General features: G+C 36.2%; 1 protein-coding gene and 4 non-coding genes across 8 annotated transcripts; all 5 read left to right on the top strand.

Moving 5' to 3' along the window:
• The first annotated feature begins 1,938 nt into the window (after positions 1–1,938).
• Positions 1,939–10,464, top strand: LOC135583650 (ABSCISIC ACID-INSENSITIVE 5-like protein 3). Of its 4 annotated transcripts, none has more exons than XM_065179468.1 (4): positions 1,939–2,162; positions 2,634–3,630; positions 3,716–3,787; positions 10,146–10,464. In XM_065179468.1, exons 2-4 carry the CDS (start codon positions 2,866–2,868, stop codon positions 10,224–10,226), a joined length of 918 nt encoding a protein of 305 aa, XP_065035540.1. In that variant the 5' UTR covers positions 1,939–2,162; positions 2,634–2,865; the 3' UTR covers positions 10,227–10,464. The 4 variants fall into 4 exon arrangements, with proteins under 4 accessions (XP_065035540.1, XP_065035539.1, XP_065035541.1 ...); XM_065179467.1 differs by having other exon boundaries at positions 1,940–2,162; positions 2,843–3,630; XM_065179469.1 differs by having other exon boundaries at positions 1,941–2,162; positions 3,716–3,771.
• Positions 10,465–11,122: 658 nt separating this feature from the next.
• LOC135671529 (small nucleolar RNA Z101) lies at positions 11,123–11,223 on the top strand. The gene has a single exon (XR_010512765.1). It is a non-coding gene; the product is annotated as a small nucleolar RNA Z101 (small nucleolar RNA).
• A 61-nt stretch (positions 11,224–11,284) lies between these two features.
• Positions 11,285–11,386, top strand: LOC135671530 (small nucleolar RNA Z101). The gene has a single exon (XR_010512766.1). It is a non-coding gene; the product is annotated as a small nucleolar RNA Z101 (small nucleolar RNA).
• A 77-nt stretch (positions 11,387–11,463) lies between these two features.
• On the top strand, positions 11,464–11,564 carry LOC135671531 (small nucleolar RNA Z101). Its single transcript, XR_010512767.1, has one exon. It is a non-coding gene; the product is annotated as a small nucleolar RNA Z101 (small nucleolar RNA).
• Positions 11,565–11,686: 122 nt separating this feature from the next.
• On the top strand, positions 11,687–11,771 carry LOC135671532 (small nucleolar RNA Z102/R77). Its single transcript, XR_010512768.1, has one exon. It is a non-coding gene; the product is annotated as a small nucleolar RNA Z102/R77 (small nucleolar RNA).
• Positions 11,772–60,948: the final 49,177 nt, after the last annotated feature.

Genomic DNA, 60,948 nt, shown 5'->3' with positions numbered 1-60,948 from the left:
CTCCACTTTAACAGTGAGCTTGTTGTTGTGTTGAAACCTTGTTAGGGGATGTGAAAAATCATAACAAGCATACCAAAGTGGCACATATTTTAGATTATCTTCTACAGTATCATCTGACAGCTTCAAGAACAATGTCCTGCTGCAGAAACAAGGACAAGAGGACCAATGAGATGGCATAGAAACTATCACCCTGCAAATCTCTCTCTCTCTCTCTCTCTCTCTATATATATATATATATATATTCATATATAAACACCCTGTGAGGATAGAAAAGTTTAAATGAACTATGTTACACATAGTAGAGAATACTTTTGCTCCTGTGAAGAAACATATTCAATAAATTTCAGAGATGAGTGAAAGAGCAATGGAGTGACAAATTACTATACTTCTGTCATCAGTTAACATTTACTTGGAAGATGGATAAATCTTCAAATGTTATTACAGAAGAGGCTTGAAGATTTCTGCATTGATGAGGGTGACAGATCTAATAGCTAATGTTTATGAGGGTTCATTAAACAGCTATGACAGACACCAGTTTAATGATAATAATCTGATCTCAGCCTATACATTTCTTCATGGCCACAGCAACACAGCAACTTATAATCTTTCTCCATCAGTGTATTTCCTCCAAAATAAAAGAAAAAAAGGGCAATTATTTCACCAAGCAATGCTGATATCACAGAACAAATCTCAAGGACCACCTTGAAGAAAAAGTCCAGTCTGTAGTTCTGGCATTAAGTCAAATAATCCTGTTTGGAGTTTCTGCCACAGGCATAGTACAAAATGCAGAAGAGTAACATATGTGAATCAGTACACTCTTCTCACCTTCCTAGGATGACTCCTGTAGATTTCCTTATGTAAACCAATTTAGAATGATTAGAACAGGAACTCTGTGGTCCCTCTCGTTCAAAGAGTTGGGGAGTCCCCAATCATTGCCAAGTTGGATTTGATGGCACAAGTTGAAGACTTTGCATCACTCTTCTCCTGTGATATATTCCTGCACACAACATTCTTCTTTTCTTTCTTTCTTTCTTACTTGTAAGACCATTCTTGTTTGCAGTTTATCTGGTGAAGCACCACCACACTATAACACACCCTCTTGAGTTATTTCAAGCATGCATAACCAAAAGATGACCATTAACAAGCAGCTAAAGGACTTTTGTTTCTTGACATGAAAGAAGTAATGATGTCTCAAAGAAACACCTCATGATGAGGAACCTCCTTCGATGCTATGCTATATTTGTTTCTCTAAACATCTCATCTCATGATCATGATGGGGAACCACCTTCAATGCCATGATATATTTGTTTTTCCTTCCAAAGATAATGTACCAAATATGGATTGTGGCATGATTAGTACCAAAACTAATTTTTCTTTATTCTTAGAAAATATATAATATGATTTTTCTAAAAATATCTAATTTTGTTTAATTTTCTTATTTATTATCTTTTTTCTTCTAATATTTTAAATAATTCTTATCTTGTTATCTTCATCTCACTACGAGGTCTCATCGACTCTGTGCTTACCTCTATTTTATCGTTTCCATATGATCATCTATATCTCATCGCAAAGGCCTCATTTTCCCCTATAATGTTTCGTTACTTTCACCTCGCTATGAGTTACTATCGCATCTAAGTGGCCAAGTGTGAAGATGAGAAAAGAAAAAAAGAAGAAGAGTCGAAGTGTAAAGAAAAAAAAATAAAAGAGAAGAAGACGGGACGAAAGCGATTGAACGTCACGATCGGACGAAAGCGACGGATGATAAGTGAGGATAAGGTGTATTTAAGATATTAGAGAAAAAAACCAAATAGTATTTAAAAAAAATCCAGAGATAATTTTTTAGAAAAATCATACAACATTTGTTTGATTCTTATGTAATGAGAGGTTTATGCAACGCCAGAGAAAGGAGATGGAAGTTTGGCTTTTAATATTCCTGCTCCTTTAGAGTAGTATACCCATCATGGGACCTTCGTTTGGGCGACAAAGCACAAGTGCATGATATGTCACCACAGACAGATACAAGAAGGCCAAGAACCGAGGCTTTCTCACGTCATGTCCTCACTCCTAGGATTCCCTCTGGTGACTTTCCAATTGCCGAGAGTTTGTTGTTTCCTTATGGAGATGGATGCTGCAGCTGATAGATTCTGATCTGGTCCCAACAGGTAAGGAAACAGGAAGTATCATAGGATCGCTTTGTTCTTGGTCAGATGTTTGTGTTGATTCCTTTGCAGATCTTTTGGGTCGAGCGAGTTCAAACCCAAATAGCCTCTTTGGCTGGGGAATCTCTGCGATATCCATGTTAGATTTTTTCTTCTTTGTTCTAGTTGGACATGCTTGTAACGTAATCTTTGATGGCATCACCATTTGGGGACTTGATTTCTGCGTCTTTCTTTTTTTGTGTTTGACCGGGTAGGGTTCATCTTCTTTTCCCTGGACAATTTCTAAGATCTTCTGATGTAATTTCCTACATTGATTGCGCTGGTTTTTAGCGGTGGCCACTGCAAGGGCTCGACTGTGTTGATTGAAGTTGTTTCTCTCTGTTGGAAAGATGAAACCATTCATCCTTTCTAAGTTTCCTGTTTCCTTCAAGCCTTGCATTACAGTCTTCAGTGGTTTGTGCTTCTTTTATGCAGGGAAGGTAGTCCTTCTCCTCGAGGATCGTAAAGCTTGACCTTTTCCTTCTTTCCCCCCTTTCTTGTGTTCGCTTGAAGTTTAGACTTGAAAGGTTGTGTGAATTCTTTTTGTCGGACTGGCTAAGAGGTAGGAAAGTAGCTGGTGTCTCTGGGCCGTAAAGAAAGCAGCAAGATGGGGCACCGAGCCTGATGATCCGATGGTATTCTAGGTTTCAGCAGGAAGAACTGGTAAATGAGCATGACAATGGCGACTCAGGGCGTTGGTGGAGGGCAGCAGTCACCGATCCAGAGCTTGGCCAGGCAAGGGTCCCTTTACAGCCTCACCCTCAATGAGGTCCAGAGCCACTTGGGTGAGCCCTTGCACAGCATGAACCTTGATGAGCTCCTCAGGAGTGTGATCCCGTGCGAGGATAATCAGTCTGCAGGCCCTGACGATGGCGGCGGCACTGGCGTAGGATGTCCAGGCATCCGGTGCGAGGGGAGTATCACCATGCCGCGTGCCCTGAGCAAGAAGACAGTCGACGAGGTGTGGAGGCACATCCAAACAGGGCAGAAGGAGAATAGTGATGGTGTTGCGGATTATGGAAGGCAGCCGACCCTAGGGGAAATGACTCTTGAGGACTTCTTGTCAAAAGCTGGGGTGGTCACGGAAGGATCTGATCAGAGTAGGAGCAATCGGATTGGCAATGTGGGTCTTGATCCAAGGACACAGTGGTTGCAGCAGTATCATCAGCATCAGCAGCAACAAGCTCAGCAGAGCAGAATGGGAGCTTTTGTGGGTCAACAGGTGCCACAACCTCTGGCTGTCGGCGTTGGAACCATGTTGGACTCGAGGTACCGTGATGGTGAAGGAGCCAGTTTGTCCCCACTTGATCCACAAACACCAAGGCGGAAGAGGGGGCCTTCGGAGGACACGACGAAGAAGACTGTCGAGAGGAAGCAGAAGAGAATGATCAAGAACCGTGAGTCAGCTGCCCGTTCACGAGCTAGGAAGCAGGCAAGACTATGGATGTTTTATCTTTGTTGATGCTAGTGTTGATTCATGGATCTTAGTTATACACATCTGGTTTTTCTATGAACAGGCTTACACGAATGAGCTGGAGAACAAGGTCTCCCGACTTGAAGAAGAAAATCAGAGGTTGAGACAGCAAAGGGTACCTTCTATATTTTTCCTTTAACTTCCTCTAATTGATGATAGATCAATGATTCAAGTTGGTGAGGATGGATGGATACAAAAACCCTATTCTTATCTCACTATTAATTATTTTATATTTAGTGGTCATTTGAATGAAATAAAATCTACATCTTTCTGATGCGGTTTTCATCAGAAGCATAATCTTCAATCACCTAAACTTAAATGGTACTTCAAAGTTTGGAAAATATATTATATAACTTAATCTGCTTTTTCTATTCCCAATTTTGATATTAGCAAATTTATGTTCATCATTGGAAAAATTATCTTGCAAGTAATATTACAACTTTATTTATTGCTCCATTTCTCTGCAGTAAGAAAAAGAGAGAAAAAAAAGTGGAGAAGTTGGATAATTGATGGTATAAAACAAGTTTTGACAAGTTCAGAATAGTTCCTATCTTGGATTGCTATGGACAGATTAAGGTAAGAAAGAAAGTCTGAAGAAAATTGAAAAGTAATATCTGCCTGGGCCAGAGATTTTAGTCAGACAATCTGTCTACGTCTGAGATCTCATAATATAAAGCACAAGGAGATTGTATTCAGGTCTTCTTAAACTGCCAGCCACATCTAGTAAGAGAGTAAAAAATGCTAAAGAAAGAGTAAAAGGAGGCAAGCTAGTCCCTCAAACCTTTTGACCTTCAAATATATTTCTGAATCAGTTTGAATCTGACTACCTTCTAAAAAGTGCCTTCGATGCACCTGTTTATGACTGATGTGAGAAAATTTTAGTAAGCTGTCGTAAACCATTACTGGACTGGATTAAAGATTAATGAATGGATATCTTGACGTTTTGCATCATAGATAATGCTTAATGTTTTTGGGTCCAACAGCAGAGAAAACTCTTGTTTTGGTCAATTTATAAGGTAATAAATGGTGAATATTTTTAAGTTTGACAGCAAGTTTATGCATTTTCTAGCTTGCAAAATTTACAGAAATTTCACAAGTCGCCAAACTTATAAATAACTTGGTGTGTCAAAGATCATAGCTAAAAGGGTTGTAATAGACTAGATAGTAGGATATTTTAAATTACAACTTCCAGTATTGTTACTATTTTCATGGTCGTTGTTGTTACTTCTATTGTTGTTGTTATCGTCTTTCTTCATTTTGTAAATTCAAAATCAACATTGGTTCCCATTGCAAGAAGAGATTGTGTTGGATCATATAGTTTTTATGGTAGACTATGAAAGTTGAAAGAAACTTTTAATTGTTGAAAATGTTAAAAATAGTAAGTGCTTCTGATGCAACTGGTGGAAAAACATGCTTCAGACCTTTGGTTGAAATGGTGAAAGCAAGTTCATTTTACTGAAACATTAGTGTAGAAACAATTAAAAGGACTTTTCTTACTTCACTTAATATTCTGTTAGTTATCATCTTATGTTTCAGATAGTATACTCATCTGAATCTGATAATTCTCGTTATGTATCAAATACTTTAAGTGTGTGATCTTTCACATAGTTATTAATTAATTGGATACGTACTGGGTGCTTGAAGATATCTTGCGAAGACTTCTTGTGAGAACTTCTTTTTCTAATTCTTGTGAGGACTTAGTAGTATTTTCTCCACTGTTGATACTCAATAATTGACGAGATGGGCATATGGTTTAGATATGTTGTTATTGTTGTCACTTGAATTGAATATTCATTTATGATATAAATTTACGGTTTTCTCCACTGTTGATACTCAATAAAATTACGATGATGGTTTCATCTTCTTTCATACTTGTTTTTTTTAAAATTTTCATTACCTGGTTGGAGCATTATATTAAATAACACTAAGATCTGTCCTATGCAGCAGATTTTGTGCTTGTAGCTGCTAAAATGCATATGGTAGACTTCTGCTGGAATGTTTATGTATTTTCCTTTTGGTCTGAATTGTTAAGAGGAGTGGAGCCAACATTTAGCTTCTGGACTTATATATAGATATTAGAATCTAGAAAATATAGGTTTCGAACTTGATTCTGCTTTTCAATCATCAAGGGATTCCTTCTGAACTCATCAATCTCGTTCACTTCTGGTGTATCCATGATCGAGAAATTGCCATGAAGCTACAATTATGTGTTAAAGGTTCTTCCAGTTAAGCGTTCAATTCCAGATGGCCTGGGCTTCCCACGGAAGAGTTTTTGCTGGATTGTTCTTCACATGCTGTAGTTTTTATGGCCTTTTTCTTTCCTTCCTTTCAGGACCATTATCCCTGAACTTCCAAGACTTGATGCTAATTTACTGTTAATGAAGAAAGTTCAATATTATTTATCTGATTTCGAGGCTTATCTGTTGATCCAATTTGCTGAATCTGTCATCTGAAACTTAAAAAACCATAGTTGATGGGAAAATGGTTGCCCCAAGTCTCTCTTGCCCATTGTTTAAGATCATAACTTTTGTGATATTTATGTTGAACTTCAAATATATGTGGGCCTTGGTAACTTAATAAGCCTTTAGTCGTTTGATCTTGGATTAGGTTCAATTTGACCAAAGGTTCTTAATTTCATTCCGTATCGACGTTTCAAGCTTTGCTCGATATGGTACGGTTCGAGTGTACCGATCGGTACGTCAGGGTGTCCCGCTCGGTGTGTGTATATATATATATATATATATATATATATATATATAATAATAATAATAATAATAATAATAATAATAAGAAAAAGGAGGCGTATGCTACCTCGGCGACGTCACCTCCTTTTCTTCTCCTCATTTGCGGTGTTCAGCGAAGACGGTGAAGGCCATAGACGTCTCTGAAGAACGCGGAAGAAGAAGCCGAGATGTCGCCTCTCTGTTACCTTATAGATCAGGATCGTTGAGGGAGGGCGACGTTGGATTGGGAAGTGTCGAGGTTCTCCCGATTATCCCTCTTCTTCGAACACCTTCTCCCTCTTCTCCCTCGACGCTTCTTTTTCGCTCACTACAACCAAGCTGATACCGCCCATAACGAGCGGTCCATGTACTGGTCTACTGGCGGGCCGGTATGTACCACTGGATACAGGCACTATCATTTGAAATTAATATCCTTGATTTGATCTATATGAGATTCATGTTTGATAATCCGTTGACTTGATACTATCTTTCGGATGGAAGACTTGGTTGAGGAGAGAACTATCGCAGAAAGTGTAGGAAAATCTAGGGCCGACATCACATGTGCAGCAGAAGAACATAAAAACAACAATCTTAGATTTCCCAAAAAGGTATTCATCGTCGTGCGAAGATTGGTACGCAAAAACCTGCGAAACTAAAAGTCACGTATGAGATAGATGTGTTACCTAGGGAGATTGTATATCCTTGAATTCCTGCAGATCTATAGGAGAGGATGAAGGAGATCAAGTGTTCTCCTCTCTAGCGGTGATCCATATGGTAGGGGCTGCGTAGATGCTCCTCGAGTCGCTACTCAAATCTCCACACTTGTTGTCTAAGGAGAAGGGAAGAGGAGAATAGGAGGTGGCAACCAAAAAGGCCTAGCCTATGGCCCTTTAGTTCTCTCCTATTTATAGAGGTCCCTTGTCAACTTAACCCTAATGAATTCTACTCTATTGGGTATTGGATCTCTATCCAATTACCTAAGGCTCTTATATTAGTGGGTCTCTACCTAATAATCTCTTATTAGCTCATATTGGATCTTATCTATAAGATCCAATAATTCATGGGCTTAATGAATATCCAATAAGATAGGGGCTTCGGTGGATATCTCATATCTGAACCCGTACTCGTCGTAACACCTACCATATGTGTGTGACCCTCTAGGTCCAATATCGAGCTGTCCGTGAGTCATACATATCAGAACTCCTTTTGGCTCAGTGAATTATCATCTTCATAATAATTCACTTGACTCATCAACTACGAACGTACTATGTACCTATAGTCCCTTATCCATCTAATATCCCAAAGACTATATACTAGGCATGGTGCTGTTAGGCCCATACGATTTCTCTTCGAGTCTTGTTCTAATCAGATTCTCCTATAAAACTCTTCCTTTCTTAATTCGAATGACCTTGGCTAAGGATTTGTGTGAGTAAGAACATATGAGATATTCCTCTCATGATACTGAGAGCGAATGATTCTCTATCCACACTCAATAACCCTCGTAATATTCATTGTCACTCCCGATGACCAGTTGTACTAGAACTGGAACTATCAAACCTATAAGTCTGGTATCAAAGAGTGGAGTACTCATACAGGACATCCTTGATGTCTTAAGTCTAAGAACCAGGTACACCACTGAGACGATGGAATCGCTGTTTGACAATGAGGTATCATCAACCATTCAACATTCCGTGAGCGGATCAATCAGTGAACTCATTCTCCAATGAGCACCTGCATTGTAGCCCTAGTGTCCCCATACGAACAGCTATGAGACCAACTGTTTCCATCATATGGACAGGCATACAGCACACCAGTATATTCGGTTATCTCGATGTCCCTCTCAAATAACCTATGACCAAGATTATTTAGGGTCTGTGTTTAAAGGTGAATCGGTCTTATTATCGTGATCTGATCACGATCCGATTCCCATTGCATAGATCTATGAACATCACAATATATTAAAGCATCAAATAATATAAAGTGAAAAATACTATAATAATAATAAGCAAAAAGACTGCGTGTCATGTCATACATGCCATCACGCACGTGATTGGCTTGTAGGGCACCTATGACTAGTAGAAAGACCAAGCGTAAAACCGAAAGAAAACAACTTATATTGCTTGTAAAGCTAAAAGTGCTAGCTACAAGACTTAAAACAATAGAATTAAAAGTGCATAACCAGACCAATAGGTGCATAGAGTGCAGGTTGTCTTTGGACAGCTCTTGGCTGCTCTCGACAGTTTATGGAATGTTGCCAGTTTCAACCTCCTCCTCTCTTGCTGCTGCAACCTCCTTCGGAGGTTTAGACAACGAGCATTGGGGACTTCTCACAACAATTGGATAAAGCTTTAATGCAAGGTTTTGGTTACTAGAACACGAGGAAGAAGGCTGCGATTGGAAGGATGGGCTATACCTCACAGAATTCCTCCTTTCTCTCTTCTCCTCTCTTTTCTTCTCTCTTTTGAGGTTGGAATAGCTAGGGCTAGTTGGGCTTTTGCTCGAGACTTCTTTTGATTGCCTTTAGATGGGAGCACACCCCTTGTTTTATAGGGTGAGGGATACGTAAAGTCCTTAGGGTTTAATGACTTTCCTTGTAGGACAATTTCTCGACAACGATCTTTGTTATTGTCATCGTTGCCAAAAGATCTAGAAACCAAGCTCTGATATCAGTTTGTTAGAGCTGGTCCTAGGAAATTTACCAAAGGGTAATTTGACAACCCAATAAAGATAATAAAGCAGAAAAATAAAAGAGACAAGGACACCAGATTTACGTCGTTCGGTCAATTGACCTACGTCCACGGACGGAGGAGGAGCAAAACTTTACTATAAAAGGGATAATTACAAATGTCTTAGGAAAAAGTTCCTAGGCCATAAAACACCTGAAACTACTAAACAAGAAAAACCCAAACTATAAGCCCAAACTATTTTAACTAAGTATGGACTTAACAGAAATTAAACCCAAAGCAAACAATTAGATTTTTCTTGTGGTGCTTCTGGCTTCAAAGCCTAGACTCTTATTTATAGTTGCAATAGGAGATAACAAGTTTGATTTTCCCGATGTGGGACTACGTGGGACTTGCCAAACTAACAAAGGATGTTTGGTAAGGAATTATACAAGGAAAAAAAGACCCTCTTTCGACAAGCAGCTAGTAACCTGTGGTATGAAGAGGAAGTGATTTTAGGGTACAGATTCTAAGCTTGAATGCTGTAGTAGTATTTTTGTCAATTAATCTGCAAAAAACTATTCACGCGTGAGGAGATTAAGGTCAAGGTTGAAGGTTTCCAAGCTTTAGCAAATATGACCATGTGTAAGGATGCATAATTAAGGTAGCAATTGTAATCTTTGCATGATCTTCCACTAAAGTTAAGGTGGTCCTGATTTCTGACATAAATGATAAGAATGCTCATACTGGTAGAGTTAACCATTGTGTAAACATGCATCAATGTAAAGAATTCTTTTGTTGCATCTGTGCGGAATTTATATTGCTGGGGAACTTCCATTGAGCAAAGTGCCTAAATATTGGCGCTCACCAGTTCAGATATGTGTTGCTGACTTCTTTCAAAATTTATTAGTAAACTTGGCCAGGTGATATTTTACAGAAGTTGCTGCACTCATTGTGGCACAAATAATGATTGATATGTATTCCATTATAGATTTGATACCAAGTGAAAAGAGCCTTTTTTCATCAAACTTCTTTGATTTATATCTGTGCATCGGCACGAAGTTAATGTTTATTTGCTTATCCGCAGGAGTTGGAAGCTATGATACACTATATTCCCCAGCCCGAACCAAAGCATCAACTCCGTCGAACGAGTTCAGCCGCTTTCTGATCCGACGAGAGATCTGGATGGGTTGGTCTATTAAGTTATGCATTAGGAACATATGTTTGCATGTTGATTCAGCTCCAGGATTCATTCACAATAGAGTGGGAGCTGAACGGTCTGCTGCTTGTGTTCCAAGGTTGTATCTGGCCTTCTTTGGTTTGTCTAAGTGAATGATTTTGAACATAAAGAACTCGATGAGTATTGTGATATAAGATATTCCACTTCTCATGTGCCTTTACCTGTTCGTTGCTGAGATCCAATGACAAATGAAGTGTTGTTTCTTCTTCACTTGTTTGATCTGAAGATTGACTTCATTAGAACTGCAAGCATGCAGGCAAATTGTAGTTCATCACAATTTATGTTGCACTTTCAATTGCTTTGTTCAAGAGCACTTGTGACTTAATGTTGAAATCTATATTAGCAGATTCAGTAATGTTGTATGAAACATAGAACAGATAGAACGAATACAAAAAGCCTATTCAGATTTATCAACGAGAGGATTCCAATATTACAAGACTCGTCTTCCGCCTCAAGAAAGATTATGCGATAAGATGGATTTGGATGGGAACGAGTTGGACGAACCCAGTGAGTCGGCTCGGCATCGTTGATTGGTTTACGACTTAGTTTCCAACCACAGCCAACGGTCTGATCTGACAGGAATGAACGGCACAGATCATCACGTCACCAATATAACCCTAACCCTAGTCCCCCTCCCCGTCTATAAATTGACATCTGTTACGGCATCTCGCGTTCATCCCCGCTCCTCCCAAATCTCTCTCTCTCTCTCTGTCTCTCTCTCTCATGACGTCTGTTACGGCCTCTCGCGTTCATCTCTGCTCCTCCCAAATCTCTCCCTCTCTCTCTCTCTCTCTTTCGTTTTGCTATCGGTTTTTGTTTGGTTTGACGGGCAAATGAGGAGTGCTTTGATTTAATGGGTAATTTGCGTCTGAAGCATTGATTATGAAGTTACCTATCATATCACCTTGGAGATCTGATGCCCAAGAACTGCAAGTTTTCTCCTCTCTCTCTCTCTCTCTCTTTTACTATCGGTTTTTGTTTGGTTTGACGGGCAAATGAGGAGTGCTTTGATTTTAATGGGTAATTTGCGTCTGAAGCATTGATTATGAAGTTACCTATCATATCACCTTGGAGATCTGATGCCCAAGAACTGCAAGTTTTCTCCTCTCTCTCTCTCTCTCTCGCTCGCTCTCTCTTTGTTTTACTATCGGTTTTTGTTTGGTTTGACTGGCAAATGAGGAGTGCTTTGATTTAATGGGTAATTTGCGTCTGAAGCATTGATTATGAAGTTACCTATCATATCACCTTGGAGATCTGATGCCCAAGAACTGCAAGTGTTCTCCCCTTATTTTTCCCCAATTTGTTATGATTTTGTGGATTCGTCTTTGATTTGGTCGTTAAATCCATAGTGTTTTTGGTACAGTGGATGGATGGTGATAAGGATAAGACGAAAATGATGATCGATGATTGTTTTCCCTATTGGTTTGATTGCCGATATGATGGTTCCCATTGCATGAACTCCATCTGATCTCTCTCTGCTCCTTATCATCTATTTTTTCTCTTTTGAAACTTCGAACTTGCTTAAAATTGTGGTCTTATTTTTTATTATAATATATATATATATATATATATATATATATATATATATATTAGTTTTTATAACAAAAAATTCTTTTTGTTTTGATGAATAAATTTATGCGGTGTTAAGAATTCAATGATGATGGGTTTCTCAGCACATTAGGCGGATAGGTGGATACTTATCCGTGTTTGATGGTGTATCGCTGTATTGCTTTAAACATGTTCTCTATGTGTTACAGGTATCATTTTTTTGAGTTAGTGTAAAAAATACGGTAGTATTTTTAGATTAAATGCTAAAGTGTCATAGTTATATCAATGAGATAATTTATTATTATCTGTCTGATATTATGGATAGGGTTCTCCAGTAACAGATCCATGTTGGATCAATTTCACTCCCTAAAAATTAAAATTTATTTAAAATTGTTTATATCTTTCTCTACCTCTCATCCTTAGTATTAATGATCCATATGTACTTCACTTTGCACAAAAAATAAAGATTTTATAATCTAGAAATCCTACTATTATTGAATTTTTTTATTTGGTTGAGCAATATATGGGTTGAGGTAAGTGATGAAACAAGCACTTTTACCGCAATAATTTGTCAAATTATTCTATGATAAAAAAACAAAATTATCCATTAATTATGCTAATATTATGTATCCCCTTTAAGTATGCCATTAATTATCTTGTGAAATGAAAATTTATTATTATCTTTATATATTTTTAATAAAAATAATATTATAGATTATCTTATATGACTTGACTTAGCATATTGATATATGAGTCCCCCTATAAAAGAGACTCATATGGTTTCATTTAATTTAGTATTGTCCAATTAATCAGATTAGATTGAATCTTTAACTGAATCTTGCTTGGACAATCAAAATACGTTACATTGAGATATTTTAATATATTGTCATTTCAATACTGTTGTCATTGATATATAGTCATTGATTGTTTTATTTGGCTTAACTTAGCATATTGATATATAGTGAAATTTCTAAGAGGAGTTTTTTTTGAAGATCGGGCGATACTATCGCTTAGTCTAGTGGTACCATCACTTAACACAATCTCGAATATGCTTAGGTGGTACCATTGTCAAACTTTGCTATAGGACATTAAATGGGTCAAATAATAAGTCCAATTGGCTTCTAATTGAGTTGACATTATTTCATTCTGACTCAATTAGATTTAAATTAACTTGATCTAAATAAATTATTATAAGCATGAATCCTATGTTGTTCGGTATGTTATTGATTTATTCAGTGCTTCGTTTGATCCTTCGGTGTATCTTTCTCTCCTTTAGTATATTGCACAATCGACATGTTGTCTTCTCGTAATATCTGATCTCCTTGGTGTAATGTCTAATCTTCTTGGTCCTTGGTCCGATGTTCGAACTCATGGCACAAAGCCTTCTATCGACACATCGATGGGGATCCTTCGGTCTGACATCTAATCTTCTGATATGTTCATTCGGGTCAACTGATTACTCTTATTTTAATCAATTTGTCTCTTCTTGATCGAAGCTAGTGCTGCTTCATTCAAAATACAGATTATATCACAATCTCATCAATTGATTTTATCATTAAAATTTAAGATTCAATAATCTCTCTATTTTTGATAATGATAACTAATTGATAGAGTTTAACTAAACTCCCCCTATCAATATTACATGTGTCATTCTAAATCATAAATATTTTAAATCATGATAGTATTAAAATATCAAATTACATTATATTCTACCATATATGATCATAAATTCTCATTTGTATGCATTAATATAATATTATGAGTATTTTATGTATAATTTCATATCCTCACATGAAAAATGTCAAGAAAAATTAATTGGGTGCTATGAACAAATTTTAAATTATGAATATCGAAAAATCAAGAGAAAAATTATGATTCTTTTTGGATGACTCAAATTGTAAAAAGAGGAATCATAGTAAATGAATTTGATTCATAAAAAATCTCGTGTTATAATTCCAAGGATTCATAAAAAAATCATGATTCATTTAAATAATTTTTTTTAGTAAATAGTAAAAAAAATTGTAGGAGAACAAAATATGAAAAATCTTGATTTATAATAAATCTCAATTTATAAATATCAAGTGAAAGTATCAAGATTAGTTTAGATGAATCTCTTCTTTAACAAAAAGGAATATAGGAGAATAAAAGATCTAGTTCATCTATAAAAAAAATCTCAAGTTATTAAGATTCATAAAAAAAACCCTCTTAAATAATAAGAAGAATGATACGAGAATACATAATAAGAGATCTTGATTCACAAAAGAATTCAAGTTATAATTCTTAAGAATCAAGAGAAAAATCATCATTCATTTAGATAAATCAAATAGCGAAAAGAAGAATCATAGTAAACAATATTGATTTATAAAAATCTCAAGTTATAATTATCAAGGAATCGAGATCATAATTTGGATAAAAATTTATTCAAATTTAAATCATCAAAATCATGTTTATAGTTCAAGAGATTAAAAATAAATAAATAACATAAATTGATCCATTAATCTTTTTTTGAAAAATTTGATAAGATAGAAAAATTTTCAAGAAAAATGTATTCCTTTTTTATTTCATACAAACATGATTTTATCTTTTATGCCAAATAAAAACATGCATTATCGTTTAAAACCGAAAGAGCAAGATTTATCATAAAAATTATCAAGATCAAAACTGTAACACATAATTTCAAAACATATGATTTTAAATCATCATTGCTTCAAATCCTTATACATAATATAAAATCATCAAGCATGATATCAAACCTTTTAATATTTTTATTACATCATTAAAACATCATGATTTTATTAACCATAAAGCATTTTCAATCAAAATTATTTTGTTTGTTGTAGTAATATATATTTTTTAAATGAATCTAACTTTTCATGCTTATTGCTAGGAGTTAACATGCAATTGTTATTCTCATTTTTTTCAAAATCTCTAGAAAGAGAAGCATGAATTTTTTGTATATTTTTTATTTCTTATTAACTAATTTAAAATCATCAAACAACTCAAGTAATAAGTCATTAATAAATGTATATTTACTATGTCCTATATTTGTGATATCAATAATAAGTTCATGTAAATTAGTTATAGTGGTCTAGAAGTACTTAATTGACTTTTGAATTTGAAGCTATTCTTTATATTTTTTTAATTGATATGTATCATAAAATTTATTTTTAATAAATTTTATTTTTGATATTTTTATAATTTTTTAATTTAAATTTGAGAAATTAATTGTATACTAATATGTCAGTCTCCTGGGCCAAAGCCACATATCATTATTTAAAGTTGAAAAATGAGTTATATCATGTAAGTTATTAAGATTAATAGTCTAAACATTTTCGCTTTCTAAAGCAATAAAGGATTTATTTCTATTTGATATGTCCAATAATGCAAGTTTAAGAATTTAAATTTAACTTTATATTCTTTTATCATGAGTTGAAACACCTCTTATATTGTTATTTTGAATACTCTTTTATTAACTCTTTAAATGCTATAGCTTAGCTTCCAATTTGGGTATTATTAGGTTATATTGTTGTTGGCTCTTGATATTTAGTTACTAGTTTTTTCTTTTCTTTTTGGAGTTGTTATTCTTATTCATATAATCACCTGAAAAGCAATGATGATGGAAATATTTGGGAATTCGCTCGATGTAAAACCCAACTCTCTTTATCTTCCTATTGGGTGTTTCGCTTTTCTCACAACACCTTTCTCGATCAGGAGGTTATAATTTTCCTTACAGATAGAGAGACAAAAACGAAGATGAATTCTCAATCAGCTCCATTTCGTACAACACGAGAAGCATAAAAGAATTAGAAGAACTAAATCTCAAACACCTATGTATCTTCTACTGTCGTGTCATCGGAGAGGAAGCCGACGGCTACTCCATGAGATCTTGTAATGGCTCGACTCCTGAAGGCAAGTCGGTGAACAGATCGAGTATTCGGGAGAAACTTGTCGATTTCACGGAGCGGAAGCTGAATGATCTCGTTTTCATGGTGGAAAAGATGTCGGAGGAGCCGCGAACGATGAGATAGACCAGACCTTGAACTACAATGAACAGACATGCCTTCACCAACTCCTTGCTCGAGTCTTCGAAGACCATCATCATCGTTCACTTCACTTGCCTGAACTGATCCGAGGAGTCGTTAATTGATATGAGAGAATGATCAAGAAGAGGTGCTTGCTGGCATATATATATATATACATACTTGAAATCAATCCAAAGAAGCTTCCTTCTTCCCGAGCAGCTCCTTTTGCGCATAGTTGAAATGGTCAAATAGTCTCATGAGCTAAACGAACGAGAGTCACACATAATTCTTTTAAGACAAAGTCAAAAACTCATTTGCTTTCATTGAACCCTTCCACGTTTTCTATGATTAGAAAACATCAGATGCAAACATAGATATGAGATTCCTGGTGCCTCTACAACATAATGAATAATTAAGCTCAATAAACAGCAGTCTCTGCTTAAGACTATTACGAATCTTGCTGTTGTTGGACGTGAAAGTGATGTGTAGGTGCTCCGTTCTCAACTCACAGGTTTCAGTACGAGTTGGTAGACAAAAATGGTAAACTGTTCATCTTGTTGTATTACTCGAGAACAATTTGTGTTGATTATAGAAGCCTAAGCCTAAGATAAATCACCAATGAAGATGATAGAGTTTATGGTCACATTTTACCCCCGTCAAATTCCTCGTGTTCCGTAGTCTGAATGATGTCATGATCCTTTGTGCATGGTTGAAAGGATCAGAGTCGTCTCAAAAACCGAGTGATAATGACACATGATCTTATTATTTTTATTTTTTAAGCCCAATGAAAAGTCAAAGTTCAGTTCCGATTCTTTGAACAGTCACACATTGTAGAAAATTAATAGAAGCATTAGCTCTTGTGCATGCATGCTTGCATGCATGCATGCATTTGGAAACGAAGGTTGTGGAGACAGTAAGATGTTACGTATTAATGTACATGCATACTTAAGATGTTACGTATTAATGTACATGTAGGGTACTAGTGGAACTAGGAGTAAGATATTATAATTATGCTATCAATAATAATTTTCCTAAGAACTTATCAATTTTACCATAATTTTTAATAAATTCAAGATAAAATAAAAATTATTGTTATTTGAAACTTCAGATTATAATATTTATTTTATCCAAAAATCAATATTAGATAATATTAAGAATAGACTTTTTTTGCGACGATAAGCGTCATTCTTCAATCTTATGATGTTCTTGGCTTCTTGATACCAAAGAGGAAGCCTCCAACATTCTTCAATCTTATGAACACTGCTCGTGGAATCAATGACGTGGCTAAGTCATGCATGGAGTCGCCTAAGTCTACGAAACCTTTAGCAAGTTGATCAAGATCTTGAGACGGTGGAGTTGATGGAATTTGTGGAAGACCCTTTTATGATAAGAGGATAAAAAATGACACATAAAAATGACACAAATTTATAGCATAGAAAACTTGTATTTCAAGAAACAAGAGTTGCTTTCTTGAACATCTCAAACTTACTAGCTTACATGTCTTAAAATATTAAAAAAAAAAATTTAGCTTGTATATTATAAATTTGCTATCGTACTACCATGTATATCTATGATGATAGCAAACTTGCATGATGATAAAAATAGATATTATATTTTTCATGCAATAAGTTGAACTTGTATATCACAAACACTTAATTGTAGTACTTCTCTTTTTTGTTAATGACAAAGGGGGAGAAGTATGTTGATTATATGTCATGATTTTATCATGACATGTTGCTTGGATTTTTGAATCCAAGAGTTTCTATCAATATGGTATATTGATAGAAGGAGTTTGTTTAAACTCCGGGAGTTAAGGTTAACTCCATCGTCGATTGGTTGTCATCATCAAAAAGGGAAAGATTGTTGAATCTCAGATTTTGATGATAAAATCAATCAATATGTATTTATGTTTTAATCTATGTTTTGAGTGACGCGGGATGCTTCGATCAGGATGAGACAATTAAAGTAGGAAAATCATGTTGGGCCGGAAGAACATGTCAGAAGATTGGACGTCAGGTCGGTGGATCAGTCAACATATCGACAGAAGGCTTCAGGCCGTGGATTCGGGCATCGGGCCAAGAAGAGCGGAGATTGTGCCAAGGATATTGGAGTTGCGGAGTCAATTGGCTGATTGGGCAATAGGCCACAAGAGAGGACGATGCGCCGAAGAATCGGACGAAGCGTCGAGGGACCAATGACATGCCGGACAACTTGATTAGATGCTTAGGATTAATTGTCTAGATCGAAGTATGTTTTACATGTGCAGGATTAACTACGATAGCTTGAAGACATAAAGTAAGTTTATCGGAGTCAAGTTCGATGGGTGTTCGAGAGTCTGCCGGAAGTCTGAAGAATCATCGGAAGTGTTGCCGGAACCAACCAAGAAAGAATTGGAGACTTGCTAAAGTTTTCGGAAGTCCACCGGAAAGATCGTCGGAGGTTCGTGGAGATCATCGAGAAGGTTCGGATACTTGCCAAAGACTCGTTAAACTCGCCACAAGACCAGGAGCCTGCTGGGAGTCCGCCGGAAGTTCGTCGGAAGGAAACTCGACATTGCCGCTTAAAAATTTGCTTAGGACTATGTCTTAATTTGGTAGTTTGCATATAATTAGGGTTAGGATTAAGGGTTAATCCTATAACCCAGTTAGGGGCCAATTGGGCCCGAGCTTGGACTGATTTGGGTCAAGTTTGGAGCCTAACTAGTGAGCTGAAACAGTCCAGGCGTCGCACCGTCGGACTGGGCGGTGGCACCGCCTAGAATCCGAGAAGTCTGATGGTGGCACCGCTAGTACATTGTCAGTGTTAGACACTGATAGGTGGTGGCACCGCCATTGACAGGCAGTGGCACCGCTAGCACCGGGAAACCCAAAAGCAATTCAAATTTAGAGCCCAAATTTGAATCCTCTTGAGGCTTATAAATACCCCTCAATTCTCAATAGAGATAACACCTTTTTGAGAAGTTAGAAATTGAGAAAAAGCTTTAGCAAAGTCTTGTTTTCAATAGCTTAAGTGTTCATCTCCCTCTTTCTCTTTGAAAAATCTTTAAGAGTGTGAACCACTTGTAAAAAGGTTGTAAGAGGGGTATTTGGTCCTTCCCCTTCAAAGTGATTTGCTAGTGAAAGTTGGGAGCCTCATCAAAGAAGGCTTCGCAAGTAGATGTAGGTCATTTGACCGAACCACTTTACATTGTGGTGTTCCTTGAATGTGTGAGTGTTTAATTTTCTGAACCACTTATCTTCTTAGCAGCAAACTATTCGATTTTCTTCTCCCTACTCTTGACTTCCTTTACTCGAGCTATTTTAGCTAAGCCATCCTTCATCGAATCGAAATCTCTATACATTTACGAAATCGATTTCAAACTTACGAGTTTTAATCCGCTACACTAATTTACCCCCCCCTCTTAGTGCCGCTCCGATCCTAACAAATTCAACATGAGGTAGCATGATATCTCAATGTTTTAGTCTTTTTGGAGTAAAGCATCGGAGCAAATTATCGAAGGTTCAATTAACAACCTCAATTTGTTCATCTATTTGAGGATGATAAGTACTACTATATAATATGTTGGTGCCAAATTTCTTCCATAAACTTTTCAAAAAATGACTAAAAAATTTAATATCTCTATTTAATGAAATATATTTAGGAATTCCATGAAGTTTGGACACTATTGAAATAAAGGTTAGCAATATAAGAAGCATATATGGTCTTTTGGTAAGGAATAAAATATGTTATTTTAAAAAATCGATCAGTAACAATAAAGATAGAATATGTACCTCTTTGAGTTTTCGATAGACCAATTATGAAATCCATACTAATGTCTTCCCAAAGAGCATTAAGAATTGGTAAAGGAGTATATGCACCAAGATTTTGTGTTTGTTATTTTGAAATTTGGCATATTCTACGTCTTTTCATATAACATGTAACATCTCGGTAGATTGTTAGCCAAAAATATTTTGCTTTAATGGAAAGTACTATTTTGTCTCATCTAAAATAACCTCTTAATCTATTAGAGTATAGTTCTTGGATAATTTGCTCTCTTACAGAATATTTAGGAATATAAAGTTAGTTCTATGAAAGAGAAAACCATCTTCAATAATATAATCTGACTCTTCATGCATAACTTTCATGTTTCTCCAAAATCTTCATCATTAGAGTAAGTATTTCTTATTTCATCAAATTCTTTTAGTTGGGCCCATATAGTATTAAGAAATGCTAATCGCTGACTGAGTGCATTTGTAATCTTATTACACATTCCATTGATAAGACCCTAAAGTCTTATCGTTGCTCTGATACTAATTGATAAGACCTTAATATCTTATCGTGGAAGAAATGAGAGAAAAGGGAATGATAATGATCGCTTCGAGAGGATCAGCCTCCTTGATCGCTTCGAGAGGATCGACCCTCCTTGATCGCTTCGAGGGGATCGACCTCCTAGTGTTTGTCCATAGAGTGGAATAACATTTCATTGATTGATTGATTTAAAGAAAGGGTTACATCACTATTTATAGAGTTTCACCTAGAGTCCACCAGGACTTGAACTCTTAATAATAAATAAATATTAAATAAACTTCTACTTGACTCTAACTGAACTAAACAGACTCAATAAACAGCTGAACTAAATAGACTCAATAAACATTATTCAAAAGCTCAGAAAAAGGGTCCTAACAGTTCCTCCCTCTTCAAATCAGCCTTGTCCTCAAGGTTGAGCAACATCAATCTCGGAGAGCTTCTCATTCAGCACTTTAATCATAGGCTATCTATAACGCATCACAATCCGTTGATCAAGTAAGTATGGTCTCCAATTTTTGACAGTGTAAGCAACAGGTAAGTCTTTCAGTGTAGTAATCGTTGTAAGAAACCCTTGGCCTTTGCTATCATGAGTTAAAATTCATCCATCAACGATCTTTATTTCGAATCTATCACAGCCTTTAATGTGGTAATCTAATCGGGCTGCAACTTTCCTGTCCATAAAATTATTAGTGCTGCACATATCAATCAAAATAGTGACAGGCTGATGTATCAAAGTTCATCTGATTTTCATAGTTTGTGGGTTAGCATAGCCAGCCAATGCATGCACTGTATGTGTGATGGCTTCAATATCTTCATTAGTTTTCACACCTTTATAATCGGAGTCCAACTCATCTGCTTTTGGTTCCTCTCTAATTGGCTCAATCATCAGATGTTGCTCTTGTTTATATTGGTGCTCCATACTCCACTTTTTATCATAGTGCCAACCCCTTGCTAATCTTTCCTTGCTAATTTTTTTCTCATGTAGATGTGCAAATGAGATCGTAGCTATCATAGTACAGGGTTGATGAGTCTTAACTTCACATCGGATCTCTGGATTAAGCCCTTCAATAAATGTATCCAGAAGCTATCGTTCCGACCAATCTCTAGCTTGATTTGACAATCTTTCAAACCTACTATGATATTCCAACACTGTAGAAGTTTGACGAATTTTGGCGAGCTGGCCATCAACATTCTCATATACGGATGGGCCAAATCGAATAAGAAGCCCTCTTTTGAACTTCTCCCACGAAGAAACTCCGTAAACAGTTTCATACCAATCGTACCACTAGAGTGCATCTCCATCGAGCTAGATTGAGGCTATTTTCACATTGGATTCTTCTGGAGTTCTGTGAAAATGGAAAAAATTTTCTGCTCTAGAGATCCAACTGGTCAGATCTCCATCTTTCCATCTTGGAAATTCCACCTTCATGTGTAAGTAGTTTGTGTCACAATCTTGGGGTATTTTTCCTGTATTTTTATATCTATGCAATGTAGAACTTCAGCCCCCATTTTGTTGAAATTTGCTGAGGCTCTCCAATAGGCTCTTTTTGAAATCATTAAGTGTTTCTTACAGACGGTTCTCAATTCTGATTTCCAATGCTTCCATTTGTGCTTTCACCGAGTTATCAATGACCATTATGTATGACTGCAAATCTATAATCTTAACTCCTGTTTTTGATGTCGCTCAAGGGCATCAGCACTGTCAATGCAAAGTTGCCGAGGAGATGGACATCGAGGGCAATGCTATGGTCGCTGTGTTAGAGGAAGAGTTGCTGCCCTGTTTCTGTTGCTGCGTGGGGTGAGAGCGTCGAGGCTGGAAGGCGACTGCATTGATATGGCTACTACTGCTGCGACCCAAGAGGCAATCGCTGGGCAGCGGGGTTGAGGCTGTAGTGATGGCAACCTGTGGTTGTGGTAGAAGATGCTAAGCAAGGGGGAGGCGGCGTTGAAGCGGCTGGGGTTGAGAAGAGGAATTGGTGGTGCGTGCACTGCTGGAGTTAAGGCCAGGCAGCGTACTTGCTGCGGTTGCTGCGTGCGCTGCTAGAGGGCGGTTGCTGCAGAACGAGGGGTTGGTCGTTGGTTGGGAGCAGCAGCGGCGGTGGTTACAATCGGCGGCAGCGACAGCAGAGGATGCCACTGTTTTTTGTTGTTGCGTGCGGCGGCGGTTGTTGCGTGCTCTGTTTTTGTCACAACATAGAAGGGGTTGGCTGGAAGGATCATAAGCGGTTGAGGACAAGACTGCGGTGGCTGGCAGCAGCAGTGGTCATTGGCCGGAGTGCCACAACGAAGGTGGAGAAGGAGGAAACGAGGGTTGCGGTAGGGATCGACGGGGTTGCAGCAATAGAGGAAGCTCTATTTCTGCAACCGTTGCAACAAGGGGCTGCGGCAACAGATGGCTGCGGCTGCGACCCAAGGGGGGGGGGGGCATGGCTAGGGTTGCGGGCAGCGGTGATCGAGTGGTCGGGAAGCAGCGGCGGCGGTGAAGAAAGAGGCAGCGAGGGTCATCGCTGCCCGGGAAGTTATGATGTTGGAGAGGGAAAACAGGGTACTCTATTTCTATCGCACCACAACCGGAGCCGCTGGCGATGCTGGCAACGGCGGTGTGGTGGTGAAGGAGGCAGCGGTGGTGGCGCGGCTGGGAGCAGCGTCACCAATGATCGCTGAGGAGGGGAGGTCGAGCAGCTGCGATTGCGACCCAACGGGAGCGGGCAGCGGTGGAGGAGGCAACGGCGGTGGTTGCCTCGTCGAGGGCTGGGATCGATGAGAAGATTGCGGCAACTAGTAGTGGCAGCGATGGAGAAGGCAGTGGTGGTCGGTGGCTGCCGACTTCACCCTTTCTCACACGATCTCTTTCCTTCTTTTTTTTTTTTTTTTTTCGTGCGTTCCTTTTTTTTTTTTTTTTTGAGACGATGATAACTGTAGCGAGAACAGTGAAAATGTCGAGGATTGCTACTCTGATACGAAATGATAAGACCATAAAGTTTTATCGTCGCTCTGATACCAATTGATAAGATCCTAATATCTTATCATGGAAGAAAGGAGAGAAAAGGAAATAATAATGATCGTTTCGAGGAATCGTCCCTCCTTGATTGCTTCGAGGGGACGGCCTCCTAGGATTTGTCCACAGAGTGAAATAATATTTCATTGATTAATTGATTTAAAAAAAGGGTTACATCACTATTTATAGAGTTCCACCTAGAGTCTACCAGGACTTAGACTCTTAATAATAAATAAATATTAAATAAACCTCTACTTGACTCTAACTAAACTAAAAGACTCAATAAAAAATTGAACTAAATAGACTCAGAAAAAGGGTCCTAACAACAGTAGCGATGGAGAAGCCCCGTGAGATTGATGCTGCTCAGCCTTGAGGACAAGGCTGACTTGAAGAGGGAGGAACTGTTAGGACCTTTTTTCTCGGCTTTGAAGAGGGAGGACCTATTCTTAATATTATCTAATATTGATTTTTGGATAAAATAAATATTATAATATGAAGTTTCAAATACCAATAAATTTTTTTATTTTATCTTGAATTTATTAAAAATTCTGGTATTATTTCGAAATTATTAAAAATTGGTAGGTTCTCAAGAAAATTATTATTGATAGCATAATTATAATACCTTACTCACTCCTACTTCCACTCATACATATTAATACGTAACATCTTACTGTCTCCACAACCTTCGTTTCCAAATGCATGCATGCATGCATGCATGCACAAGAGCTAATGTTTCTATTAATTTTCTACAATGTGTGACTGTTCAAAGAATCGGAACTGAACTTTGACTTTTCATTGGGCTTAAAAAATAAAAATAATAAGATCATGTGTCATTATCACTCGGTTTTTGAGACGACTCTGATCCTTTCAACCATGCACAAAGGATCATGACATCATTCAGACTACGGAACACGAGGAATTTGACGGGGGTAAAATGTGACCATAAACTCTATCATCTTCATTGGTGATTTATCTTAGGCTTAGGCTTCTATAATCAACACAAATTGTTCTCGAGTAATACAACAAGATGAACAGTTTACCATTTTTGTCTACCAACTCGTACTGAAACCTGTGAGTTGAGAACGGAGCACCTACACATCACTTTCACGTCCAACAACAGCAAGATTCGTAATAGTCTTAAGCAGAGACTGCTGTTTATTGAGCTTAATTATTCATTATGTTGTAGAGGCACCAGGAATCTCATATCTATGTTTGCATCTGAGGATTTCTAATCATAGAAAACGTGGAAGGGTTCAATGAAAGCAACTGAGTTTTTGACTTTGTCTTAAAAGAATTGTCTGACTCTCGTTCGTTTAGCTCATGAGACTGTTTGACCATTTCAATTATGCGCAAAAGGAGCTGCTCGGGAAGAAGGAAGCTTCTTTGGATTGATTTCAAGTATGTATATATATATATGTCAGCAAGCACCTCTTCTTGATCATTCTCTCATATCAATTAACGACTCCTCGGATCAGTTCAGGCAAGTGAAGTGAACGATGATGGTCTTCGAAGACTCGAGCAAGGAGTTGGTGAAGGCAAGTCTGTTCATTGTAGTTCAAGGTCTGGTCTATCTCATCGTTCGCAGCTCCTCCGACATCTTCTCCACCGTGAAAACAAGATCATTCAGCTTCCGCTCCGTGAAATCCACAAGTTTCTCCCGAATACTCGATCTGTTCACCGACTTGCCTTCAGGAGTCGAGCCACTACAAGATCTCGTGGAGTAGCCGTCGTCTTCCTCTCCGATGACACGACAGTAGTAGATACATAGGTGTTTGAGATTTAGTTCTTCTAATTCTTTTATGCTTCGCGTGTTGTACGAAATGGATCTGATTGAGAATTCATCTTCGTTTGTCTCTCTATCTGTAAGGAAAATTATAACCTCCTGATCGAGAAAGGTATTGTGAGAAAAGCGAAACACCCAATAGGAAGATAAAGAGAGTTGGGTTTTACATCGAGCGAATTCCCAAATATTTCCATCATCATTGCTTTTCAGGTGATTATATGAATAAGAATAACAACTCCAAAAAGAAAAGAAAAAACTAGTAACTAAATATCAAGAGCCAACAACAATATAACCTAATAATACCCAAATTGGAAGCTAAGCTATAGCATTTAAAGAGTTAATAAAAGAGTATTCAAAATAACAATATAAGAGGTGTTTCAACTCATGATAAAAGAATATAAAGTTAAATTTAAATTCTTAAACTTGCATTATTGGACATATCAAATAGAAATAAATCCTTTATTGCTTTAGAAAGCGAAAATGTTTAGACTATTAATCTTAATAACTTACATGATATAACTCATTTTTCAACTTTAAATAATGATATGTGGCTTTGGCCCAGGAGACTGACATATTAGTATACAATTAATTTCTCAAATTTAAATTAAAAAATTATAAAAATATCAAAAATAAAATTTATTAAAAATAAAATTTATGATACATATCAATTAAAAAAATATAAAGAATAGTTTCAAATTCAAAAGTCAATTAAGTACTTCTAGACCACTATAACTAATTTACATACTTATTATTGATATCACAAATATAGGACATAGTAAATATACATTTATTAATGACTTATTACTTGAGTTGTTTGATGATTTTAAATTAGTTAATAAGAAATAAAAAATATACAAAAAATTACATGTTAACTCCTAGCATTAAGCATGCAAAGTTAGATTCACTTTTAAAAAAAAATACATTACTATAACAAACAAAATGATTTTGATTGAAAATGCTTTATGGTTAATAAAATCATGATGTTTTAATGATGTAATGAAAATATTAAAATGTTTGATATCATGATGATTTTATATTATGTATGAGGATTTGAAGCAATGATGAATTGAAATAATATGTTTTGGAATTATGTGTTATAATTTTTGTGATAAATCTTGCTCTTTTGGTTTTAAACGATAATGCATTTTTTTATTTGACATAAAAGACAAAGGCATGCTTGTATGAAATAAAAAGGGAATACATTTTTCTTGAAAATTTCTATATCTTATCAAAATTTTCAAAAAGAGATTAATGAATCAATTTATGTTATTTATTTATTTTTAATCTCTTTAACTATATACATGATTTTGATGATTTAAATTTGAATAATTTTTTATCCAAATTATGATCTCGATTCCTTGATAATTATAACTTGATTTTTATGATTACTATGATTCTTCTTTTCGCTATTTGATTTATCTAAATGAATGATGATTTTTCTTTTGATTCTTAGAAATTATAACTTTATGAATCAAGATCTCTTATTATGTATTCTCGTATCATTCCTTCTTATTATTTAAGAAGGTTTTTTTTATGAATCATGTTCTTGATAATTTGAGATTTTTTTTATACATAAACTAGATCTTTTATTCTCCTATATTCTTTTTTTTTAAAGAAGAGATTCATCTAAACTAATCTTGATTCTTTCACTTGATATTTATAAATTGAGATATATTATGAATCAAGATTTTTCATATTTTGTTCTCCTACAATTCTTTTTGCTATTTACTAAAAAAGAGAATTATTTAAATGAATCATGATTTTTCTATGAATCCTTGGAATTATAACATGAGATTTTTTATGAATCAAGTTCATTTACTATGATTCCTCTTTTTGCAATTTGAGTCATCCAAAAAGAATCATAATTTTTCTCTTATTTTTTTGATATTTACAATTTGAAATTTGGTTCATGACTCCCTTGTATTCGTGTATATTTCATCACCCAATTAATTTTACTTGATATTTTTCATGTGATGATATGAAATTATGTATGAAATACTCATGATATTATGTTAATGCATACAAATGAGAATTTATGATCATGGTAGGATGTAATGTAATTTGATAATTTGATATTTTGATATCATCATGATTTGAAATATTTATGATTTAGAATGATGCATGCAATACTTATGATTTTTTATGAAATGATGTGAAAGTCAACAATTATCATTTTATAAAATAGTATCTTATTTCAATATGCTATATTAAAATAAGATTGATACTTTATCTTTGTCATGATTTGAAAATTGATGTAAAGGGAAAAGAATTAAAATATTGTATTCTTCCCTTTTTTTTTTATAATGACAAAAGGGGAGGAAAATTACTAGCTTGCACATTTCAAAAGGAAGCAAAGAGCTTACTAGCTTGTACATTTCAAGAATAGCAACAATTACTAACTTGCATGTTGCAAAAGAAAAACAAATATTACTAAACTTGCACATCTCTAAAATTTGCTAGCTTGCATGTTCTAAAGTGATAAAAAAAATTGCTAAATTACTAGCTTTCATATCTCAAAATTGATAGTTACGATTCTCCTTTTTGTTGATGACAAAGGGGGAGAAGATATGATGATGATGCATAAGTTATGATGATAATCATGCATGGGATGATGTACTTAGATGTTTTGATTATGCATGATTTTATGTTACATGCAATGATATGATTGGTTCCTTCAATATTCATGTTGCATGCAATGGTAAAATACTTATAATTCTATGAATTCTAAAGTTCTATCAATATGACATATTGTTAGGGGGAGTTTAGTTAAAATCTGTTAACAATTGGTTGTCATTATCAAAAATGGAAAGATTATTGAATCTCTGATTTTGATAATGAAATCAATTGATGAGATTGTGATCTAATCTATATTTTGAGTGAAGCAAGACTAGCTTCGATCAAGAAGAGACAAATTGATTAAAGTAGGAGGAATCATATGTTGGGCCCGAGTGAACATATCAGAAGATTGGATGTCAGATCGGAGGATCCGTCGATGTGTCGACAGAAGGCTTTGTGCCATGAGTTCGGACATCGAGCCAAGAAGATTAGACATTGCACTAAGGAGATCGGATATTGCGAGAAGACAACATGCCGATTGTGCAATATACCAAAGGAGAGGAGGATACACCGAAGGATCAGAAAAAGTGCCGAATGAATTAATGACATATCGAACAATATAGGATTCATGCTTGTAATAATTTGTTTAGATTGAGTTAGTTTAAGTCTAATTGAGTTGGTATTGGAGTGAAATAATGCCAACTCAATTAAGGGTCAATTGGACTTATTGTTTAGCTTATTTAATGTCCTGTAGCAAGGTCTGACAATGGTACCGCCTAGACATAATCTTCAAAATTGTGTTAGGTGGTGGTACTACCAGACTAAGCGGTGGTATTGCCCAGACACAGTCTTTAAGATTGTGTCAAGCGGTAGTACCACCAGACTGGGTGATAGTACCACCCTAGTATAGTCTCCCAAATTGTGTCAGGTGGTAGTATCGCTAGACTGAGCGGTGGTACCGCCCAGTGTCAATGCTATTGGCGGTGGTATCGCTAGGACCCAAGAAACTTGGGATGAAACATTTTTGCTCTAATTTTGAAGCAATTTGAGGTCTATAAATACCCTAGCTATTCTTATTTGAAATATAAAAATTGAATAAAAAGTAAGTTGAAAGGGGGGAAATAATCCTTATGAAAAAGAATTGTAATCTCTCTTGAAGAATAGAGTCACTCCTTCATAGTATTTAGAAGGAGTCGAGGTCTAAAAGAGAGATATAGGTCTAAAAGAGAGAGGTATAAAAGATCTTTCCTTAGCTTGTAAAAAGGAGAAGAGTTATAAGGGTAGTTGATCTTCGCCCGTTGAAAGAAAATCAGTAGTGGAAGCCTGTGGCTTCGAGTGAAGAGGAATCGAGAGTGGATATAGGTCATGACGACCGAACCACTATAAAACTTATTTTGTATTTCTTTCATATTTTTTATTTATATTGCAAACTGATTTACTTGCTTATTGTTTTCACTACGCTTACGAACACACTTTCAAGTTAAACTCATCTTTCCGATACGAGCTTTATCGAACGAAAGTTTTGAAACTGTTAGTTTTTACGTAAGCACTAATTCACCCCCCCTCTTAGTGCCAACTTAGTTCTAATATTCAAATCATCATATATAATTTTAAAATATAAAATTATATCATACCATGCATGATCATCATCATAATTTCTCCTCCTTTGTCATCAACAAAAAGAAGAAAAGTACAACTAGCAAAATTTTGAAATATGAAAGCTAGCAATTTTTTAGAGATATGAAAGTTAGCAATTTTTGCTTTTCTTAAGATGTGCAAGATAGCAAGTTTTTGCTTCTCTTGAGATGTGCAAGATGGTAATTTTTTTGCTTCTTCTTGTAATGTGCAAGCTAGCAAACTTTGCTTCTCTTTTGAGATATGCAAGCTAGAAAGTTTTTCTTCTCTTTGAAATGTATAAGCTAGCAATCTTTACTTCTCTTTTGAGATATTCAAGTTAGCAATTTTAGCAAGTTTTACATCTCTTTAGAATATGCAAACTAGTAATTTAGCAAGTTTTACATTATTTTAAACATGTAAACTAGTAAATTTTACATCATTTTAGAGCATGCAAGCTAGTAATTTTGCTTTTCTATGCAATGTGTAAGCTAGCAAGACTTTTTTCCCTTTTGCCATTGTTAAAAAGAAGGGAAGAATATAATAGTACAATTTTTTTTTTTAACATCAATGCTCTAATCATAACATAAGATATACAACCATAAATTTAAAGGAATTATATATAATGAAAATCATATCATGAAAGATATAATATCAAATATCAAGTCATGAATACCAAAAGACATGATTCATTTTGACAAATCTCTTCTTTTATAAATCTCAAAAAAGAAACATAGGAGATCAAATAGTAAAATATCTAGATTCATGCATAAGAAATCTCAAATCATCAAGATCATGATATGGATAAAACTTATTCAAATTCAAATCATCAAAATTATTTTCATAGTTCAAGAGATTTATAAAAAAAAATTGATACAAATAGATTCATCAATCTCTTTCTAAAAACTCGATAAGATAAAGATTGAGAAATTTTGATGAAAAATATATTTCCCTTTTTTTTTGTTTCAATTTATGTGATTGATTTCATACAAGCATGCCCAAGTCTTTTATGCCAAATTCATGCATCATCATGTAAAACTGAAAAATAAGTTTCATCATGATAAAGATTAATAGTGTAACATTAAAAAAATAAAAAGTCTTCAATCAAAAGATTTATTACTAATAATTCTAATTTCAATCATTTTTCTTTTATTGTTGTTGTTTCGGCTAGCGAGCTTTGTGAATTGTTTTGGATTTCCAGTCATATGCTTTGAGCATCTACTATCAAAATTTTAACTTTTGCTCCTAGTTTTCGATTGTAGATATTTCTACAAGAAAGGTGGGTTTGTATAGGTATCCATTTGACTTTGGGTCATATCTTATCTATTGTCATTAAGTTATTTATGATTCTTTTAGGAACTCAAACAAATTTATACGAGTTATAATTTTTGAATAAATATTTGTAAGTAAAATGATCATGTCTACCATAAAAATTATATTTATTTTTAAGGGAAACTTGTAATGTGAGTCCTTTAACAAATAAAGTCGATTTTTGTTGAGTATTGCTACTCACAAAATCGATTCCTACTTTTCTATGTACATGACCTTTGTTAGCAAGGATCATGTCTAATAATTTAATATCAAATTTAAAATTTTATAATGTTTATTATAATAGTAAAATTTTCATTTTCTATGAATCTAATTTTTCACATTCAGTACAAGAGGTTAACATATAATTATCATGCTCATTTTTTAAAATTTTAAATTTACTAGAAAGAAAAGCATGATCTTTTTTTAGTATTTTATATTTGATACTAACTAATTTAAAATCATCAAACAACTCATAGAATGCATCAAGCAATTCATTATAAGGTAAAGAGGTTTTGGTTAAGTCATTTACCTCATTGTGGAGAGTCATCAAAGTGTAGTTTGCCACTTCGGATGCACTTGATTCGTCCCAAGTGAACCTTGAGTACTTTTTTTTTCTTGGCAGCATTTTCTTTTTATGTTCATTTTTATTATTAGATTCTTATTTTATGAACTCTTTAAATTTTCTTGTGATGAGTTCAAAGTCATTATCCGGTACTTCATCCGATCTTTCGGTGCATCGTCCTCTCCTTTGACGTATTGCCTAGTCAGTATGTTGACCTCCGTAACATCTAATCTCCTTAGCACAATGTCTGATCCTTGGGCCCGATGCCCAAACTCATAGCACGAAGTCCTTCTGTTGGTATGTTGATTGATCCTCCGACTCGACGTCCAATCTCTTGACATGTTTCACTCCGGCCCAACATCTGATTCCTCTTGCTTTAATCGATTTACCTTTTTTATCAAAGTTAGTCCTATGTCACTCAAAACGCATATTAAATCATAAACTCATTAATTGATTTTATCATCAAAATCTGAGATTCAATAATCCTCCTCTTTCTAATGATGACAACCAATTGATGCTTGAGTTTAAACTAAACTCCCCCTATCAATAGGCCATAATTTCAATCATGAATTATATGCAATATATCATATCATTACTTACATCATAACTTTAAGTAGTGTATCCAAACCATCATACATAATAAAATTTCATTATAGAATGCATGATCATCATCACACCTTAGCTATTGAACTTTCCAGCTCATAGGTGCCACCTAACCTTGGGTCACTGAATGAGCCTTTCACTTGGCCCAAAATAGCCCCAACTCTGGCCCAATGGGCCCCTAATTGAGTTAGCCTGATTACACTTGAAACTAACTCAATTAGACCTAAACTATTTTGATCTAAACAAATTATTACAAGCATGAACCCTATATTGTCCGGCATGTCATTGGTTCATCCGGCGCTTCATCCGATCTTACAATGCATCATCCTCTTCTTTAGCGTATTAACCAATCGACATGTTTTCCGCAACATCTAATTTCCTTGGTGCAATGTCCAATCCTTCGGCCTGATGCTCGAACTCATGGCACAAAATCCTTCTATCAGTACATCGACTGATCCTCCAGCTCGACATCCAATCTCTTAACATGTTTCACTCTGGCCCAACGTTTGATTCCTCCTGCTTTAATCGATTTGCATTTTCTAATCGAAGTTAGTCTTGCATCATTCAAAACACAGATTAGATCGTATACTTATTAATTGATTTTATCATCAAAATCCAAGATTCAACAATCTCCCCCTTTTTTATGATGACAACCAATTGATGATAGAGTTTAAACTAAACTCCCTCAATCAACATGCAATAATTTCAATCATGAATTATATGCAATATATCATATCATCACTTACATCATAAGTTTAAGTAGTGCATCCAAACCATCACACATAGTAAAATTTCATTATACCATGAATGATCATCATCATACATTAGCTCTTGACTTTTCCAGCTCATAGGTGATTCCATCTAACCTTGAGTCACTGAATGGGCCTTCCACTTAGCCCATAACAATCTCAACTCTGGCCCAATGGGCCTCTTAATTGAGTTGGTCTGATTACACTCGAAACTAATTCAATTATACCTAAACTATATCGATCTAGACAAATTATTACAAGCATGAATCCTATGTTGTCCGACATGCTATCGGTTCGTCCAACGCTTCATCTGATCTTTCGGTGCATCGTCATCTCCTTCGGCATATTGCCTAATCGACATATTAACCTCTGCAACATTCGATCTCCTTGGCGCAATGTCTGATCCTTCAGCTCGATGCCTGAACTCATGGCATGAAGTCCTTCTACCGGTACGTCGACTAATCTTCCGACTCAATGTCCAATCTCTTAACATGTTTCACTCTGGCCCAACATTCAATTTCTCCTACTTTAATCGATTTGCCTTTTCTAATCGAAGTTAGTCCTGCATCACTCAAAATGCAAATTATATTATAAACTCATCAATTGATTTTATCATCAAAATTCGAGATTCAACGATCTCTCTCTTTTTAATGATGACAACCAATTGGTGATAGAGTTTAAACTAAATTTCCCTTATCAAAATGCCATAATTCCAATCATGAGTTTTATGCAATATATCACATCATTACTTACATCATAAGTTCAAGTAGTGTATTGAAACTATCATACATAATAAAATTTCATTATACCATGCATGATCATCATCGTACATTCGCCCTCTTTGTCATCAACAAAAAGGAGAAGTGCAACTAGCAAGTTTTTGAGATATGAAAATTAGCAAAATTTTGCTTCTCTTGAGATTACAAGTTAGCAATTCTTTTTTCTCTTTTGAGATATATTTACAAGTTTTGCTTCTTGGGTAAGATAGCAATTTTTGTATCTTGAAATGTTTAAGCTATCAAACTTTGTTTCTCTTTTGAGATGAGTAAGCTAGCAAGTTTTTCTTTCTTTAGAAGCTAATTTTTGTAAATTAATAAGTTTTTGCTTTTTCTTGAATTGTGTAAGCTAGCAAATCTTTCTCCCCCTTTGTTATTGTCAAAGAGAAGGGAATAATACAATAGTATAATTTTTCTTCCATTTTTACATCAATGATTCAATCATATCATGAGATATACAAATCATAAATATAAAGCAATTGTACATAATAAAATTCAAGTCATAATCATCAAGAAGTCAAGTGACATATCATGGTTAATTTGAATATATCTCTTCTTTAGTTAAAGAAAAAAACTTGATTTATAGAAAACTCAAGTCATAAAAATCGAGAAATCAAGATCATGATCCGAAAAATGAATAAGAAGAATTTATGCATTTAGGAGATTTATCATGCCTAAGTTTAATATTCAAGCTGGCAATTATAGTTCTTTTGATATGCTAGCAATTTTCTTTCTCCCCTTTGTCATTACAAATAAGAAAGAAGAAGAGGGGAGGTACAAAAATTTACATCAATGATCATCATATGAAAGATATCAAAGATCATGAAAGATCGATACAAAAGATCATCAGTCGTTTGTATTATCTAGAAAAACTTCAAAACATAAGAGATCAATTTGATGATCAATACAAAGGAGTCATAATGAATCTCAAGTTGACAAATTAAGATTATAATTTGTATAAATCTCTTCTTAAATAAAAACATCATAGAGAATTTCAAGAATATTGAGAAATCAAGAGAAGGATCATGATTAAAAGAAATCTCGTTTTTAGTGAATACAAAAAGGAAGAATCATAATAAATGATCTTGATTCAAATGAAAAATGTAAGTGATTGAAAACCAAGAAATCAAGATAAAAATCATGATTTATTTGGATATGTATTCTCTTTAATAAAATGCAAGAGTCATATAAGAATAAAGAGTAGAGGATCTTGATTCATATAAAGAAAATCTCAAGTTATAATTCTGATAATTCAAGATCATGATATAGATAAAACTTATTCAAATTCAAATTCAAATCGTCAAATCATCAAAATCACTTTCAATAGATTCAAAATAACATAAATAGATTTATTAATCTCCTATTAAAAACTTGATAAAATTTTAGGGATAGAGACATTTTCAAGAATAATGCATTCCTTTTCTTTATGTGTTTCAATTTATGTGATTTATTTCATAAAAGCATGCCTTTATCTTTTATCCTAAACAAAAATATGCATCATCGTTTAAAACAAAAAAAACAAGATTTATCATAAGAGTCATCAAGATCAATAAACCATAAATCATAAAAATCATCATGTATCATTAAATCATCAAGTATGATTTCATTAAACATAAACCATTTTGTTTATTGTAGTAATGAATTTTTCTTCTTAAGTGAATCTAACTCTTCATACCTAGTGCTAGAAGTTAATATGCAATTGTCATGCTCTATTTTTTTAATTTTTCAAATTCACTAGAGAGACAAGCATGATCCCCCCCCTTTTTTTTTTACATTTTATATACTAATTTAAAAATAACTCATGAAATGCATCAAGTAATTTCTATTGAACCTCAAATTTTGATGATAAAACCAATTGATAGTGTTTATGATTTGATATATGTTTTGAGTGATGTAGGAAACTTCGATCAGGGAGAAACAATTAAAGCAGAAAGAATCATGTTGAGCCAAAGAGGAATATGTTAGAAGATTACATGTCGAGACAGAGGATCGGTCGACATATCTGTAAAAGACTTTGGGCCATGGGTTCGGGCATCAGGCCAAGAAGAGCGAAAATTACACCTAGGAAATCAGAGTTGCGTAGGTCAACTTGTAGATTTGGCAATAGGCCACAAGAGAGGACGATGCACCAAAGAATCAGACGAGGTGTTGATGAACCAATGACATGCCGAACAATATTTGATTTAGCTTTATAATAATTGTCTAGATCGAAGTAGGTTTTGTAATTGGGTTAGAATTAGGCCAACTTAATTAGTGACCAATTGAGCCCGGATTGAGACTATTTTGGGCTAAGAGAAAGGCTCATTCAGTGACCTGAAGCCACATCAGGCGGTGGCACCGTCGGTGCTGGTGGTGGCAACACTAGTGGCTTAGTCATTGAGACACAATCTCCAAGACTGTGTCAGGCGGTAATACCACCGGACTAGGTGGTGGTACCGCCCAATGTCAGGCAGTGGTACCGCTAGTCCAGGCGGTGGTACCACCCGGATATAGTTTTCTAAATTGTGTCAAGCGGTGGTACTGCCTAGGGTCAGTGCTGCAAGCGGTGGCACCGCTAGGACCCGAGAAACCCGGGATGAGACCTTTTTTAGCTCTAATTTTGAAGTCATTTGTAGTCTATAAATATCCCAACTATTCCAGCATGGGATAGCAAGAATTGAGCATGAAATTGAGTTGAAAATGGGGGAAAGAAAACTTGAAAAAAAATTAGGAAACTCTCTTAGTATTTAGGATCACTTCTTCCTAGTATTTAGAAGTTTGTCTAAAGGGAGAAGTGAGGTCTAAGAAAGAGAGGCTTGTAAGGGTTATCTCCTAAACCTGTGAAAATGGGAAAGAGTATAAAAAGGTAATTGATCTTCGCCCATTGAAGGAAGATCGGTAGTAGAAGCCGGTGGCCTCCGGTGGCACTATCGGAGTTAGCGGTGGAATTGCTTGAGGCTCAACCTCCCAGGAGGTCTAGGCAGTGATACCACCCTGTCAAGTGGTGGTACCGCTAGAGCCGGGTCTCTGATGCTTTGTCAAGCGATGGTACCACTTAGTGTCGGACTGACAGGTGGTGGTACTACCCAATACTGGCAATGGTATCGCCAGTACCCCAGAAACCCAAGACGAGACAATTTTTTGCTCTATTTTTGAAGTCATTTGGGGTCTATAAATATCCTAGCTATTCCTACATGGAGTGGTAAGAATTAAGCAGAAAGGGAAAAGAATGCTAAGTTGTAAAAGTGTTGAAAAGATTGAGTTCCCTCCTCCTTGAGCTTAGAGGCTGTTCTAAGGAAGGTGTGTTGGGTTACCATAAGGTGTGTAAAGGTTATCTTCTGAACCTATGAAAAGGAGAAAGAGTTATAATAGAGTAGTTGGTCTTTGCCCATTGAAGGAAGATCATTAGTGGATGCCAGTCACCTCAACGTAAGAGGAATCAAGAGTAGACGTAGGTCACGACGATTGAACCACTATACACTTGGTGTGCAATTTCTATTCTGCTTTTCATTATCATTACTATTACTTTCCGAGTTAATTGCTTAGTTCACTTACTCTAAGTCAAGCACACTTTCATTATTGGATTTCATCAAACGAGTTTTCAAACTGACGTAATTTTTTGTAAGCACTAATTCACCCCCCCTCTTAGTGCCAACATAGTCCTAACATAATATCCATATTTTCCACAAAAATTACATTTATCTCTAGTTAAGACATACAATGCAGATCCTTTAATGAAGTTAGTTGGCCTTTGTTGAGTGTTACTCACAAAGCCTATTCCTTCCTTTCTATGAGCATGACCCTTATTAGCAAGGATCTTGTTTAGAGATTTATTACCTATTTTAAATTTTTTTAATTTTTTTGTAGTAAGACATTTTCTTTTTTAAGTGAATCTATCTTATCACACTTAGTACAAGAAGTTAACGTACTATCATCATGCTTAATTTTTAGTTTATCAAATTCACTAACAAGAGAAGCATGCTCCTTTTTTAACAACTTGTATATTTTACCCACTAGATTACATTCATTATATAGATCATTGAAAGTAATAAGTAAATCATCATAAGCTAAATGAGATTCGATTGAGTCACTTACCTTATCATTGAGCGCCATTAGAGCGTAATTTGCAACTTCGATTTTGTTGATTGGCACCTCGTCTTCGGATGTACTCGAGTCGTCCCAAGTTGCTTTGAGTGTCTTCTTTTTCTTTAGTAGCTTCTTCTTCACTTGGAGACATTCATTTTTAAAGTGCCTCGGTTTCTTGCATTCACAGCATATTATTTGGTCTTTTTTGTCACTTTTGTTCTTAATGTCTTGTTTTGTTTTGTTCCTTCTTAAGATTTTTTTAAACTTTCTTATAGGTAGTGCTAAGTCATCATCATTATTATCATCATCACTTGAGTTTTCACCTAAGTGGCCTTCTTTGGTTCTAAGTGTCATGTCCTTCTTGTCCTTTAGAAGGTTGTTCTCAAGTTGATCATATACAATATACGTCATTTCATAGATCATCAAGGACCCGATAAGTTCTTCAAACGGAAAGTGTTAGAACTCTTATAGATTTTAAGCTTGGGGTTGATCTCTTTAAGGGATCGGCCTCCTTGGAACTCTATAGGGGTTCCTTCCTCCAAATTGCTGCTCAAAGGCTGTAGAAAAGATTCATCTATTGCTTAAGAAAAGAGGATGAATACATAACTATTTATAGGGCTTCTAATCCCTAACTCCTAATAGGACTTCTAACCAACTCCTAATAGGACTCCTACTCAAGACTCTTATTCCTTTACAACTCCTAATGCTTCTCTAAAAAATAACCTCCTAACCCTAGCCAGCCTCTTCACCTCTTTAATAGGGGTTGGCTACGTAGGTTAACATGAATGCCCCTCTCAATTAGGACTCTCCTAGCTAGAGTCCTAACATACTCGCCCTCTTCAAATCAGTCTTGTCCTCGAGGTAGACGATTCATGAATTTTAGGAATTTGATCTTCAAATCGTCATAGTTCTCCCAAGTGTCACCTTCTGTTGGTAAGTTCGCCCACTGTATTAGCACTTAAGTAGTGGGTTATCATTGTCGAGTCTTGATTCGTCGATTAATAATGGCACTCGGCTGGGTTTGGAGTTCTCCTTGGGTAGTTATATTTGGTGAATGGCTTTGGGCTGTCTCCAAGCACCTGTTCACTGCTTTTGTCTGGCCATCGGTTTGTAGGTGATACATCATACTCCTTTTCAATTTAGTGCCCTACGTATGGAATAACTATGTCCAAAATCTGCTCGTGAAGATGCAACTAGAATTTGGCACAAGCACAATGCGTCCCTTATAACGCAATCCTTTTAAGTCCCAACTGTAATGAGCCACGGACCTTGGCGCTTCCTGAAATTTTTTTATGATCTTACTGGTCTTCGGATCTTCCTATCATTCCCTCTTAATATCCTTAAGGAAGTCACTAGTCGGAAGTGAAACGACTAAAAATTTAGCTTGCTCGGGTAGTCGTGAAAGCATATTTGCAATAACATTCCTTTCCTCTTTTTGTAAGTTATTTCATAATCATATCCAAAAAGCTATGTTACCCATTTTTGCTGCTCGGGGGAAGATATCTTATGCTCCAAGAAATATTTTAAGTTTTTATGGTCGGCCTTGATTTGAAAGCGTCACCCGATCAAGTATGGTCTCCACTTGGCTACTGCATACATAATCGCGAGCATCTCCTTGTCATAAATAGTCATCTTGAGATGGGAAGGAGATAATGTCTTACTGGTATAAGCAAGGGGGCGGCCATCTTGTATTAGTATAGCACCAATTCTAACTCCGGAGGCATCGGCTTCAATAACAAAAGTCTTGTCGAAGTTGAGTAGCGTTAGTACGAGCATTATCATCATGGCTGCCTTAAGTTTGTCGAAGGCAACGGAGGTTTTATCCGACCATTGGAAGACATCTTTTTTTAGTAGAGAAGTGAGAGGTGCACTAATCTTCCCATAGTCTTTAACAAATTTTCGGTAGTAGCCCGTTAGTCCAAGGAACCCGCGTAATAATTTCACATTTGTAGGTTTCGGCTAGCCTTGCATTGCTTAAATTTTTGTTGGGTCTACCGCCACTCCTGATATTATATGCCCCAGATACTCTACTTTTTGCTGGAGAAAACTACACTTTGGCTACTTCATAAAAAGAGTATTCTTCTGAAGGTTCATCAAAACAACCCATACATGCTGAAAGTGAATCTCAAGAGAAGGGCTATAAATGAGAATATCATCAAAAAATACCAGCATAAATTTGTGAAGAAAGCTCTAAAAAATATTGTTCATGAGACTTTGGAAAGGTTGAAGGAGCATTAGTGAGTCCAAAAGGCATTACCAAGAATTCATAATGGTCGTTATGTGTGCGAAATATAATTTTTGAAATGTCGTCTTCATATACCAGAATTTGGTGATAACCGGATCGGAGGTCCAACTTCGTGAATACTCGATCTCCTTTTAACTCATCAAGAAGTTCATCCACCACTAGTATTGGGTACTTGTCCTTGACGATGATACCATTAAAGCTCGATAGTCGATGCACATCCGCCAAGTTCCATCCTTCTTGCATATAAATAGCACCGGTGAGGAATAGGGGCTGCAACTTGGTCGAATCACCCTTGTTTTAAGCATCTCTTTTACGATCTTTTCAATTTTATTGTTCTAAAGGTGAGGATATTGGTACCGCCAAGTGTTCACTGGTGGCTTGCATGGAAGGATTGGAATATTATGGTCATGTTGCCGAGTAGGAGGAAGACCACGTGGCTCAGCAAAAATATCGGCAAATTCAGTAAGCAATTGAGCGAGATTTTGATCTTCAATTTCTATTTTCTTCCCTTTTGGTTGTTGCCGGAGATGCATCAAAAAGCTACCATTTACCTTGTGTAAAACTTTCTCCATTCGTTGGGTCGAAATGGTAGTTACGTTACTTTCGCGCTTCCCGCATAGGATGATCTGTTTACCTTTGCAGTATAATTTCATAATTAATTTGGAAAAGTTCTTAGAGACATCACCTAGCGTAGTTAGCCATTCTATGCCAAGCACGGTCTCATAGTCATCAATTGGTAGGAGGAAGAAGTCGGTGATAATTTCTTGGTCTTGTAGTAATAGTTTCACCTGCGGACATCTTTGGTCGCACTTTAGGATTCTTCCGTCGGCGACCTTTACGTCGAACTTACTGCAACCTTTGATATAGAGCACCATCTTAGAAGAAACCTTACTATTTAGGAAGTTATTAGTGTTGCCCGTGTCGATGAGAATAGTGATCGGTTGTTGTTTAAGAAGGCCTCCAACTTTCATCGTTTGTGGGTTTGAGTAGCCGGCTAGTGCATGTACAATAAAGTCGGTCGGTTGTGGCTCTTTTTCTGCATCTTCTTCTTCATGTTCAAGGTTCTCTTCTAGATGTTCAATAACCTCTTCTTCTACTAGTACAATCACAAGAAGTCTCCCTTTTTTACAATGATGCTCGCGGCTCCACAGCTCGTCACAATGCTAATATAACCCTTTCGCAGATCGCTCCCGAAGCTCTTCTCTTATCAACCTTTTTGGTGCAAGGGGCTCAGTTGATAGTAGGGGGGGCTGAGGGCTTGGGTATTGCTGGTCAGGGAGTGACTCTAGTCCTCCAGGCTTCATGGTTCAATCGCTCCTCTTGAAGTTGTGCGAAAGAGATGGCTGCTATTAGTGTGTATGGTTGTCGCGCTTTAACTTCTCCCCAGATCTTTGGCTCAAACCCTCAAAGAATGTCCCTAATTGTTGTTTTTCAGACCAATCATGAGTTTGATTAGATAACCTTTCAAACCTAGTTTGGTACTCCTGAATGGTGGAGGTTTATCGGATCTTTGCTAGTTGTCCGTCAATGTTCTCGTAATCAGTTGGTCCAAAGTGGATCAGCAGTCATTCTTTGAATTGTCGCCATGAGAGGATTCCATGAGTATGTTCAAACCAATCAAACTACTGTATGGCATCCCCTTCAAGATGTATAGCCATAATTTCTACCATAGATGCATCTACGGTTTTATGATACCGAAAATATCACTCCGCGTGCGAGATCCAACCAATCGGGTCTCCTTCTTCCCATCTAGGGAAGTCCACCCTTATGCGTGGATAGTAGGGATCGGTCATAGAGCCTCCCCTCTCTTGAAAATAATTTTTTAGGGCTTAGTACGATTGGTCAGAGCTCTCTCCTTGATGTGGTTTCTTCGGACTTGGTGGTCGGCCCAAACTGAGTTCGGTAAATAGAGTCTGAATCTTATCCTCCATTTACGCCTCGAAGGCTTCGAATTTAGTATTGATTGCCTCCTCAGATGCCATAGTATATACCTCCAAATTTGTAATATTTAGATCTCTCTTTTGTTGTCAGGTTAAAGGCATGTATAGGTTGAGAGAAGTGGTGGTCGAAAGGGTTGATGGGTTGGTGGATTGGTGGATGTAGGTTGCGGTTTAGGCTTGTTTTATGGTTGTTTTGGGTGCAGTTTGAGGGTGTGGCTTGGTGGAGTTTTAGGGCTATGATGGTAGTGAATGAAGGTTAGGGAAAAAAATTTTAGATCTGTGGTAGATGGTAGCAAAGGTTTGATAGAAATCAGTGGAAGTTGCTACAGATATATGTTGTCTTGTAAGAGCAGAATTGTTGTCGAAGAAACAACGGTTTCTCGATGAAATTTCTAGCAAAAACCAAGAGATTTGAGGAGAGAATTTGACAACAAAATCTTGGTTTATATAACAGCAAAGATGGCCAATTTAATCAAGAAAATTTTGACAGTATAATAACAAGGAAATTGGTGTAAGTTGCGATAGCAGAATTCTCGTCGAAAAATTTCAGCGGGTTACGACAAAAATTTGCAGCAATACAAGAATGTTCTTAGAGATAAATTCCTCAATATATCAATCTTAAATGGAAGCCAAGATGATCTATGAAGTGTATAAGAAATTTCATTCAAAAATGATTACAAATAGATCGGTTAAGGCAACAATATGTGGCTAAAATTTTCTGTAGCAATCCTTCGTTCACAAAGATAATAACTTTTGCAATGAAAGGAATTCACAGCATAGGATAGATAAGAAAACTTCTTCTTAGTATTTTAAATGAAAAATTATAGCAGCAAATGGTATTAGTGATAGGAGAATACCATATCTCTGATGCAATTGGAGGTGACAGTAGTAGATTGATTTAATCTATGGTAGAAGATGATGGTGGACATGACGACATCAAGAGCAATTGTAGAAATTGCTTGGTTGGTGGTGGGTGGCAAGGATGGCAAAAAAGTAGCAAGATCGCTGCTCTGATACCAGATGTTAGAACCCTCGCAGATTCTAAGCTTGGGGTTGATCTCTTTATGGGATCGGCTTTCTTGGAACTCTATAAGGGTTCCTTCCTCTAAATTGCTACTCAAAGGCTACAGAAAAGATTCATCTATTGCTTAAGAAAAGAGGATGAATACATAGCTATTTATAGGGCTTCTAAACCCTAACTCCTAATAGGACTTCAACCAACTCCTAATATGACTCCTACTCAAGACTCCTATTCCTTTACAACTCCTAATGCTTATCTAAGAAATAACCTCCTAACCCTAGCTGGCCTCTTCACCTCTTTAATAAGAGTTGGCTAGGTAGGTTAACATGAATGCCCCTCTCAATTAGGACTCTCCTAGCTAGAGTCCTAACAGAAAGTTATTTAGGTCCTTTACTTCTTGTATTATCATTACTTTAGGATCCCAACTTTTTGGAAGAGATTTTAATATCATGTTAACAAGTTTAAAATTAGAAAAACTTTTACCAAGTGCTTTTAGACTATTAGTGATATCTGTAAAACGGGTGTACATGTCTCTAATGGTCTCGTTTGGTTTCATGCGAAACAACTCATAATTATGAACCAAATGATTAATTTTTTACTCTTTAACCCTACTTGTGACTTCGTGTGTGACTTTAAGAGTGTGCCAAATGTCAAGTAAAGTTTCGAATATAGAAACCCGATTAAATTTTTTTTTATCAAGAGCACAAATAAAGCATTCATCGCTTTGGCATTCAAGGAGAAAGTCTTCTTTTCCAAATCATTTTATTCGTTCATTAGTTTGGAAGACATCTCAAAACCATTTTCAACAATGTTTCATAATTCAAAATCTATAGAAAGCAAGAAAATTCTCATTCTAGTTTTAGTCCATCCCATTAAACATAGGAGGACGAGTGATAGAAAGACCCTTTTGATTGTCAGCAAAAGCCATCTCTCTTGGGTTTTAAACTAAATAGAGAGTAACCTCGCTTTGATACCAATTGTTAGAATCAAGTTGGCACTAAGAGGGGGACTGGGGGGGGGGGTGTGTGAATTAGTGCTTTCAATAAAATTGACATCAATTTGAAAAAACTTCGTTTCGATTAAACCCGTATTGGAAAAGCATTTAAACTTGAAAACGTTCACAAGTGAGTGAGGGTGGTAAATAAGTAGATTAGTGAGTAATGAGAATGAGCATAAAAGAAAGGGCACAAAAAGAAAGAACACCATATTTATAGTGGTCCGGTCGTCATGATATACGTCCACTCCCGATTCCTCCTTCATTGAGGCCACTGACGTCCACTAATGGTCTTCCTTCAATGGGCGAAGACAAACTATCTTCTTAAAACTCTTTCTCATTTTTACATGTTTAGGAGATAACCTTTTACAAGCTTCATGCCTCTCTTAGATTGATCACAAAACTAAAGAAAAAGGAGGAGGGCACTTAGCACTTTTACGACACTTTCACACCCCAAAATGTCAAGATTTTTGTTCACACTTTCGTGCTCTTTTATATAGAAAAGAGTGGGGTATTTATAGGCCCCAATGGCTTTAAAAATAGAGCCAAAAAGTGTCTTATTCCTAGTTTCTAAGGTACTAGCGGTACCACCATTATTATTGGGCGATACCATCACTTGCAGACTGACACTAGGCAGTACCACCACTTAGTCTGGGCGGTATGACCGCCTGATAAAGCCTCGGAGACTAGGCTCTAGCGATACCATCGCTTAGTAACATTAACTGTCAGTGGTACTATCGCCCAGTTTGGGCGGTGCCACCGCGTGAAGTGACTCCAAGTAGTTGAATAGGCTATCCAACTGATCCAATTCGGCCCTATTTTGGGCCTAGTTGGCTCCTAATTGAGTTAGTAAAATTTTTCCTAAAACTAACTCAAATTAAAGTCGTAACTATGATAGTTAAGGTTAAAACAATTATGATGTAAGGAATCTTAGTTGTTTGGCATGCCAATTGTTCAACCAAACTCTCGGTAAACTTCTGACGAACTCTTAATAATCTTCTAATGAGCTTTCGGCGAACTCCCTGCAAACTTTCAATGAGCTTTCACTACATCTGATCCTTTGGTGTATCCCTCAATTTATCCGGCCCAATGCCCGATCATTGACTCTGGCCTAACTTTGATTCTTCTTAATCGTTTTGCCTTTCTCACGATCGTAGTTAGTCCTGCACCACTTATCTCACTACATAGATTAGATCTTTAATTCATTAATTGATTTCATCATCAAAATCCGAGATTTAACATGACCTCTTTCATCCTCTCCTACCGATCTACAGGGATTCAGGAATATATGATCTCCCTAGGTAAAACACATCTATCTCACACGTGGATTTAAGTTTCATATGTTTTTGCGCATTAATCTTCTTACAACAACGAACACCTTATTAGAAAATTTAGAGTTTTTGTTTTATGTTCTTCCGCTACGCATGTGATGTCGCCCCTAAATATTTCTACACTTACAAAGAAGGTGAAATAGATACATTCATGATCGATCTCCATCTATCAAAAAGTTATGATAATACATGAGTATTAGATATTGGTAGTGCATCTTATATATATAATTCATTGTAGGTTCTAGCAAAGCCTAGAAGATTAGTAAGAGGCGAGGTGGACCTTAGGAAGGGGAATAGCGCAAGGGGTGCTATTGTTACCGTTGGGAAGACCACATGGGTGATGGCATATATGACACGCTACAAAGTTTTTTTACTTATTATTATTATTATTATTATTATTATTATTATTATATTTTTATTTTATGTTGCCTATTGTATATAACGTGATATCTTTGGATCAGTACAATGGGAATTGGATCATTATGAGATCATGATAATGAGACCAATTCGCCTATAAATACAAACCCTAAATATTTTGATCATAGGTTACACGAGAGAGACATCGAGATAGCTAGATAGATTGGTGTATTGTATACCTACCCATATGATAGAGGCAGTTGTTCTCATAGCTGCTCATGTGGAAACACTAGGGATATTGTGCAGGTGCACATTGGAGAATGAGTTCATTGAATGATCTACTTATAGAATATTGGATGGTTGATGATAGCTCATTATCAGACAACGATTCTGTGATCCAAGTTGTGTATCTGGTCCTTAGACTTAAGACACCAAGGATGCTCTATATGAGTACTCCACTCTTTGATACAGGACTTATAGGTCTGAAAGTTTTAAATATTGTACAGTTAGTCATCGAGAGTGATAGCTACACTTACGAGGGCAATTGAGTGTCGATAGAGGATCATCCGCTCTTGATGTCATAAGAGGAATATCCTATGTATTTTCGCTCAAGCAAATCTCTAGCTAGGGCCATTCTAATTAAGAGAGAAGAAGTTCTCTAGGAGAATCCGATTAGAGCGAGAATCAAGTAGACTCCATATGGGCCTAACAACACCATGCCCGATATACAATCTCTAGATATTAAATAGATGAGGGACTATAGATACATAGTAACTAAAGATAGATATGTCCAATGAATTGGATCCTCTTGTATCATTTAAGGACTATAGCATAGTGGCCTAGTACGTCTATAATCGATGAGTCGAGTGAATTATTATAGAGATAATAATTCACTAAGTAAGAAGAAGTTCTGATATGTATAACTTATGGCCAGCTCGATATTGGGCTTAGAGGGTCATACATATATGGTAGATGTTGCAATAAATAGAGGTTTGGATATGAGATATCCATCAAACTCTTGTCTTATTGGATCATTTGGGTGAGACCCAATAAGAGCAAATAGTGATTATTAAATAGAGATCTATTAATCTAAAAGGATTTGATAGTTGGATAGAGATCCAATACCCAATAGGACAGGATCCATTAGGGTTAAGACGTTAGGGACCTCTATAAATAGGAGGGAATCAAATGGGCATAGGCTAGACTCTTTTTGGCTGCCACCTCCTATTCTCCTCTCTCCTTCTCATCCTTAGCTGATAGCCCTATTTGTGACATGTGGATAGCAAGAAGGACTGTCCCCCCTTCTTGATCTTGGCATAATCTTATGATGCGCAAAGGAGATGAAAGATCACACTACGAAAGAGGAGTAACGCTGCGCCATCTACTGTGTGGATCACCGTTAGAGAAGAGGATATATGACCTCCTTCATCTAGAGATTTAGATTTGTGATTTTGGAGATATACGATCTCCCCTAGGTATCTCACATATGTTACGCAGTTTTCGGTTTTGTAATTTTTCGCATACTAATCTTTGCACGACGATTCGATATTGAATTTTTGAATACTTATTTTATTTTCTATTTTTCCATTACACATGTGATGTTACCTAAGATTTTTCAACATTTACTAAGTGCTTTACTTCCAACAAAACCTCGGAAGATATAGAGAGAAAAGGTAGACCAATTGAATAATACTATCTCACTTTGTTTCTCAACAAAACTGCTCTTTCTCTCTCATATTTTTTTTTCCTTTAGTTGATGAGAATACACTATAAAATTATCTTTTTAATCTTGTTATAGCGTCAATTTTTACATATGACAATACATATAGTATTTTCGATAGTAGAATCAATAGCGTGAGAAGAAATAAAGTTAAATATTTTAATAATTTTATCTATACATTAATGTAACTTTTAAAAATACATGGATCGATATGCTACAGATAACTAATTACAAAAATAATTTATAATTAACCCATATATATTAGCCAAAAGACATAGTATAACTTATTTAAATAAGAAGAAAATCAATCATAGCCAAGCAAATCTCCTCGTCCTCATTCATACACCGAAAAGTCAATCACTTATTTATTTATCTTAATCTTTTATTACATCAAATTCTAATTATTTGAATAATTTTATCTACACATTAATATATCATTTCCGTAAGCCAACAAACATATGGACCAATTCATATTATTGTAAAGATAACATTAGACAACCTCATTTTCCATCTTAACGTGCAAAAACAGAAATTTTAGAGTGATAAATACATACTCTCTCCTTACAACGCCTGGTCTTTTCGGCTTGTGGAAGACCTTGTATGAGACCCATAAATTTCTTTGGTATGATGGGTCTGATCCATAAGCAAAGACAGACTCGACAAACTTGAGGGTCAGAATCGAGCAAATAATGAAAGGCCGACCTCGCATAGGGTGATGTGCTGATCGATGCATGGTAACATCAAGATCAATGGAGCTATCGAGAATAGTTCTTCCCAAGAAAGGTACTATGTACATCCATGAACAAAAACTAAGTTGGAAGTGTACAAGTAGATTGGGATGATTAGATTATAGTAATTAAAAAAAGAAATTAAGAGTTAACTTAAAAAATAAATTTAATTTATTCGAGAAAGATGTCAAAAATATAACACTTCATATTTATATAAATATGAAATGCTTTATTGAATAAGGTCATCATAAAAATATTGGTGATCACTTTGAATAGACACATGATCTTTATATTATCTCTGGTCTCGTCATCCATTCTCATTATATATCTATCGAAATAATAATAATCAACCCACATAAATCATAAAAGGAAATTCTCGTCGAGGGGATGCCAGAAAGGACCAGAATCCATGAATGTCTTTAATGCGGTGGCAATTGGTTGCGTTGTACCCGGCATGACAACAAGGAAGATGTGGACGAGGAGGACGTCAACACATAGATCAACATCCGGGCATTAAGAGTGGTGAGGCGATTTGGATGTGCCACCATCGACCATCTTAAAAACAAGAATTAATACTCATTTAATATGAATTATATATGCATATTTGTATTTTATCTTTAATATCAAATGTACTTCTATCTAGTAATAATTAGTTTTTGATGGAACAATTAGGATTCCATTAAATGCCATCTCCCAACCGCTTTGATGTTTTGTGATCTCCTCAAACTCGAGCTCCTGTTTGGCTCGAAATGAAGTGGAGGATTTATTGTGCATTTTTCGATTGCTTCAGGCTGTAAATTCATTTATTGTGCATCTAACAAACGAATATGTTCCTCCATTTTCTGTGTAGGTGACACAAAAAATTCTCTTGTCTCGAGACAATCAGATCAAATTACTCTAATATACCTATTAATTCTAATCCTTTTGCCTAAAAACAAAGATTGTGTGGAGACAAGAGAGTGCTACTTTAGTCCATCATTCGGTTTAGCTCCTCGATATCAACTCTTCTATATATTTCTATCAATAGTTGATAAGACTTTTGGATGGTATATATACATATATATATCATAAATGATTGTAATTTTCTATGATATATGTGATGTATAGACTAACATTAGTTTATATCAAGGCTCACAATTAAATTATTTATATTCCAATTCGTACTTGATCTTCTAAGGTCTTGTCTTTTTTCAATCATAACCCAAAATGTGTCTTAGGTAAGTGCTTTTCAATAGAAGAGCTAAGGCGTCTTAGGCCTACGGTGGATGCCAACTAACATACTGAATGCCAACAAATACCTAAATCACCTTTATAGAGGTCTTAGGTAATTAGCTTTGGTAATCACCTAAACTCATCTTTTTGACACATTATTAGTACAATATGAACTTGAGCATGAATGTGCTAATTAGTTTTGGTAAGAACTTTGATAATGTATCATAAAATTCTAGATTTGGATTGATTTAACATGTGTTGGCATGTCAAACAAGGCATATTAGATCCCAAACCGGGTTGGTTTAGCAACAGGTGTTGACGTGTCCAACTAGAAACAATGTTAACAATAGTTGCACTGAAACAGTGATCATAGTTCAAAGGAATACATAGTCAAATAAGGTTAATAGAGCCGTTTGCAAATGAATAGAAAAGAATCTTTTTCTTTTACTGTTATTTTAGCACTAATTTTATTCAAATTAGTTATGCTTTGATCAAATACTTTCCATCTTAATAAGTTAACATTTTGTTGTTACAAGAGCATGAAGGTTCCTTACGAATTGTCTGTTTTGGGTGAGCCCAGCACATTTTATTAATTACATGCGGAAATCTCTCTTATCTAAACTGATTCTATTAAAAAAATCTTCTCCTCTAATCTGTATAAATAAGATCATATCAATAAAATTTGATCAAGCTTTCTCATCACAATATAATCTATCATGGTATCAGAGCCTTTCTTGCCTTAGAGTAAAATTTGATCTATCGATTCTTCCTCCTAGCTTGGTTCGCCATCAACAGCAAGTATATAGTCACATTTCCATTGCTTGATCTACACCAAGTGGCTGGCCACCCCTCCTCCTTACTGGCGAGGAGCACTTCGCCAACAAATCTCTACTAAGATCTATTGAGATCTACTACTACTTCTCCTCCTTTGAAGGCTGCGATCCTCTAAGACAGCCATCCCCACCAAGCGAGCTCGATTGTAACAATGTTTGAGGAGGCGGTAGAGACCCAATCGCTCTAGAAACAAACTTTCTTCCGCTTCTTTCTTCACCAACAAAATTTCTCCTCCAAGCCACACCTTCAGCCCACCAAGATCTGCTCTTCTGAATGCCTCCTTCGACATAGATTCTAGACCTGAGGATCTGAGACCGCCAATAGCCAAAGTCAGAATGCTTCCAGTAGTTGACCTCCTAGTGAACTCAATCTGAGGTCAAGTTCTTCACCATCCATATCCTCCCCTACAAGATTTGCAGAATGGAGAGCTACAACTTTGCTTAGTACTCCCCATGCTGCACAACCAAATTAAATAGCATAGCCGAGGAAGCGATTCGCTATCGATCTGTCGCTAACTCCTATATTGATCCCACAGATCGGTACATATCCTCACAATGTCTTCATCATCTAATTCTGATGCTCTAGTTATTATTCCTATAGGGAATCATAGTACTTCTCAACATACAGGACTTATCTCCATCAATACTACAAATCTAATCCCCTTCAAATTATCCAAAGGTGACAATTATGCGTCTTGGCAAGCATCATTTTCTAATCTCCTATTTGGATATGACTTACTAGGCTATATCGATGGCTCTCCTATTTGTTTACCAACAATGATCAACATTCCAAGAGAACCTAGTCTAGTAACAAATTTGGCCCACAAACTATAGTTACATCAAGATTGTCTTATCCTCCAAGCAATTCAAGCATTAGCCATTGAATCCATTGCCCCACTGATATCTTCATGTGGCATTGCCGTAGAAGCATGGTGTAAATTGCAAACCACCCTAGCTAATCACTCGCATACTTCATGCTTAGTCTCCTATCTAGTCTGATGAAAACAAAATAAGAGAGAAGTATTATTGTTGATTATCTATAAAATATAAAAGTTCTCATCGATGACTTGGCTTTGATATGTCATTCCCTTAGTGATGAAGAAGTCATAGTCCATACTCTCAATAGCCTAGGAGATGAATACAAGAAAATGGACAACAATAATTCGGGCAGGTGACTCATCGATATCATTCGAAGAACTCTATGATAAGTTGACTGACTATAAGACATATTTAAAGTGCGAGGACAGGATGCTAGAGCTAAACATCATAATTCAAGTCAGTCAAAAATCTAAGAGAAAAAGCAACTAATATAATAAGATTATCAATAATGGTTTGGTCAAGATGCCTCTTGGACCTAGGGGTAACAAACAAATAGATCCTCATAAACTACACCATCAACATTTCAATCTCAACTTCAACAACTATCAAGGTGGCAACTTCGACAACCATCAATAGCTCTGGCATCCTGACCATACAAACCAACAAAGAGTTATATGCCAGTTGTGTGATAAAGTTGGACACTCTGCAAAAATCTGTCGGTCTGGACCCAAATTTTCTACTATATCAAATTGGCCTCAAGCGAATCTCATGACTACTCAGACCACTAGTCAAAATAATTAGATTGTGGACTTTGGTGCTTATCATCATATCACATTTGATCTATAGAATTTGTTCATCCACAACAACAATGGAGGAAATGAAGACATCATCATCAATGACGGTAACGGAATCCCTATTATTCATACTAGTTCCATAACGTTTACTTCACACACCACAACTTTTACAATTAATGATGTTTCTGTGTGCACCTTACATCAAAAGAAACCTCAATTTCGTTTCTCAATTTTATAAATAAAATAACACCTCAATCGAATTTCGTCAAGGATTTGAGCACGGGAGCATCCTTAGTTTAAGGCCAAAATAAAGATAATATTTATGAGTGGCCATTAGCTTCACAAGTAACCCAGCCCACCGTTTATTCTCCAATTGCAGCTCCAATTATTGTATAGCATTATTATCTTAGTCATCCTTCGTCCTTTATCCAACAAAAAATACTTTCTCATTATTCTCTTCCTGCTTTCAAATCAATTAGCATTATAACTCACTATGATGCTTGTTTTAACAATAAAAGTTATAGAATATTTTTTAGAATATCCTTTATATCCTACTCTAAATCACTCGAAAATATTTATACCGATGTTTGGGGCCTTGCCCCAACCACTTCTTTTGACAAGTTTAGATTTTATGTCATTTTTATAGATTATTTCATTAAGTATACATGGTTATATCCTCTCCACCATAAATCTGAAGTTTTCACAATCTTTACCCACTTTAGAAAGTTAGTCGAGAACTTCTTTCAGTCTATAATTAAAATAGTTTACTATGATGGCGGAAGTGAATATTATGTCCTATCATCCTATCTCTTAGCTTGTAGTATACAATACCTCAAGTTACCCCTACACACTCCTCAACTAATTGGATTTGCCGAACACAAACATTGGTATATATTTGAAACTGGTCTGACACTTCTACATTAAGCCTCCATGCCACCAACCTTTTGGTTAGTAGCCTTTCAAACTACAGTCTACCTCATTAATCGTATGCTCACTCTAGTCTTACAATATCAATCACGATTTGAAAAACTATTTCACAAACTTCCAAACCTTCATAAACTCAAATTATTCAGTTGTCTATGTTGTCAATAGCTATGCCCATATATCTCACATAAGATAACACTAATATCTAAGGCTTGCATCTTCATAGGATACTCAGTTGAACATAATGCTTTCCGATGCTACGAACCCCAAACTAAAAAAGTCTTTATATCACGTCACGTTATTTTTGTGGAGTCTATCTTTCCTTTCCAAAATCATAGGTCTCCAACCATGCTAACCACTCCAACAAATTTACATCACAGGAGTATACCTCTGACCCCATCAAATGAACCTCCCATGACACTATCTCATCCTTCCTATCAGGATACATACTCTCTTGTTACTCTAGTTTAGTAGCACCCCGCTCTCTCCATTATTTCTCCACTCCCTTCTTTACAAGTTCCCCCTATTGATGAAACAATGCCCTTAGAAATACAACCATTGTCTTTACCTTCTCCTAAACCCAGAGACACTAAAGTACCTCAACTTGACTAGGCTCATGTCAGTGTCTCTCCACCACTTATACCTACAACACAACCTAACAATCTCATAGCCCTTAAACATCCAATTACAACACTCTCTAAAAATGATATTTTCAAATCGTGTCATATCCTTGACCTTCATGCTATCACAAAATTTCCTCCTGACCCCATTGAACCACCATAGTCACTCAAGCCCAAAAATCTTCATACTTGCATAAAGCCATATGTGAAGAATATGATGCCCTCCTCCATAACTCTACATTGACCCTTGTACCCTTTCATCACACACAAAATATCATCGGGTGTAAGTGGATCTTTCGAATTAAGCATAACCCAGATGAATTCGTTGCCAAATTTAAAGCACGTCTAGTGGCCAAAGGGTTTCATCAATGACCTGGTCTTGATTCATAAAGACATTCAGTCCCGTTATTAAACTCACAACTATTTGACTTATCTTGAGTTTAGCCATCACAAAAGGTTGGCACTTACGATAATTGGATATTAACAATGCTTTCTTACAGGAGACTCTAACTGAAGATGTCTTCATGCAGCAACCTCCTGGCTTCATCCATCCTTAGTATACAAGGCATGTTTATAAACTACAAAAAGCTATTTACGGACTTTGTCAAGCTCCAAGAGCTTGATACACCATAATACCATGATAGATTACAACGTGATGAGAAAGCTTAATCAAATTTCATTAATATGATCTCTTTTTATATAGGTTAGAGGAGAAGATTTCTCTTAATGAAAACAATTTAGGTAAGAGAGATTTATGCATGTAGTTGGAAAAATCTTATCTTCTATCATGCCCCCGTAAGATTGAGCTCTTGTCAAGGATGTCAATCTTGGACCGTTGCAATAAAAATAGTTTGCGGGCAAGAGACTTCGTGAGTGAATCTGCTAGTTGATCAATTGTATGTATATGAGAAACACGTAGTTGATGTCTGATAACGTAATCTTGCACGAAGTTGAAATCAATGGCAATGTGTTTCATGCGTGAGTAGAACACTAGATTGGCACATAAGTAGGTGGCTCCGACATTATCACAATATATAGTAGGAGTTAGTGTGGAGTTGATGTTGAGTTCCTTTAGTAGATTCGTGACCCAATTGAGTTCTGCAATAGCAATGGCGATGACTCGGTATTCAGCTTCAGTTGTAGATCGTGTGATTATCTTTTGCTTCTTTGAACTCTAACTGATTGGATTAGCTCTAAGCAAGATAATATACTCTGACATGGATGTTCTATCATCAAATTCCCTGCCCAATTAGCATTGACAAATGCATTGAGATGAAGTGAGGAGTGTTTGCAGATAAAGAGTCCATGATTGAGAGTCCCTTTAAGATATTGCAAGATTCGTTTTACTATAGACCAATGCATAGTAGATGGTCGATGCATGAATTGTGATAACTTATTAATTGCAAATGAGATGTTTAGACGTGTGAGAGATAAGTACTATAAGGAACCAAATACTTGTCGATATTATATAGGATCTATAGTAGGGCTTCCATCATATAATTTAATTGATTCACTGGTAGAGAGGGGAGTTATAACCTCTTTGACGTCCTGACCATACAAACCAACAAAGAGTATATTGGTCTCAACCTAGACTTTCGACTACACCAAATTGGCCTCAAGCGAATCTCATAACTACTCTGACCACTAGTTAAAATAATTGGATTATGAACTCTAGTGCCTCTCATCATATTACATCTGATCTACAAAACTTGTCCATCCATAAAAACTATGGAGGAAATGAAGACATCATCATTAGTGATAGTAATGGAATCCTCATTACTCACACTAGTTTCATAATACTTAATTCATACACTATAACTTTTACACTCAATGATGTTCTATGTGCACCTCACGTCAAAAGAAACCTCATTTCCATTTCTCAATTCTATAAACGAAATAACACCTCAATTGAATTCTTTCCTTACTCTTTTTTTTGTCAAGGATTTGAGTACGAGGGTAACCTTAGTTCGAGGCCAGAATAAAGATAATATTTATGAGTAGCTGTCAGCTTTATAAGTAACCCAACCCACCATTTATTCTTCAATTGCAGCTCCAATTGATATGTGACATCGTCGTCTTGATCATTCCTCGTCATTTATCCAACAAAAACTACTTTCTCCTTATTCTCTTCTTGCTTTCAAACCAAGTAGCATTATAACTCATTATGATGAGAAATTTGATCAAGCTTTCTCATCACATTGTAATCTATCAAAAGGTGCCTCTAAGGATAAAAGTGATGCTAGAGGTAGTTTATGACCCTCCTTCTAACGTTATTCTAATAAGTCAATATTTTATCGTCATTAGTGTGAGACCACGAAGGCTCACGAGGAATTATCCGCTTTGGGTGAGCTCGCATGGTTTTGCTCTTTCGAGATGAGCCCCAAAATGCACCTTTGAGAATAAGGGTGATGTTAAAGGCTTATAAACCCTAAGTTTCTTTACTTCTCAACTAATATGAAACCAAGTGTTCTTATCAATGCCCCCACCATAGGGGAGTTGGGGGCTCATGGCCCTACTTCTAACGTCATTCTAATAAGTCAATATTTTGTTATTATTGGTGTAAGAGTATGAAGGTTTACGAGGAATTATCCACTTTGGGTGAGCCCACACGGTTTTCCCCTTTTGGGAGCTCACCCAAAAGCAGATAATTCCTCGCAAACTTGTGTGCTCTCACACCAATAATGATAAAATATTGACTTATCATACCTAAAAGTATGCGTAATGAATCTTTCAAATATCATATTTATTTGAATTGTTTGTTTTAAGTAGTCCTTTCAATTTCAAATTGAAGTTAAATCTAATCAGTTACCACCACAATATTTGGATTTATGTAATATTTACTTATAATTGAGCCTCGAGGGACTCAATCAACTCAACCTATGTTGAGAATCGATCCCTACCTATAACGATGGAAGGCCACGTGGTTCAATCTAATTGCCTCACGTTTACCGACTTAATATTATCAAGAGAGGGTATTTTGATTTGGTCTCCTAATATGATATGTCACACGCATACATATTTAATATATATCTACATCGTATGCAAATATATATATATATATATATATATATATATATATATATATATATATATATATAGTAAGTGTACAAGCAATCACACATCACATGAACAATCACACCAGATGATCATGAACCACAACCTAATATAATCAGGCCCGAGCTAGTGGGCCTAATCACTCACATTAAGATCTATGTGTGCAGCGGTGCATCTTCATGCCCAGTGATCATCCATCTCATCCTCGTTCATTCCGTCGGCATCTCGGTACATCTCCATACGTCGCGATCGTCCGTCTCGACCTCATGGGTCCCACTATTGCTTCCACGCTCTCGCTGCACCTCCTAATATGATTACAACTTAATCATAGGCACGTATGCCCAACAATAAACGAGAAATAAATTGGAGGCTCACAGGCCCCAATAATAATAATAATTACATGTACACTCACATCATACGGTCCAAGATCATCCGTTCACATCATACATTACATGTATATATCATCATCATGTAGGACTACTAAATAATAATAATAATTAATTAAATCTTTTAATTAATTAATATTTCTGAAATTGGAATATATAGGAAATTTTTTGAATCATGAAGGCTATTTTAGTAATTTAGATAAAAAGACAACCTTTGGAATTTCTTAAATTCATAGGGGCAAAAATATATTTTTGCTTAAAAACCCTAATGCCCTTCTCCTTCTCCCCTATTGTGGCCGTCGCCACCCTACTGGCAGCAGCCCTCTACGGGCGGGCATGCCCCTGCCCACGGGCAGCGGCGTCGTAGCGGAGGGGCATCCCCTTTGCCCGCGAGCAAGATACACCTTTTTGGGAAGAGTTCCAAGCAAGATACTACTACTAACTCGATCATAGAGGTGGAGTACATTGTTACAATAGAGGCAGCAAATGAGGGAGTTTGGATGAAGAAGTTCATCACAGATCTGGGAGTCGTGCCGAGTAGCGAGGAGTCGATTCTCTTATATTGCGATAACAATGGGGTGATTGTTCAAGCGAACGAACTAAGGTCTCATTAGAAGTCTAAGCACGTTTTGAGAAGGTTCCACCTAATCAGAGAGATCATTACTCGAGGAGATATAGCAGTGGAAAGAGTTCCATACGAAGATAATATCACAGATCCATTGAGAAAGTCCTTATCTCAGATTACCTTTGAGCGCCACAAGGGTCTGATGGGGATTAGACATATAGGTGACTAGCTTTAGGTCAAGTGAAAGATTGCTAGCCATAGGTGCCCTACAAACCAATCACGTGAGTGATGGCACGTGTGATATGATACGTATTCTTAGACTACTACTTACTCGACCCAAGCAAGATACTACTATGAAATCTAGAGGCGACATCACATACGCAGCGGAAGAACAAAAAAATAAAAATCTTAAATTTCCCAAAAAGGTATTCATCGTCGTGCGAAGATTGGTGCATAAAACCCGTGAAACTTAAAACCACACGTAAGATTGTTATGTTACCTAGGGAGACCATATATCCTTGAATCCCTATAGATCTTTATGAGAGGATGAAGGAGGTCAAGCATTCTCCTATCTAGCGGTGATTCACACAGCAAGGCTATTATGACACTCCTAAAAACTCAAAGTCTGCTTTGAGGTGGAGAGGGAGAGGAGAATAAGAGAGGATGCAAAAGGCTCTAGCCTATGAACCATTGAATTCCTCCTATTTATAGAGGTCCCCTATCAACTTAACCGTAATAGATCCTACTTTATTGGGTATTGGATCTCCATCCAACTACCCAAGTCACTTAAATTAGTAGATCTCTATCCAATAATATCTTATTGGCTCTTATTGGATCTCATCCATAGGATCCAATAATTCAAGGGCTTATTGGATATCCAATAAGATAGGGACTCCGATGGATCTCTCATATCCGAACCTCTACTCGTCGCAATGCCTACCATATGTGTGTGACCCTCTAGGCCCAATATCGAGTTAGCCATGAGTTATACTTATCAGAACTTCTTATGGCTCAGTGAATTATCATCCCCATAATAATTCACTTGACTCATTGACTACAGATGTACTAGGCCACTACGCCGTAGTCCCTAGATGATACAAGGGAATATAATCCTTTAGACTTATCTATCCTCAGTTACATTATACCTATAGTCCCTCATCCATCTAATATCCCAAAGACCATATATCGGGCATGGTGTTGTTAGACCCATACGATTTCTACTCGAGTCTCGCTCTAATCATATTCTCCCAAAGAACTCTTTCTCTCTCGATTGGAATGACACTGGCTAAGGATTTGTCTGAGCAAGAACACATGGGATATTCCTCTTATGACACCGAGAGCGAATGATCATCTATCGACACTCAATAGCTCTCGTGAGGTTGGCTACCACTCCCGATGACTAGCTATACTAGATATGAAACTTTCAGACCTATAAGACCGACATCAAAGAGTGGAGTACTCATACAAGATATCAGAATCACTATATGACAATAAGGCATCATCAACCATCCAACATTCCGTGACCGGATCAATCAATGAACTCATTCTCCAATGAGAACCTGTATTGTATCTCTAGTGTCCCCAAACAAGCAGCTATAAGACTAGTCGCCTCCATCATATGTAAAGGTATATAGTATACCAGTTTGTTCGGTTATCTCGATGTCCTTTGTGCTTAAAGGTGAATCAATCTCATTATCATGATCTCATCACAATCTGATTCTCATTGCATAGATCCATGGACATCATAATATATATATATATATATATATATATATATATATATATATATATATATATATATATATATATATATATATATATATATATATATATATATACACACACACACAACAAGCAATATAAAGTGATAAAATGCCAGATAATATAATAAGCAAAAAGAACGTGTATCATGTCACATGTGTTATCACTCACGTGATTGACTTGTAGGGCACCTATAACTATCACTAGGTACCTAAACAGACTCGGGCTATAGAGTGGTACTTGAGCTAGGTTCTCCAACCTCGCTCAACTCTATCACGCTCCCACTCTCTCCACCAAAAATGTGTTCCTTCTCAAGGAACACCGCTCTCTTGGCTACAAAGACCATTTGGTCCTCGGGGTGATAGAAATAATATCCATAAGATTTATTGGGGTATCTCATAAAATTACACCGCTCTGTCCAAGATTCCAACTTATCGGGGTTATATCTTTTAACATTAGCAAGATAGCCCTAAATCTTAACAACCTTAAGATCGAACTTTTTCCCTTTCCATATTTTATATAGTGCAGAGACTACCTATTTACTTGAAATTCTATTCAGAATGTAAGTTGTGCTCTCTTGGGTGTATCCCTAGAATGAGACAGGTAGGTCGGCGAAACTCATCATGGACTGCACTATGTCCAACAGTATACGATTCCTCCTTTCAGATACACCATTGAGCTTAGGTGTAAAAGGATGTGTCTATTGGGATAAAATCTCATTGTCCTTAAGAAACTTGGTGAACTTTGTACTCAAGTACTCACCTCCTCGATCTGATCGAAGAGTCTTGATACTCTTTCCAATCTGGTTCTCTACTTCATTCTTATACTCTTTGAATTTCTTGAAAGCCTTGGTCTCGTACTTTATCAAGTACACATGTCCATACCTTAAGAAATCATTAGTAAAAGTAATGAAGTAAGAGTAACCACCTATGACATAAGTTAACATTGGATCACATACATCACTATGTATGAGTTCTAGTGGTTTAGTGGTTCTCTCTCTATTTTCACTAAATAGATAGTTGGTTAGTTTTCCACGAAGGCAAGGCTCACAAGTTGTATATGACTCATAGTCAAATGGATCTAGATATCCATCCTTTAGCAACTTTTGAATCCTTCCCTCATGGATATTACCTAGCCTATAATGTCATAGGTATGCATTTTTTACTTCATCTGGTTTCCTATTGGACACACTTACATTCATGATATGTGGAGCAATGTCTAGCATAAACAAACCATTATGCAATGTTCCTCTCGTGATGATCTTATCATCTAATAATATTGAACAATCATTGTTTTTAAAAACTAATTTATATCGACTAACTATCAAACATGAAATGAAAATAATGTTTTTGATAATAGAAGGAACAAACTAGTATGCATCCAACGCAATAATAGCTCCACCAAGCAGATGTAGAGTGACCTCATCAATAGCTATTGCATCAACTTTTGCTCCATTGCCCATCATGAGGTTGATCTCGCCTCTCACCAGTCTCCTCGGTCTTGCTAGAACCTACAACGAATTATAAATATGATAAGTACTATGGGTATTCAATACCCATGTATTATCATAAGAATCTAACAAATGGAGACTGATCATGAATGTACCTGAAGTTTCTCTAAGTTTTTGTTTCGCCCTCTCTACAATGTACTCTTTGCAGTTCCTCTTCCAATGCCCATCTTTGTCGTAGTAGAAACATTGGTCTTTGTTCTTTGTCGGGTCCTTCTTAGCGACCTTTACTTTACCCGGCCTGCCCTTGCCCTTTCCCTTCTTAAGGGATTTTTCTGCCTTCCTTTTCTTTCTGGTCTTACCAGTATTGAGAACTAACTTCTCTTTCTTGATAGTGCTCTCTGCCCCCCTCAAAATATTGAGGAGCTCAGGGAGAGTCATCTCAAGCATGTTGATATTAAAATTCATTATGAACTAAGAAAAGAAATATGGTAGAGACTGAAGTACAAGATCCACAGAGGTTATCCTCTAAGACCATTCCTAAACTTGTGAGTTTTGCTAACCACTCAATCATCCTTAAAACATGGTTCTGAACCCGTATACCATCAGTCATCCTAGTGTGGAAGAGGCTCTTCGATATCTCATATCGTTGAGTCCTTTCCTATTCCTGAAACAATTTACAGACATGTAGGAGAATGGATCTGACATCTATATTTCATGCTATCTCTATAACTCAGGAGTCATAGAGCCCAACATATAACACTGAGCAAGAGTGGGGTCATCTATGTACTTCACGTAGCGAGTAATCTCATCCTTACTTGCCCATTCCTCGGGTGTAGGTATCACTGTAACAAGGATGTACGTAACTTTTTTCTATCATAAGAATGATTCTTAGGTTACTGAGCCAATCCATATAGTTTGGACTATTGAAGCTTATATTTTAATGATGAAACAAATTGATAGAGTTTATGATCTAATCTGTGTTTTGAGTAACACAAGACTAGCTTTGATCATGAAAAGACAAT

This window comes from Musa acuminata, unplaced genomic scaffold (genome assembly GCF_036884655.1).
Source record: "Musa acuminata AAA Group cultivar baxijiao unplaced genomic scaffold, Cavendish_Baxijiao_AAA HiC_scaffold_1139, whole genome shotgun sequence".
NCBI lineage: Eukaryota > Viridiplantae > Streptophyta > Magnoliopsida > Zingiberales > Musaceae > Musa > Musa acuminata.
This window is presented reverse-complemented; position numbering and strand designations above follow the sequence as displayed.

Coding starts and splice junctions, on each gene's coding strand:
- LOC135583650 (XM_065179468.1), top strand. CDS start 2,866: ATGAGCATGACAATGGCGACTCAGGGCGTTGGTGGAGGGCAGCAGTCA. Junction 3,631..3,715: donor GTTCACGAGCTAGGAAGCAG/GCAAGACTATGG, acceptor TTCTATGAACAG/GCTTACACGAATGAGCTGGA. Junction 3,788..10,145: donor AGAGGTTGAGACAGCAAAGG/GTACCTTCTATA, acceptor GCTTATCCGCAG/GAGTTGGAAGCTATGATACA.